We start from the raw sequence: 68,119 nt of genomic DNA on the forward strand, positions 1-68,119 counted from the left end.
TGAAGAGTTGTTCAAATCATATTTCGTCATTATGATGGCGTCACGACTAAGGCTTTCCTGGATGTAGCCTTTTTGTAACAAATCCAACTCTTTGGTTTCTTTCGAGATTGTATGTTTGACGAGGTATGATGGAACCTTGAATTAGATTGATTTGGCATTGTTTTCCTCTTTTTAGTGGTAATTCGTTAGGTAGATCACCTAACACTTCTCGAAAATCCTGTAAAAGAGATGAAAACACTAGGCAAATCCTTGTTAATGTTAGAAATCGAAACAATTGATTCCCTAAAGCGAACAAGGATGCAAGGTTGTTTTGTAAATAAGGTTCTCTCTCAATTCTTTGTGCTCACACATAGATTTTGAGTCACTCTTTTCTTCTCACATTTAGGTTCACTCACCACATGGGTCATTATTCTTTTGGCTTTTATAACTAGTGACCTCTTTTGCTTTTGCCTCTTTCTCAACTTTTTCTTTTTTGCTTTCCCTACCTCCTCACAAATTATCATTTGATCTTTAGGGACTGGAAGTGTGTCATTCTTTGCTGGTCGTTCTTTCTCCTTGTCAGTTTGTCATCTCTTGGCTTTTTTAGAGAAGCTGGAGTAGAAGATGGAAGATTGAAGGATTACCTTGGTAAGAGGATGAGTACCTAGGTAATGTTCACTGAATCTAGATCTCCTTTGGATTTGTGCTTCGATTGTCATTGCTTTCTTTAGTGCGTCTTCAAGGTTTTTGTACCCTTGTAGATCAAGAAGATCAATGATGTTTGAGTTTAAACCGACGATGAATCTTGACACGGTGACCTCTTCTTTTTCGGTTATGTTAGTCCTATTGAGTAAGGACTGCATCTCCTTGTAGTAATCTTCAACTGAACTTCTACCTTGTCGAAGTCGGTGTGTCGTTGTTTAACTTCTCGTGTATAATGTGTCGGTAGGAATCGGTTCCTCATGGTTTTGTTTGAGGTCGGTCCAAGAAGTGATTGTTGGAATTTGGAAGTTCTGGATCTTTTCCTTGTTTGCATCCACCAAGTTCGAGCATATCCTTCAAATTGTATGGTGATCAGGTGAACTTGTTTAGCTTGGGGGCAGTCATGGTATGCGAATATGAGATCAACTTTTCCTTCCCATTCGATGTACCTGTCTGGATCGTTGTCTCCTTGAAAGACGGGATCATGAACTTTGGTTTTGTAAAGAGTTTGGGTGCTTGGAAACGTGGTTGTTCTTTCTCGGGTACCAAAAGTTCAGCATTGTTGGTCTTGGATTATGGTTTGGTAGTTTCAGTTGTGGTTCGTGTCGTTCTCTCACGATTTCATCAAATCTTTCAACTTGAGTCGTGAGTCGGGCAAGTGTGGCTAAGATAGCCGTAAGTGTCTTGTTGTTAGTGTCGCCCATTATGAAATCATAACACTCAAAGAAAATTTTAAAGTAAAATAAAAATAAAATAATTCAACAAAGCAAGAAACCTCACAAGTCACTCCAAGAAAGTAACACAACGAGAGGCAAGTAAGCCGATCTTGTACTCTTTAAAACTCACTTTACCAAGTAGTCTTTCACAGTTCGTATTGGAGTTTGATTACTAGCAAAGGCGATAAGAAAAACCTAAAAGCTCTAAGAGGCCAAACAAAGGTTAGACTCCAAGCGAACGAGAATGCAAAGAAGGAAGAAGTATGCAAACTCTTTAGTCCTACTAACACAATGAAGATAATGTGTTAGATAATGTAAAAGAACAATAACAAGGAAAAACAAAAGAACTTAAAGCACTAAGAGTCAAAGAAAAAAAAGAACCAACCCAGAAACCTGGAAAACGCTGGATCAATTTGAGCAACGTTTTTGAGGGGGTTACCGGTGTCAAAAAATTCTGGAAAAATTCTTGAATGTCTTTTGATGCGTCAAGAAACCACCTGTAAAATTTCAGAACCAAATACCTTCAGTAGTATCCAGTAGACTCTGTTGAACGTTGAGTCCTCAAACAATCTGTTTTCTTGATCGCTTTGTTCGAAGGTGTTGTTGATCTCCAAAATTCTGATTTTTTGTTTGAATGATCTTAAATATATGAATTTTCAATCTGGAAATTTTCACCACGAAATTCCTCCTGTAAAATTTTCAAGAAATTCGACAAGATTCTAAACCGAATCTGCCGATGAAACTTGAATGATGTATTTGAAGGCTCCAATGAACTCCAATTGGGTGAAATTTGGACTGGGGTTTAATCTTAGAATGAATATGATATATGGATAAAATCAGCCCTAAATACCTTCGTTTTGCAATTTTTTTAAATTTTGGATTTTTTGGCTCTTTTTTTGTTTTTTTGCCTTTTTTTTTTGCCTTTTTTGTTTTTTTTTTGTTTTTTTTTGTTTTTTTTTTGAAAAAAAAATAGCAAACTAACAAGAAGGATTTAAATCTAAATTAAAATTAAATAAAAAGAACCTGAAACGCTGAATCTTTTGTGAACTAGCTCCGTTGGGGTACCTTGACGATTTTGTGTGCAAGAACAAGCAAGATTGCTTGTTTCTTTCCAAGAATCGGCCCAAATCTGATACCAATTGATAAGGAAGCGGTGGCGGATTGATGAACGTTGCTCTTATTGAAGAATCAAACCTAGAAAGCTCTAGACTCGATGAAGAACAAATGTGATGAATATGGGAAGGTGGCAGCAGTCGCTAGGATTGTTTAGGGTTTCTTTTATGTACTGGAATCGAGACAACACGATTAGAATAAAATAAACAAAAGATAAATAAATGAAAGATGAAATAAGATAATAAAGAAATCAAAAGATCTCTCTTATGAAGGTGAACGGTAAAGATGATTGATGGTGCGGATGGATTTGTGGAAAAATAGATGGATAAGTGTCCTATCGAGCCCTCCTAGTCGCAATGAAAAGGCAAACACGATAAATGGCTCTAACCAACCCTCCTAGTCGCGATGAAAAGGCAAATTGGAGTGTGAAGATTAATCTCCCTCACAAGAACTTGAAAGAACTCCAGGAGAAGAAGCTTCGAAGGCACAAGGCAATCAGCACTTGCAAAAACGAACTCTTGTTGTATTATTGATCAAAGAAATCTGCTTTACAAAGTTGAATGAAGCCTCCTTTATATAGGGGCTGAATTCTAAAGGTCCTAAATAACTAAAGAATAAAATATTAATAAACTAAACATGTTTTAACCCTAATTCCTAATAAAATAATAATAACTAAAAATATTGTTTTAACCCAACCTTAATTCCTAATAAAATAATAAATCTGATCCTAAAAGATAATTAATCATCCTATATTAAATTATATTACAAATAATCAATATAAATATTGAAAATTCGTAATATTTACAAAATAACGTATTAATCCCGTATAGGATTTCCTGCATGCACCATCTTCAGTAAAATGACCATATCTTGAGTTCCCGATATCGGATTGATGCGATTCAAGAACCGTTAGAAAGATAAGAGACAGACGGTTGTATCTCCAGAAGACATGCCAACCAAATAATATCAGGATCCCATTCAAAAAAGTCGTCTCAAGTGCGCTGCTGTTCTGATCTTCTTTTCCAAAGCTTGGACGAGTGGATCATTTGGAAGAGTTATTACTTCTTCCTTTGATGTGAACCTTGTGATGCATGTATCATTTTGTTAGAACATTTTGATTTGGATTTTTAAGATTTTCCTTCTTTGGTTCTTGTGTGATATTTGTGCCTAGTTTTTGTGTCAAGGGTTATAGAAAAATGTCCTAATTATAATTTAGTTTATGTTTACGATTGTAATTCTAAATATTTTTTATTTTTAATAAAATTAATGTCTTTCTATAATTAATATATATATATATATATATATATATATATATATATATATACTTGACAATCTTATATCCTAAATATGTTCTTTTAAATGTAAAAAGAAACAGTGGGTCATGGAAATAGGAAATCTCAAATGATCGGTTCTTTGCTAAGCTAGTCATTGGGTCTGTTACTTGGTTACATTCACGGGGAATAAACGGGTAATTACTTGGTTTTGACGTAAAATAAAAAAAATATTTATTTTCTCAAAAAAATAATTATTTTTAAAAAACCATTTTCCAAAAATTCGAAACAAACGAATGTATAAAATATATTTTATTTTACATTTATTCCATAGGAAAAAATGTTTAGTTTTATTAGGCTTATAAAACGGGGGAGCAAGTGACTCGTTATCCTCAACTAAGAATACACGAAACTTCTGAAAACAATGGCAACGCCAAGCCCAGATTCATCCTCGCACAGCAACCTTAGCTTTAGCCGTAACCAGTCCTCATCTTCTTTGGGTTCGACCAATCACAAACCCCACAAAGGAAACCATCCTGCTTGGGCACCCTTCGACCAACTTTTATCAGAGCATGGCCAAGTCGAAATCCAACACTTCAAGCTCTTGCATCGAATAGGCTGTGGCGGTATGGGAAATGTATATGTTTGTGAGATTAATAACACCGCCATCGAATCCAACCATCATCATCCCCACTGCCTTTATGCTATGAAAGTGGTCGATATGGACCAACTCAAAGCTAAAAAGAAGTTACATAGACACGAAATGGAGAGGAACATTCTGGGAATGCTCGATCATCCCTTCCTTCCGACACTATACGCTGAGTTCAATTTTTTCCAGTACTCCTGTCTGGTCATGGAGTACTGTCCTGGTGGCGACCTGCTCACTCTTATGCAACACCAACCTGATACCAGATTTCCTCTCCCATCTGCTAAGTAAGTCCAACACTCGAACTCCAACGATAAACTATTTGGTTCATGTAGTCGCATTTTTACGTTTCTTTAACGACATAGAATCACATTCACTGTTGTTGCAGATTCTATGCAGCTGAGGTGCTTGTAGCATTGGAATATCTTCACATGATGGGTGTAATTTATCGTGATTTGAAGCCTGAAAACGTGCTTGTTCAAGAAGATGGTCATATTATGCTCACGGACCTCGATCTCTCCCTTAAATGCGACGTTTCACCAAAACTTTTGAAATGCAATGCCAGTAGTATCGTGGACAAGTACTACTCTCATTTATCATTGCCTAACAAGAAAAACAAGATGAAACATTCTTCTTCCTCCTCTCCGAGTGCTAGTGCGATACTACTAGCGGATATTCAGAAACCGGAGGTCCAATTATGGGCGGAGCCGACCGATGCTCGATCGGGTTCGTTCGTGGGCACACGAGAATATCTAGCTCCGGAGGTGATAAGGGGATTAGGCCATGGGAATGGTGTAGATTGGTGGGCATTTGGGGTATTCTTGTACGAACTATTGTATGGTAAGACACCTTTTGAAGGTGAATGTGCGGCGACAACCATGACAAACATACTTGGGCAACCTGTAACTTTTCCCAGGATTTGTAGCGGTTATGAAATGGGGAAGGCACATGATTTGATAAGGAAGCTACTTGTGAAAGATCCAAACAAGAGAATGGGAAGTTTGTGGGGTGCTGTTGAAATCAAGAGGCATGGCTTTTTCAAAGGCCTGGATTGGGCTCTAATTAGATCACTTCAGCCTCCACAAATCAAACATCCAACTCAAAGTTGAGTTTAATTCCCAAAATCCGATCAGGCAGAGGCCAATTTACTTTTATTAAACCTATTTGTTGTGAACTAGTGGTGGGTTTTACCTATAGTGAAAGCTTAGAGATGTACTTGTGTATAAAACATACAAACTAATACTGCCTTTGTACGAAAATAAATTAGGCTTCAATTACTCGTTTCCTCAATGGGAGAAGGAAACTAGAAGCAACGAACAACACGACAAGATACTGGGAAAGGGAAGTTCATGTTATAATTTCCAAAGGAAACTTCCCCTTAATTACTTGAATACGACATAACTTATTATTATTTTTATCGATAATACACTTCTGTAATAATGAAGAAGAAGAAGGAGCCGTTTAAGTATACATGCAACATAGTTATTAAATTTTATATAAATATATGATATGCTTATTAAAATATGTTGTGTTTGTTATGCTGTTTACTACTTTCTTAGAGTAACGTATAATAATTGCACGAATCAAATAACTTTCGTAGTAAAAGAATTATTGTCATTCCTTGAAGATTCGATTTTGAGCACCATAGATGTCTAAGGTACAAGCATTCAATGTCCGGTCATGATTATCAAAGCGTTGGAAGTGAGAATCTAAATTAAGTGGGCTTGACATAAAGTTGGGTCTGACTTCTCTTCCATAAAACTTCAATAAATAGGCCGACAAGGTTTGATACATTCATTCATGATTCTAGATTCTACTTGACCCGTGCACACCATGAAAATGAGACCTCCCCTGCTCTTCTATTTTCACAAAGCACGGTATTTAAGAAACTATGAATTCGTTTATAACTTCACTTGAGGTATACTTAAAATGGATGTCCCTCTATAATAGCGGTCTGCTAATAGTAGTCTAATATCGACCCCTTCCCTTTTCCAGATGTGGCGTGCATCATCTTACTTAACAGGTCAACCATGTCGGCATCCAACTCCACTTTTAATTTCTCAACTGCTCAACAGATGAATTCAAAACCAATACTACATTTATATATAATTGTTTCGGAAAAGAAAAAAATATCGTAATGAATAGAGACGCGAACAGAAAGCAGAGCAAAATGAACAAAAAGGAGGGGGACTAATGATGAGGATGAAGTTGGGTGGTGCATGGGAACGAGATTCCCAAGGCCAATCCAATCATGCACCACTTCGCTTTACAGTTTGCTCCTTTACCCGTCTTCAATAGAATGACCTAAGCAGGCGCAGAAAAGAGAAAAAAAACAAAAACAAAAGGATGGTCAAAATGAAAGCCTCGAAGAACATCAATATCATCACCTTCCCACCTGTCTTTATTGAAACTCACCATTTCCTCTTCTCTCTCTTTTTCATTTGCCTTTCCTTTTCCAACTTCTCTCCTCTAAAAATATCAAAGTTATAATCAAAATATGTGCATGCATGAATTGTATTCCATCCACCTGCTTCTTTTTTCTAATATTTCCCACGTCTCATCAATCAAAATATAACCAAGCTTGAAAAACCTAATCACGTTATTTAAGCTTATACTTATCATGAACACATGCCATTCCAGCAAGCCTATAAAAATCATTTAAGGACTCCACTAAACCTTATAATTTTCCCTAAATTTCACTAAAAAATTAAATATAAAAACGTATATTTCATTAATGGAACAAAGCAATGATTGATACCTAAATCAATAAATGGAGCTTTAAGTACAAAAAAGGAGAATAATAAAATATAAATGTAAAGCAACAACAATTTTACTCATATTTTGCTGACTGTTGATTCTTCAAAGTATAATTGAAAGAGACATGACCTAAATAATTGAGATCTTTCATTGCCTACGTTCATTTTTCATAGTATTCCTTAAATGACAGGAAATGCTAGGTTCATTCTTCATAGCATTCCATTGAACAGAAGTTTTGAATTAGATGTGGTGTAGTTATAGGGTGACAGGATCTCCTGTTTGGTTTTTGGTGCATTGGGCTGCCCTACATGCCTCTCCCTCCCTCTACCCGAATCAACACCGTCACTATCCCGCTTGAGTTTGAGTGTTTTACTGTTTGTCACCAAAAGAAAGATTGTTTGAACTCATATCACCATTATAAAAATGTTTCCCCATTTCCGTATCACACACATTAAATTAAATCCTCGTTAGTTCTATCCACAAACGTAAGATGCAGATTCAAATCAATCCAAAGGTTTAAAGCAAGAAATATCATCATGATAACAAATAAACGTCATCTTAATTAGTCGTGTCGATGTTAAATCCAACCCTGAGAGGAAATATAAATGAAAATAACTGCCAAACGACCAAAAATACCAAAAGACTGAGAAAAACGTTCCACAAGGTAAGATGTGGATCACACACATTAAATAAAGCCTCGTTAGTTCTATCCACAAACGTAAGATGCGAATTCAAATCAATCCAAAGGTTTAAAGCAAGAAAGATCAACATGATAACAAATAAGCGTCATCTTAATTAGTCGTGTCAATATTAAATCCAACCCTGAGAGGAAATATAAATAAAAATAACTGCCAAACGACCAAAAACTACCAAAAGACAGAGAAAAACGTGTCACAAGGACAGAAAAAAAACGTGTCACAAAGATAGATATAAACATGTCACAAAGATAGAATTATTCTTATTAAAAAACTAAAAAAAAATACAATCGACGATCAACAATCAACATTAAAATCAATATATTTGCCGGCTAAATTAAATCAAAGAAAAAAATTGGTTTAATCTATAGAAAAGGACCCTAAAAAAAGAAGGCGAATTTATTGAAAATTTCAAAATTTTCCTTCCATTGGAATCATACCCAGAATTTTCCTTTATTCTTTCTTGCTTTATTAGATTTTTATATATTAATATAATTGTTAGTAGTATTTCATTTATAAAGGCTAAATGTGAAGAACACGAAAAAGTAGCATACACAGCTAGCCCTCCGTTTCTCCCCTTTTCAGTGCTCTAACCATTGTATATAAAGAGCCGTTGGTTGAGTCGTTTCTTCAAGTACTCATTCAAGCCCCATTCTCTTATTGAAGTGAGAGCTATTATATTTCCATTATTCTAATTAAGGTACAACTTCAAATCTCAATGTTCTGTTTTCGGACATTGTATTGGCCGCTGAGTTAAAATGCTTTTGTTTTGAATTATATTGTAAAGATGAGCAGGCCAGGAGATTGGAACTGCAGGTCATGACAGCACCTCAACTTCCAAAGGAGGGATTCGTGCCAACGCTGTGGGGAATTCCGTTCATCTGATCATTTCGGCGGTGGGAGGGGTGACTCCTCCTTTGGATTCACCACAGGCTCCGACGTCCGACCAGGTGACTGGTACTGCACTGCGGGGAACTGTGGAACCCACAACTTTGCTAGCCGTTCTAGCTGCTTCAAATGCGGTGCATTAAAGGACGACTCTGCCGGAGGCTTTGATTGCGACGTCCTGCGTTCTAGAGGAGTCGGTGGCGGTAATCGATCCGGGTGGAAATCCGGCGACTGGATATGTACCAGGTGAACATATTTGTATAATAAAGTGACATGTTGTGTAGATATGCGTGACTACGTGTGCACGTTAATGCCCAGCTTTTTCCACCCTCAGTTGTTTCCTTTACATACTATAGTTTCTTTTGAAAGCAGTTGAGTTGGGTATATATTTGAACTTGTGATTCAACCTTTTTTTGTACCAAAAATAACTTAGACACATAGATTTGGTGGATGAATGCAGGTCGGGATGCAATGAGCACAACTTTGCAAGCCGAATGGAATGTTTCCGATGCAGTGGCCCAAGAGGCTTCAGCAACAGAACTTCTTACTAAAAACATGCTATCAAGTTTTGGGTACATTTTCCTTTTAACCTTTGTTTTTCATGCAATTTGATTACAGAATCTCATTAATATATGTGGCTCTCGATTTGATTTTGTAGGTGTTGCAAACCAAGAGAGACTAAAATGATTACACACGTCTTTTTCATTAATTTTTAGGTGTTGCAAACCAAGAGAGACTAAAATGATTACAGAATCAAAACGACGTGATTTTGTAGGTGTTGCAAAATTAAATTGTTTTTATTGGACGTGATTTAAATGGTTTTTATTGGACGTGTGTAATCACTCAAGGAAGATTTAAAATTAAAATTCAAATGATTGCAGACCATGTTCATAGACAAATCTGTTAAGCATAACAAGCTTTATATATCAAAATTAGATTATTAGATCATCGTCTCAAACAATACATTTAGAAACAAAAGGTCAGTCATCCAATATTTATGATCAAACACATGTTCCTCATACACAGACTATTACATGGAAACAATTGCTCACAACCATATCAGCAAATTTAAGCAAACAACTCTGTGCTCACATTCAACTCCAAGTGAAAATATTGGCTGCTAATATGCATGAATGCCCAGATGTTAATGGTAACAGCAATGCTTCAAAGTGAAAAATCAATTGAAATTCACTTTTTACCATCATAAATTCACTTTTTACTATCGTAAATGAATTAACGATAAAGCATTAATAATAAGTAGAAAGAAAGGGACTTACATCAACATTAAAAACAACAATCTCTCCTGAACGAATAGGATCATTCATTACTCATGTGCAAGGACAAAATATCCCCCTGCCTATGATATAATCCTCACTAAGTAAGCAGCAGCTACACATATGGAATCCAAATGAAGACGACTGATCAAACATTCATTCCTACTGAGTGGGCTATAAAGAAAAATCTTATGGGCACAAATATGAGCGAGTATTTGATTGGATCACGTCCAATAAAAACAATTTAAATTAATCAAATCAATGTCATTCAAACTTTATTCAAAATATTATCAGGTCAAATTTTATAAAATTCAAGTTGAGTCAAGTCAATATATTTTAATTTCGATTCAAATTTTGTCAATGGATTAGACATACATAATTAAAACCATAATGGAGAAAGGCAACTCAAGAACAGTTCACGGACTGCAGCCTTGGTCCACAGCTTGGGCAACACCGCAATCCCACAGCAAATGTAACACAATGTCTGAAACATACCCACACACAGGACACCAGCTATCATCTGATAGATGAAGGCGGCACCACTCAGCCTCTCCTTTAACGCAAGCCAACAAAACTGGTGAACCCGTTGAGCAACTTCCAAATTATAGACCGAACTTGATTCTCTGTCTCCAATTTATCCCTCATCATGCCATTATAAGCACTTTTCGCATAAAACTTGACCACTTCCATGTCCCGAGGAGGGTCGGTTGCAGCTAACAGAAACTAAAGCCGAGGTATCCAAGCAAGCCACCTACTTTAGGTTGTTAACAATGACTAGTGAAAGAACTGTGTATACTAAAAAAAATGACTGTCCCTTGTTCCCATATATAATGGGGTAAGAGGGAGGTAAGATAGTAGGTTGTCCCCAACATCAGGTTGAGAGCAACTTCAGTAGAAGACCTCCGAATTATGAAATGCCCTCCGTGGGACTCGATCCCACGACCTTAAGGTTAAGAACCTTGTGCTCTACCAACTGAGCTGGATAGTCATCTCATGTGTATACCATACACATTAATTGGTCTAAACTGATAAATATATTTTGGGGATTAAAACGAAGAGATTCCCATTCAAATACGTGTCGATCCCTGCTTGAAATACTGCTTTCACCACATTAAATAAGGATTGGTCTACATCTCATTAACTCTGAAAAAAGTGTGCATGTCTAATCTTTCTACTTAACGGGATTCATATCGAACATGGCAAATGGTGACCTAACGACCGAGGATCTTACCTAGTGTAAAGCTGACTAAAGAAATTAATGGCCTCCTGTTTCAAGATACTATCATCAAACACCAATCCTCCGAATTACCTAGCGAACTAAGCTTGTTCTGCCTTCTACAAATCAGGGCCTTGTTATGAAAACATTGTGTTCCTATTGGTAATATATAATTTGACCATATAAAATTAACATTCAAGAGTTGTATTTGAGTTTTGAAATAACACCAAGATAGTTTTCTCCCTCGCCTAATAGTCTAATCCGACTCAATTGAAATCTAGAGGATTACTGGACACCTTAAACAAGAAAAACAATTGCATTGCTATTCTCAATGTTATCAGCAAATTTGTATTTAAAAGTATAAATTTACCCCCACAACAGGCTGTAAATACTGGAAGCAATGATTCATTCAATACGCAAAATGTCAACCGTGTCTGCATCTGTTGATGGCCCTTCATTCAACAACCACGTTAAACAAAAAATATTATTCCTCTAATCTCTGAATAAGTTTCAAAACATCAAAACAGTAGATTCCCAGACTGGTGTTCAAATCAGCAAGACCCCAACCCTTTTTCCTTAATTTCCTACATTGTTTACGCAGAAGCAGAAGCCCCCCTATTACAGAAATCAAAGCCGTACCAAATTCCACTGGGAACAACGACATTGTAATAGAATGAGGCAGCTTTGGTATAATAGCCATACACCGTCACACTCTCTGGCTTCCACCCATCATACCCACTCCTGTAGAGGTAAAGATAGCAAACCTGGTACGTGCAAGGACCCTTAATTTGAAATGTATCGGTCGAACACCTTTCAAATGTTCTTGATTGTGGATCATCTAGCCTTGGTGCATACACCTGTTCATTCCAACAACACTCGATTCAATTAAACCCCCATTTCCCAACTTCATGATTCCACTAAGAAAACATATGTAAATGGTTATACCTGATTTCCATAAGCATCGCCAAATGCGAGACTGATCTGATCTCGTGTATAGGTAGTTGAAGAACAGCTTGTCCTTATTGATACCGTGTAAGAGCAGCTCCTCTCATTCTATGAAAAATAACAGTCATTATATTTTAGAGGGTAAATAAAAACAACACATAAATACCGACACTATACATGGGAAGAATTCACCAACAGGAAATCTGTAACACAGAAGTTTGGCTTCCCAGCAAGATTTGCTTGAAACTATAACTAAAGAGATCTAATAATCAAAGCCATGGATGGATGGATGAATAATAATCAGTTGGAAGAAAGAAGCAGAAAGTAGAGATCAATGGAATCAGATTCATACCTGGGTTGCATTGACCTTGAAGGATTCGAGAGGCTGAGGCCGAGGCAATGGAAAGATGCGCTTAGCATCAGCTATGGTGAAGAAGATGAAAATCAAGGGGAGTAAACAGATCACACCTCTCATCATTTTCCTAGATACAATGAATTTTCTATGGAGGAGCGAAAATCTAATATTCTTATAGTACAAGGTCTGTGAGCTTTCGAACAACAAAAAGGGGGTAGTTAAGTCTTTTGGTTGAAAAAAAAATATCAGGGCATCGTGCTGTTTCTAAGCTTTTAATTGACTCTGACTCTGAACCAGTAATGTCTCTTTTTTTGCCCTCATGATCTTGGCAGTATCTGCGTGTTTATCGTCAATCGTTATTTCTCTACGTGTCGATAATACAAATATTTAGAATATGAAATATTAAAATTACCATATCTACTTAATAAAGTTCCATAAAAGAATACGCCAAATGTTCCCACCTCATTCATGTGCTCCAACTTTTTTAATTAATTAATGATATATGATTTATTGATCGACTAATTTAGATCGGATACTATAGAGGTAAAGACGATCCTCACAACCCAATTTGTTCCATTCATAAATGTAATGATTCGAATTATTGATCTTATTTAAGGGATCTAGTACCTCATCCTACTATACCAACCAATAGATTGTTGATTATTTTTTTAATCTGTTAAATTCATTTGCCTCATGTTTGTCTTTATGCTTGCAACGGAATCATTTAGTGTTCTTTTTATAAACATCTGCTTTTTGTCATACGAGATGTTTGAATGCACTGCAAAAAAGCTCACTAGTGAAGGAATTAATCTATTCAATCTGTGTCTTGTTTGCATCATAAACAGTTCCCCTCGTGTCCTTTAAGTCAGAGTTTGAGGGGTTGAGATCCTTGTAAATGGCTCATTCTTATATATCATCAGAAAGAGCCATAAAAATCACTGCTTGAGTTCAATTCCCTGAAACAGAGATAAACAAAATACACATCCCATCGTGGGTTTCAGATCATTGCTGCCTTTCCTTTATGTTCTTCAAATGTTATTTCTTGCACAGAGAAACAAGTCTTGAGTAATTGTTTCGAAAGAATTAAGGGCGTAATGGGTGTGATGGTATAATCTTCCTCTTTATCAATTCAAAACGCATTGATCTTATCCAGTAACGGGGTGAACCCCATGTCTTCTATCGGAACCATTTGAATAAGAACTAACGGGGGTTTATCAAATTTCACTTTTTTCATTAGTGCCTTGTGTTGGATATATGAACCGCAAAACTACACCGTTAGCACTGACTGGAAATATAAACAGTAATTAAAAAGAACAGATTCGTAAACTGTGTCGTGGTATAACCATTGCCTTAGAAACGAATTCGTCCCGATGTGTGTAATCGTTGTAGTAGGCGGATCGTCTGCCGAGATTAACATGGTCGCTCCGAATTCCGTACACCCGAAATCAGAGTGGACTGCCGGTGGTATTGCTCTTTTTATCGGAAAGCACAGAAAGAATAATTGCAAAAAACACTTTGAAAGTGAATTGTGAATGTTGAGAGTGAGTTGAGAAGCTGAATATAGCCCTCTATTTATAAACTAGAAATAGGGTTAAAATCGTCCATAAAATTTCAGGATTAAATCGTTTCTTTTGTAACAGATGAAACGTCTAGATGAACCTGATTCAAAAATAATCCAGGTTCATTGCATCATTGTTCAGCTGTTATAACTCCCGAAATTATATCATGTAACCCATGAAATTAAATCAAATAAGTCCTGATATTAACAACTTGTCTCCTCTGTACAAAGAGGGAAATCAATCCATATACATCTTAACGTATTACCACGACCACGACCACGAGTCGAGCCGAGCCGAGCCGAGCCGTGTCGTGCCGAAACGAGACGGACGGACGGCGGCGGCGGTACGCGAGAGTCCCCATTATTCTCTTTCACTCAACAAAGAAGTGAGAATTCCATACTATAAATACTCATTCCTAATAGTATTTTCAATACTATGTGGGATTGAGCATTACCAACACCTTGCAACACATAAACTTGCGTTGCCATTCGGCCAAGCTTTGGGCTACCTCTGCTCGATGTTTCTTCCCTTCTCTCCCTGCTGGCCTGCTCTGTCTCAAAAGTTGCAATGAAAATTATATATATGCATACAATGAAGATTATATACATGCATACAATGAAGATTGCAAGTTGGATTAAACGTGCAACATTACATGATGCTGTCCATTCCAAACATTCGGTAATACTGCAGAATATGAATATTCCACAATGCTTCTGCAAATGGTTTATGTCTAATTCTTGGTATTATTCACCTTGTCTGCATCACTTTTCCCTCCAATGTATCCCAGAGATCCTAGTTAGATTGCTAAATTTTTATTCTTTCCTAGTAAAATCATGCTAAAAGTTGGGGTCTTTATGGGTAAACATTTTAAAAAAATAGGCTAATAATCTTTTTAGTAAAATTTAAAATAGGATAATATATTAATAAAAACTAAGTACATCACATCACATCAATAACAAAAATAATAATCTTGAGATAAATTAAATCAAAATAAAAAATAGTAGCCGAATTTAATGCCCAACAAATTACGAAATTGAAGCAATATTAGCTTAACCACGCTCAAAATGGGTAAATTATTCTTAATTTTATAAATTTAAGATGAATATAAAAAATTATATGTTCAACGATTTTAAAAAATGTAACAATAAATATTCTTATAATATTCCTAACATATGTGATGTTTAAATTTGAGATTTCAAGACACAATAATAAATATTCCTATAAATTTAACTGTTTAAATTCAATCTCTACAAATAATATCATTCTATTTTATAACCATTTGATGAGTTTAAACTATCTTCTAAAATATAATAAAAATAAATAAAATTGTTTCAATGGGAGAAAGGAGGATTCACAAATGGGAGACACGCGTAATAGTGTCAAAGTCGTGTACAACAAGGTCCTCATTTCAATGATTAACTGGACACGTGGTGCTCAGCTTCAAGCCCAAATGGTGGTTGTTCCAATCTCCCGAGCCTCCATCTGCACCATATATGACGTTTTTCATATGATATTTTTATCCACAACTGATTTTTGGACAGAGAATGTCATTTATCGACAAATCAGATCTCTACAGTTTATGGTTTCTATGTGTCGGAAACATCTGTATGTCGTTTTTCCTATCAATTCCAAAATTTTGGGTAAGGTCTGCAAACGATATTCATGTAAGCCCAGGGGCAAAATGATTTACAGATGTTAAACCAATTGATCAATTAGGAGATTAATCTATGATGAATGATTAATATATCAAGAAGGGATAAATTAGGGGAAACAGACCAATCCCAAAGGTCCAACAGGCAGTATAATAGTAAAATGTTGCAAGAAAGATGGTCGTGAATCATATGTAGTTGGTAACAATAATGGGTAGTTGCTTGCTTTGCGCTATCATATTGTTCAACACCAAGATATATAAAGTAACACCAACCCAACTGACTAAGGGTACCAAACCTTCGATCCGTATGGTAGGTTTTTGTTTCTTTTTAACAAGAGAGTGGTAGGCATGGTTTTCAGAACCGGACCGGTTAATGAACCGGTCATGCTATCGGTTCACTGGTTCAACCGGTTGAATCGATCCGACCGGTCGGAAGAACCGGACGACGTCATAATTATTTAAAAAATTAAATAAAAATACCAAAATATTTAATAAAAAATAATTTTTTATATCACAAGTCATATTCAAAGCAAGTCATAACATATATAAGTTAAAAACCATAAAATCAAGTGAAACAAAATGATTCAAATTAACTACAACATAATATTTAAGGTAAAACATATTAAATAATAAATATAATTATATGACTATAATTAAAAAATAAATTTGGGGTTAAAAAAATCATAACAAAATGATATTGTTTGGTTTAATTTTTTTTTTAAACAATCAAACATGGCTAAGAAACATAGAAGAGCATCCCAAAAGTCTTAAGAGTAAAAATATGAGAACAAAACAATCTCACATTGCTAAGAAACATGGAAGCGCATCACAACTAACTTCTATAAATAATAGAGGTAATTTGACATTCAAAATCATAGAGCCTTTTGGTGAGCATTGAGTGAACTATTCTTTCACTTCAATCAAGCTCGAATTTTAGGCTTCAATCGAGCTTCTAATTTTTTTTAGTTCAAGCCTTTTTGAGTTCAAGTTTCAATATTATATTTCTAGTTTGAGTTAAACTTGATAATTTTTAGCTTGTGAGTTTGAGTTGAGTGGAGCTTAATTTTAAAGTTTTCAAGTTCGAGTCGAGCTCAGCAATACTCGAGTTCGACTTGGCTCGTTTAATAAACGACGTTGTTTGGTTTAATTTTTTTTTTTAAAAAAAAACAAAAATCTCGGTTTTTCCTGGTTTTTCCCGGTTTTTTCCGATTTTCAGCCGGTCTGGTTCGAACGGTTCAGCGGTTCTGGCCGGTTCACTAATAACGGTTCAACCGGTTTAAATTAAACCGAACTAAGAAACGTTTCCCGATTAAACCGATTGAACCGACCGATCCGATCTGATTTTCAAAACAGAAGTGGTAGGTGATTTGACTAAAAAGATTAAAATTATATTATAAAAGAAAATTCAACGAATTAATGATTTAAATTATATTAAAAGTGTGAAACTTTGTGGGTCTGTTCTAAAAGTCCATGAGCACTGTGTTGACCCAATGTCCTGCAAAATTTCCTCCCACCTTCCCTTTCCACATTGCCTTTTCCGTGTGGTGCACAGATTTTATAAAATGCCAAATCCCAGACCCAACTCCATTAAAAAGCTACGCAAAACCCAGAGAACTCCAAATTCTGACGCCTATTTATCTTGGCTTACTTTATTTTAAGATCCGAACCCCTGCAGCCTCCATTGCACTGTTGTGTATATATAAACCTCATTACCCCACCTTTCTGTTTAAAAAAAAGATCCTACACGTTTCTGGGGTGGATTCTTCCATGTCTTCAGGATTATGTTCGCAGGGTGGTTTGGTATTGGCAACTGCTATGGTTGTTTCCAGCGCCGTGATTTTCCTTGGGCTTTCAAGGAAAAAATGTTTGCCACCTCCTAAGCAATCTCTTCGTTCTTGCTTGTCTTCTTCAGGTATATTATCTGTATATCCTCATGGATTTTTTTCCTTAATTACTGAATTATGTTTTTTTATTAATTGTCGGTGGATATTATCAGAGGGGAAGAGAAGGGACAAAAGAAAGAAGAAAGTGCAGTTTGCCGAGAATGTAAAGGAAACGAATGGTAACGGAGAAAAGTACAGGAAAGAACAACGAAAGAAGTTTATTGCAGAAACAGATAGATTCTGCAGGAATGAAATGCCTCCTAATAGGATTGCTTTATACAATGGAATCCTCAGGGATCGTGTGCATAAAATGCAGAGTTCGTATTGATTCTTAATTTTTAGCTGCTTCTAAAATTCTTTTTTTCCTAAAAAAAAATTATATTTTTGTAGAATTTAAGTTGCCAAATTATTGGTTTTTAAAATTACACAATATCAAAAATTAATGGTTGCGGAATCATATACATAATTAAAGCAGGATAATAAAAAAAATGAAATTACACAATCGACAAAAGCAATAGCAAATTGGCATAGCAATACCGACTTGAATGTTTGATTGTTTCCATTTATTCCGACCCACAATATCGATTTCCCAGGATTTAGTTAGGAAAATTGTGGACCAAACAAAATCAAATGGACTGCGTTCCTTATCTAGCAGTCTATTGTTCACCGGTACCATAATTTTCATACTAGAAATAAGGGACATAGTACAGCCTTAGTGAGAACATTTATTAATGTTTAATTCAAATTGTAGGCGTGTAATCTCGATACATGTCGACCCCACCTTCACCTCTTTTATCAAACCAAACTCGACAGTGTTTCAAATCAGAAGGGAAAGCGCTTCCCCTACGATATTGAACAGAAATGTAAGGATGGCAACTCAACCCGAATTCAACGGGTTTTGATCCTATCGACTTAGATTTTTTTTAATAAAATTTAGGTTCGGGTCGGATCGGGTTTAAGGTGGAAAAAATTCGACCCGACCCGACTCAAATTATATATAATTATACCTTATATATTTAGGGATAATTACAATAATATCACTCTATATATAATTTTTTTCAATTAAGTCATTGTTTTTATTGAATAAAAATATATTTTTTTATTATTTCGTTTCGGGTCCGGTCAGGTCGAGTTTCTAAGTCATATATTCGGGTCGGGTCGGGTGAAACCTTAATTTTGTCGGGCCGGGTCAGGTCACAGGTGGAGGACCCTTTCTTCTCGGGTCGGGTCGGGTGGCCCAAAAACCCGACCCGACCCATTGACATCCCTAGCAGACATAGTGCAGCCTTGTACCAAAAACCCGACACGACCCATTGACATCCCTAAGAGACATAGTGCAGCCTTGTATTAGGCCCCTACGAGTCTTGAATAGGCCGGATGGAGACCCATTAACTATCACATATATTGATGCAGTCCATAAGCATAATTGAACCCAACTACGCCACTTGGCACCAAAGCCCATCTTTTGTAGGATTAAATCCAAGAAGGACCAATCGACCATATCATAAGTTTTTTTTTTGTGTGTCGAAATCCGCCTTGAACATGATTGCTTCAGATTTGCCTGCCCAACCACATCTTTAATGCAATTCGCCAATCTTCTAGATAAGATGCATGTTTTAATTATTTATCTTCACATTTATTAAATAATTTTAATGATAAAAATAATATTATTTTTAACAAAATCTAAATTCAAATAGTTGTATATGTATAGTATATGTCGTCAATGAACTAAAAAATATTTTAAATAAATATTATTAAAAAATTATGTTTATCTTGTTATCTAGGACTTAATAATATTACTTTAGAATAACTTTGATTAGGTCTCACTCACCATTAAATTTTAAAAATTAATTGAACTAAAAGTGCATTTATAATTAATGTTAAATAGGTAATTTTAAAATAAATATATTTTAAAATTAATCACTATATCTTTTAAAAGTAAAATTAAAGGAAGCAAATCTAGATTTATCCATTTAATAAATGTATATTTTTTAATAGCTCAATGTTTTAATACCTCATAAATTCAATTTAACCGCTGTTCAATAACTCAATGTTTTAATATCTTAATATAACATGAATATTATTAATTTAATAAATGTATATTTTTTTAAAAAGATTTATCCATTTAATAAATTATATGATTTTTTTACATAATTAATAAAAAATAAATAATGTGCTTATGAAGGAATTTTGTAGCTTTATAAATTGGCTAAATCCACGAGATAATGTGTTGGAATTATTTATTTCACGAGATAATGCTATCTCCATATTATTTACTGAGATAGGATGAAATCCACAGTACAACCGTAGGTCGCCATGCCGTCCTCGCGAGCTGTTGAAGGTCGCCATGCAATCCAACCAAGCAAGGTCGCCATATAACACATTATTAACTCAGCAATTAATTGTTGGAACATATTATCTCGTGAATTTATTTTTCCCACAACATTATCTCGTCAGTTTAGCCTTTATTATTCATTTAATTTTTATTTTTAAATATTAAGAGTATATTATAATTTTCTAATATTATTTTTAGAGTTAAAAGATATATCATGTTAATATTAAATATTTTCTAAAAATTATAAAATGCCAAAAAAAAACACGTTATCTTTTGTATAGTTAATTTAAATAGTCAATTATTTTTTAAAAGAATTAAGTATGATTTTATATATTTAACTATAAACTTTCCTCTTTCACATGACCTTAGTATTATTGATTCCAAAAGATATGTTTTTTTTATTTAATTGTGATTTTTATTATTTATTATTATTATTATTAACATGTTACTCGATGAGGTTAAGGACCAAAACATAATAAGTGAATAAAATTTAATAAATTAATAATATAAGAATTGACATATATTTTTAAAAAATTAATTATGATAAACGATTAAAACTGAAATAAAAATACCCAAACAAAATAAAAGCGGAGTTTGTACTTTATTGGCTTGTCGTCATGAAGGAGTAGAGATTAGAAAGAACTCGAGATCGATTAAGTTAAAGTTTTATAAATACTTGATTTAAGCTCGAGCTCAACTCGAGTTATTAACAAACCAAAATTAGTTACTTGATAGTCGTCTCGAAAAGCTTGTGAGCAATTCGAAAATATAATAAATTAAGATATTGTATTCTTAAAAATAAACTATTAATAATATTAACATTTATGAATTGATATTAAAAAAATAATATAAGATTTTTATACATTTAAAGTTCAGATTCGATTTCGAGTTTAAACTTTAATCGAGTTAAATTTAAGAATTTTTTTATTTCATTTTTTTTTCAAATCTTTTACAAACTTTAATTTATATTTTTGAGTTCGAATTTAGCTTAAAAAATTTAGTTAAACTTCATTTTTAAGTTTAGTAACTCGAACTCAACAGTAGTTGAGCGCAAGTCAACTCATTTACAGCACTAAATTTAATTATGAGTTTGATGCTAGATAAGTAAAGAAAAATGGTATAAGGGAATAGTTCAACCTCAAGGAAGCTTAAACTAAACTTTTTGGTCTATGTAATATCCATTGTTTTGAAAATCGGATCGGATCGGTCAATTCAACCGGTTTAACCAGGAATCGTTGTATAGTCTGGTTCAATTTAGACTCGTTGAAACATTACTAGTGAATCGGCCGGAACCGCTGAACCGTTCAAACCGAACCAGTTGAAAACCAGAAAAAACTGGGAAAAACTAGAAAAAACCGTCAATTTTGTTTTTTTTAAAAAAAATTAAACCAAACGACGTCGTTTGTTAAACGAGCCAAGTCGAACTCGAGTATTGCTTAGCTCGACTCTAACTTGAAAAATTTAAAAGTAAGCTCAACTCGACTCAAACTCACGAGCTAAAAATTATCAAGTTCAACTCGAACTCAAAATATAATATTGAAACTTGAACTCGAAAAGGCTTGAACTCAAAAAAAATTTAAAAGCTCGACTGAAGTCTAAAATTCGAGCTTGATTGAAGTGAAAGAATAGTTCACTCAATGCTCACCAAAAAGCTCCATGATTTTGAATGTCAAATTACCTCTATTATTATGTTTCTTAGGCATGTGAGATTGTTTTTAAAAAAAAATTAAACCGAACAATATCATTTGTTATGCTTTTTTTAAACCAAATTTATTTTTTAATTATAGTTATATAATTATATTTATTATTTAATATATTTTACCTTAAATATTATGATTTAGTTAATTTGAATCATTTTGTTTCACTTGATTTTATGATTTTTAACTTATATATGATATGACTTGTTTTGAATATGAATTGTGATATAAAAAATTATTTTTTATTAAATATTTTTGATATTTTTATTTAATTTTTTAAATAATTATGACGTCGTCTGGTTCTTCTGACCGATCAAACCGATTCAACTAGTTAAACTAATAAATCAATAACATAATCGATTCGCTAACGGACGCGATTATGAAAACCATGGTAGTATCTGCGTTTTCATCACTTCTTTTTCTTTTTTAAGAGTACTTTTCTTCCTTCAATTTGCCCAAATACTGGGAAAAAGGATTGAGAAAAAGAAGAGGAGGAAATTAAGATAATAAAAGAGAAAAATAAGATTCAACAGAGGCACAGTCAGTGAAGGGCTACTTTTTAAGCAGCTTGAGACACCGAATAGAACAAAGAAACCAATTTGACACTATTTTACAGGTAAATTTGTTTTCTCTTCAACAAAAAAAAAATCAAATATATACTTTTTTTTGGGTGCTATGTCATTGGGTTTTGTTCCATTTCTATAAATTCGATTACCTTTTATTTCCTCAAGGTTTGATCTTTCATTCAGGAATCGGATTCCCATTGAGCTGCAGATCTGTTTTAGCTTCTGGGAGTTCTGGTTTTGTATATATGGGGTATGTTTTCTGGGTTTCTCCCCTGTTATGATTTTGTTGTTTTTTGTAGCTTTTTATTCAATTATTTTGGTTGGATATGTTTGTAAATTGGAATCCTCTTCCACTGGCTTGATGTAGGCTATGAGTGGAGAAAACTTTCATTTTTTTTTCAGTTGCCTAGAAATTTGTATGTGTTTTGTGTTTGCAATTCACTTGTAAACATTTTGGTGTAAAGTACTGAATCCCATTCCATGTGGGTATCAGTTTCATCCAGACCTGTTTTTCACCTTACGGAATTGCATGCTCATTTGGTTCTTTAATTACGATTCTGCTGGATTTACTGTTGATCATATATTTTTTTCTATAGCCATGTCTTTGCGGAACATTTTGGTTTTGTTTGAAACTAAAAGTAAAAGTTCATGTATTTTTTGATGGATTTAAGTTATTCACTTTCCAAATAATCACAATAAGAAGTTACTAGTTGAGGAATATTGGATGTAGTCATTAAGTTTATGCGCTTCTTATCAGCATTGGTAAATTGCAAAAATTTCTAATGTTGTGCAGTTTTCTATTGTAGCAGACAACTTTTTTTTAAAGTTAACATGAATGATTTTTCACTGAGATTGATAAGACATGGTATCATAAGGACTTCATGATTGCCTACCACGGTTTCAGTTTCTAATGTGTTAAAAGTGTCGAAGGTGAACCCATTGTTGTGGAGTGTTTATCTTGGCAACCTAGCTGAAATGCTGGGTTGAGTTTAATCTGTTGAGTTTTCAGATAAGCTTCGCTTCGAATAGTGTGCTGATATCACAAAGAGATGTATTGCATGCTATTTATTATAGTTGACCTACCTATAATGCGATCCCTTGAATTTATGTTAAATATTATTTGATATCTTATAGATGAGCTCACTAGCAGTGTTTTAGGCTCAGCTTTAGAGTTTCGGGTGGCTGGTACTAATCATTTATACCACTGTTTGTGATTTGCAACAGAGCAGTGGTTGTCTAGGATGCTGTAAGAGGCCAATTTTCAATCCCTTGGCGAATGAGTCATCAAAAGGATTAAAATCTCAAGGACAGACAGTGACTAAACCCAGTATATCGGAAGGTTTCTGGACCACTAGCACTTGTGATATGGATAACAGTGCCGTGCAGTCACAGGGAAGCATCTCCTCAATCAGTGCAAACACCCGGATGCTTGATTCAAATGGTGGTGCTGCAAGTTCTAATGGCCCATCTGAATTTGTAAATCATGGCAAGTTATCAGTTCTTAAGTTACCTTGGTTGGTGTTGGACTAATATATCTGGATAATTCTGTTTATACCACTTTTGGAACTAAAGCAAGATAAGGCTGTGTTTTCACCATCTTACTACTGCTCTTGGTTGTAGGCCTTCTTCTCTGGAATCAGACTAGACAGCACTGGGTAGGAAACACGAAGTCTGAAAATCAGCCTCAACAGGTTCGAGAGCCAAAACTAAAGTGAGTTCTTATCACAATAACATATACTTGGCCTTTTTTATTATTCCATGTTTTTAAGATCTTTTAGTACCATTCTTCCTATGAACTCTCATCCACTTGCCAAATTGTCTGTGCCAAGATTTTTGTATTTGCAGTCAAGAAAATAACAAAAATAACATGAACTATTTTTTTTTTGTTATGCCTATTGTTTACATGTAGGAGGCAGCTAAGTCTATTTTTGTTTGGAATTACTAGATATGAATCAATTTCCACATTCCCAAGTTTAAGTGGTGTCCTTGGTCTTTCTCCCTACCCTCTGAAATTAGCTTTCTGCATTAGGTCACATCTTTATTCTCCATGTATGTTGATATTTATTTTCGCATTATTCATTTCCGTAGCTCATAAGATTGAAAATTAAAAAGAACAAAAACGATGTTTGTATGTGCACCAACACAAGTGACACCTGCAATAAGCCGCGTCCTTTCTTGATGTTTTAAGACTCTGTGTTAAGCATCCTGATTTTAGCAGATTCTAGGTGCTTGCCGTCCCTGAATCATGTATGAACTTCCTTTATCTTGTCAGCACTCATTCATGGTTAAACATTTCTGGCTTTGCAGTTGGAATGCGACTTATGAAAGTTTACTTGGAAGCACGAAGCCATTCCCTCAGCCTCTTCCTCTTTCCGTAAGTCCCAGCTCCAGCAAGCTGAGCTCATAGAATCATAAATCGCTTGCTTAACTGATTTGAAATCTGACAGGAAATGATAGATTTTCTTGTGGACGCCTGGGAGCAGGAAGGGTTGTATGATTGAACAACAGTATAACTGGCTTTTGGAAGATGGTTACATATTAATATCCTTCTTGTAACATTTTAATATGTCCGATAGGGAAAACGCATTAAGCCCCATTTGTATGTCAACTGTACCAATTTCAGGGTCTTTCTTGCCTGCGGTTCCCTGTTTTCTGTTTTTTCCGCCAACGCAATGGACCTTGCTGTATTGAATTGGAACTAATCCAAAAAAAGTTGTAATACATATTTCAGGCACATGGTCGAGTTTTTGAAACAATCTTATTAAGATGACAGTTACATATTTCGAATATGAACTATGAAATGTATACGAATGACATTAAAAAATATAGAAGAGGTTGTAAAGATAATCGAACTTTTGTCCAATTTATCACTTTTTCTAGAATGAGAAAATACACATAGCAACTGATCCATTCCCCTCTGGAACACTCCACAAGGGTGACAGTTTACAATGTTTGAGAAGGTCCAGGAATAATCCTCTCAATGTGTTGATGAGATTGTACCTTATTCTACCACATCCTAAAAGCCTAGAACCTGGCAGATTACTCCTCCAACGTCTAATCCTCCATACATCAACACCCAACACCTCTATAAGATTGCCTTTCCTCCCTCACCAACAACATAAGGGTGTTTTTACCCAAAAATCATCCTAACAATGAAATATTACCTATTAGACACATTTTTCTTCAAGTATTACCGATCTAGGATCCTTTCTGATAAAACGTAGATAATGAAGCGCGCCTTCGTGGAGTTCTATCCGAGCTTGGGCCGCGTTGGAAGGCGCTGATCAGGAAACTCGCCTTCGCGGAGTTCCATCCGAGCTAGCAAAAGGTGCAGATCATGACTCTCGCCTTTCATTAAAATCCAACCGTCTGCCATAAATACCACCCAACCGTCCCTCCCCCTCCCCATATCCCTATAAACACCCCCATCTCTTTCAACACTCACACCACAAATGAAAATATTATATTTCTTCATTCCATTTATCCTTCTATCAAGTTTTAATAAGGTATAATTATCATTTTTAGAAATTAATTTTTTATTATATTATAATCACTTAATAGTTTATTATTTTATTATATTTTATTGTACTAACTTTTTTATTATTTTTTACAGTTATAAAATAGCAAGTGGGTTGTTGCGTTTATTTGAGAATCATATGTCGAGTCATTTTGTCGATACGATAATAATTTAAATTCTATTATTTTATTTATTATAAATGTTTTATTTAGTTATTTATTTAATATTAGTTTATATTTTAATTTGTATATTATTTATTTAATTATATGAATGACCGTATATTAGATCCATTTATTCCTAACATATTAAGTTAGAGATATCGAGTCGTGTCTGACTGTATTTAGTCACGGCTGGATTCGGTGACATAGCGAAATATAAAGGGCATTATAACATTGAACTCAACCTTATTTCTGCACTAATTGAGAGAAGGAGACCAGAGACATACACATTCCATCTTCAATGTGGGGAGTGCACTATTATGCTAGAGGATGTTTCCATATATTTGGGGCTTCCGGTAGAAGGAGATGTTATTTCTGTTGTGGCGGATGGTGATTGACATTCCTTGTGCCAGGAGTATCTTAGAGGTATCTCGCCTAATTTCAACAGTGGTCGAATATAGTTATCACGATTGGCTACCAATTTTTGACAGTTGAGAGAAAAATATTCCGAGGAACATGCTAAAATATTTGTCTGGGCTTGCATATTACAACTCATATCTTGATGCCCGATAAATCTCGCAACCAAGTTCATTGTATGTGGTTGAGTCACCTCACAGATTTTTTAGTTGTCAGCTCATTCAGTTGGGGCTCTATGATTTTGACATCTCTATATAGAGAAATGTGTCGGACAACTGATTATCGAAAAAATGCTATTGACGGATGTCTCATTCTTTTGCAATCCTGAGCATGGTATCGCATGTCATTTTTATGTCCGGTGGTGAAAAACTCGTTAGTCTTTCTGTTATTGACTTATTGTTGAGGTAATTTCAATACCGAGTTTATATATAAATTTTTTTAAGTATATAATGAATTTTTTTTACACTGAATAGGTGGTCATGTATAAGGAAAAATCATCGTGATATACTATACGAATTGGAAGAAATTCGGCTACTCATTAATGAAGAGGCTGTTATAGAAGTATGTATTTAAATTTTAATATTTACCTTTAATTATCGTTATATAATTAGAATATTATTTTGATAATAATTATATATATTTGTTTTATTTTCAATGAACTCCTTATTGTACTAAAGAAATGAGGAATTGCATCCTACCTCACTTGATGTCCCATTAGATGTATAGATGGTAGCGGTCCTTCTGATATGTTATGTTATTGTCGAGTGGCATCATACTGATCACGTGTCCAGCCAATTTAGTTTCATACAATCTATTCCTGAAGCACCTAAGAATATCATCAATATGCATAACATCCTTAGACGGGGTAAAAAAGACGTCAACTAGCTGATGAAGCACATCGAGTAGGTAAAGATCTAGGAGGATTGACGTGGAAGCATTCCCCTTACGGAGTCGATTTATGTTGATCATTATTCGGTTGCGGATGACTATTATCAATAGTTCAACACGAACGAGAATTCGTTCCTACTTTCCGAGGAAACACAAGGCGATAGCATTCATCGGGGTCGAGAAAAGCGTTTACCGTCACAACATCATCGTCTCCCGACTAGTGGACGAAGAGCAGGCGCTTTCGGCTCATCCTTAGCTGTAGCACCGAGTCATTGTCTACATTAGTTTATATTCCGCAGTCGTTTCAGATGCCACTACAACCATTTCAGATGGTACCGCAACCGTTTTTTATGCCACCACAACCATTTCAAATGCCACCACCGCAGGGTTTTATGACACCTTCTGACGGATGTACTCCCATGCTTATAGATCCAGCGTGGTCTTCATATGTTGCTTATTTGGTGGGTGATGCTTCACCAGAGACACATACACCTTTGGCTCAATTTTTCGCATTCATTGATGTCGATGTTTTCGCAGTTTTCATAGTTTTCTATGATTGGTGAGATGGTTAGTCTTACACCTTCAGAGTCCTTATTTTATGGAGGTTTTACATCATCATTCGTCTCTCATCAACAAAATATAGTTGCTACTACTAATGCTGTTGTTGTTGACGATGATGAAGAGAGTGAGGGGGAAAAGTAACTTATACGAAAAAATCCTCGTCGAAATAGACAGTCACCGCTCTGTGGAACACATTTAAGACGCAAACATCGATAGACATTTTTTATTTATTTTGTTTCTTAATATTTTTATTTAATTATGAACTTTTTATTTATTTTGTTTTTAATGTTTTTATTTAATTATGGACTTTTTATTTATTTTGTTTCTTAATGTTTTTATTATTTAATTGTTTGAATTATAACGTTTGTATTTAATGTTTCTATTTAATTATTTTTTATTGTTTTCATTATTTAGTTTGTAATGTTTTTATTTAATTTTCACTTGAGTATTACATCACTTGAGTATCACATTAATTAAAAGTAAACGAAAATGAAATAACACAAACTGAGGTTTCATATACATCGTCACAACATCAACGGTTACGTGGTGATAAAAGAGATGTATATTTTTTCCTATTGTGCCCTAGGTTTCTACAATGCCTACATATTTTGTTTTCTTAGGACGTCTTTCGAATATCTATATCACAATGAATTCGAGTGGATTATGGATGACCTGCCTCCCTTAATAAGGATGGATCTGGTACAATCGGAAGCCAATTTTGAACCTCATTTGGATAGGAAGCGATGTTGCCATACGAATTGTTCGTGGAACCACCTCGGTGGAGATCGTAACAAGTTGTTGATGAATGTCTCCCCATTGAACTTGATGGAATGATATCAGGATGTAGATTCCCCATTAACGAGTTAAGATCATTACACATTACTTGAGTTGGGTTGTCAACTTGATCAGCTTCTTGAGCCAGCCCATAGTGAGAGCATAATGACATACCACAAACTACAGATACTTCAACAAATGTGGCATACATTTGTGTTTCAGCATCTGAATTTTGATTATGAGCATCAACCATCATAACAATATTGTCATCGTTAGAGAGTTCGGACGCTGTATAAGTTAATGAAAATAGTGCAATTGGAAATATGCACTGAAGTGATGACAGTCTTCTAGTACTTCCAACATGAACTTTTCTTGAAATTTTAGTGATCAGCTCCTCAAGAGTGATGTTTCTCTTAAAGCATATTCTGACATAATAATTTGATGCGAAGACAACAATTGTTAAATCTTCCCAAATTTCTTCACTATAGTAAACAATAGCTGAAATAAACTTCATTTTGAGATTTTGAGAGTTTGAAAAATTGAGAGTCCTATATCTGCAAAAACAATAGCTGAAATATACTTAATTAAATAAATAGTATACGAATTAAAATATAAACTAATGATACAAAATAAAAAAACACAATAATTTAAATAACATGATTTAATATTGTTACTGTATCAATAAAATGTCTCGAGATATGATCATGCAATCCATTTTACAACCGCAAAAAATAATATAAAATAATTAGTACAATAAAATTTGGTCAAATAATTAAATATAAAATAAATATAATATAATAAACAATAATTTTACTTTCTAAAAATTATAATAAAATCTACTTAGCTTGATATAATGAATTGATAGAAGGAATAATGTGAAAGTAATTTGGTGTGGTTTGATGTTTGCATTCGGGGGTATTCATAGGGGAGGGGGATGGGTGAATAGCCGAGATTTAAGACTCGAGTAATAATAGAGTACACAATAATTCAAGGTGAATAATGGTAGGCTCGTCTCATGATACGCTCCTTCATGTACGTGTCAAATTTCCTCGCAAAGGCACGCTTCATGATTCGCGCCTTCTAACTTGTCGCCAATTCAAACAGAACCCTGTGAAGACACACCTCATGATCCGCATTTTTCACCATGGCGCCAGTTCGGACAGAACCCTACGAAGGTGTGCTTTATGATTCGTGCTTTGTCGGAAATGATGTTAGATTGGTAATATTTGAAGAAAGGTTACAAACAAAAGTGTCATCGCTGTAGAACTTTCAAACAGTGGACACACACATGCCATTTTTGTCTGCAATCAACAATGGCAGTGGCTCGTTTGGATTTGAGAAATTTGCAACAAAGGGTGTCATCTTCTTCATCTCTTTTGGGTCATAGTCTTGGAGAGAGGAGCGTTGGTGGGGTGCAAAGGCAAAGGTGGAATGATGAGACGTTGAAGAGGTTTATGGAAACGGCTACCGATAAGGAATCTGTTGACAACAAAAAAACAAGTATCTGTTTCAGATGGTGAAAAGAAATCAGGCTTTTCCCCAAGGAGGAGAAACAGGAGAAGCCTTTGGAATTGGAGGAACAGACAAAATGACTATGCTCCTACCCTTCCTGGTATGGTATCTCTCAGGATTTGAATTCCCTGTTTTTGTTGTTTAGTTTTCTTATCTTGTTCCTTTTATAAATTCTTAAGAATCTGCTCACCTTTTTTTCGTTGTTAGAAATCTTACCGTCAGACCTTGGAAATGTATTGTTCCAAGCAACTGAGAATATAAACAGGTTATTCGACAGCCCGGACCTGACACCATCACGTTGATGACTCGAGTGAAGGAGCAAGATGACTGCTACAACCTGCTTTACGACATGCCGGGGTTAACCAAAGAGAATGTTAAGATCACCATTGGTGATTGGGTTCTAAACACAAAAGGGGAACACAAGGAAGAAGAAGATGGAGGTCCTGACGATGACTCCTGGTTTGCCAGGATCTATGGATACTATAACACAAGCCTTGTGTTGCCTGATGATGCCAAAGTTGATGATATTAAGACTGAAGGATGGTGTTGCTTTCCATAATCGTCCCCAAAACTGAACAATCCAAGACAGATGTGAAGCAAGTTCCCATCAATTGATAGCTTCATCTACCAACTTCATCAGTACCTTCCTTTAAGAGTGTCCTTTGTCATGCTGGGTGTTTATGTATGAAATAGAAAAATAAAAAGTTTGAACATGTCTGTTGCTAATAAAAAATTAACTTGTATTTTGTCGGATTATATGTAAATATATCTAATAAAATGGTATCAAAGTGCAATTATCTAATTCCCTCCAAACCCAGTAAACATGGGCATTCCAAAGAATAATAATGAGGCCCAAAGAACAAATTGTGCCATGCAGTTCGAGCCCATCAGTATATATAATGGTATTTCCCACATTTCTGTGATCCGGTGGAATAGAAATCGGTGGGAGAGAAATGGTAATGGCCACCGCTTTATCAGTTTCGTCTCCTTGGCGCCACCACCATTGTTTCACTTTTTCCAGTTTCGAAAGGTTCAATTCTGATTCACTTCAATTTTTGTGCTTTCCCCCGAAGTTTCATCCCCATCGTCCCTCTCTCCCTATCCGCCTTTGTTCCGATTCCAATACGCGCTCGCCACGGTGTCAATCGGCTGGCCCCGGACCACCTTCACCACCCGACTCCAACACTCCTAGTCCCCCAGGTTTCCACTATCTCTTCTTCTGCTTATATCTGGTAACTGTAATTATTGGCGTGGACTCGTATTAATTTGTCTTCTTATGAATAATTCTGCAAATTTTAGGCTGTAGACCTCTCCCCTACTTAAACAATTCGTCCACTACGGGAATATGATATTTTTTAAGCGCTTAAATATATAGAATCTTAGAAAAATTAAACATACATTTAACCAACATATATACCCATATTCTTTGGTGATGTCTGTTTTTCTAACAAGAGGGGGCCAACGCCTCGGGGAAATTGGTGTAGGAAATTTTGCGAGTGTTGGGTTAGCCAGGTTTCATGTGTTTTGACCTGGTTTTAGTTAATCAGTTTTTGCTTTTTGTTTTTCTGAGTGGTTTTAAAATTGCAAATATATCATTGTAAATTCAAGCTTAGAACAAAGCAATTGAAAGTTTGTATAGGAAAAACTTTGGCAAAGTTACTCGTTTAAAAAAAAAAATCCTGGATAAAGAAGAGAGATTTAGTTTATCAAAAACATTTCAAGTTCCTGGGAAGTGTAGTAGTGTTGTGAAACAAATTAATCCTAATGGTTGAAAAATTAAGCGTTTGTTCTTAGTTTTGGACATCATCCATAAAAGCAGAGAGAAACAGCAACTTGTTGCAATGATAAAATGCAAAAGAAGTGTATTAAAAGAATCCGTTTTTTTTAGTTTCTTGGATTTGGGTCTTCTTTGTTACTTATTTGATGTTGTTTAGAAATAAAACAGCAGCAATCAAAGTGAATACGGCTGATAAACGAGTTTGAAAGAAGTTGGAATTCTAGAAAACATCGGGGTTAATAGAGAGCCTCTGCTTTCATTGTTAATTCAAATAAAATAATGGGACTAATAATAACAAAATTATTTGATATACAGCTGTGTAAACTTTAATTTATATAAGTCTGTTTATTTTAAGATTTGGAGTTTAGTATTTAATATTAAAATAGAAGGCTTTATTGCAAATGAAGTTTTATTTGTGGCCTTAGATTTAAATCCTAAAGATAACTAATAACCTTAGTTGTCCATCGTATTATCTGATACTTGATAAATAAAACTGAAATAATGAAATAGTATAAAAAAATCAAAGCTCCAATGCTGTTATTACATTTTACATTGCTTTGAAGGTGGCCTGTTCATTATGGTGTCCTATGATCTTTTTTCATGGAACAGGGTTTGTGGGAAAGTTATTTGTATTTCAAGATCAAGTGTGGATTTTCTTTGCTGTCCTTTTCTGGATGTCTCTGTTCTTCTGGTCCCCTGCATCGGATGGGGGGAATTCTAGTAGACCCGACAAAGGGTCTCGATTTATAAGATAACCTAGTAAGATTTTGATACATACATACATACGTACATACATATATAAATTAGAAATACATGAAGAAAATTCAAATATGGATAATGGACATGCAATTGTTTTCGTGCATGTTCAATTGGTTTAGTTTTGTTGAGGAAACATTTTCGTGTAACATCTTTAGTGAATCAATCCCAACCTTCTAAGGAGATGATAAAGTTGAGATGTCAAGCGGTGGAATTTAATGTAGCTGAGAAGAGGGTAAATATAGCTGGCTTCTGTTTGCATGGGTTCATTGTTATCGTAGACAAGCACAGTTTCTTAACTTTTGTATGTAGAAAAAGTTCTCTCATCGTATTGTGTTACTTTTCATTCTCTCTTTGTGCATAAACATTGTAATACACTGCCCTCTTTCAGATGGCATTAATGTGATATTCTAGTATTCAGATGCTGCTGCTATTTAATGATTTTATAACATGTTGAAACCAACAGGAGAATGAAAGTTGAAAGTGGATATCACTAATATCTAATGATACAAGTCCCATTGCTTGTCTATTTACATTTAAAAAGTTATAAATAATTTACAGCGTTGGGTGGTATACTTGGTTTTAGCGGGTGAGTCTTTTAGCGGGATTTTTTTGCCTACACAAGGATTTGAAACTTCGCTTAAGTAATATTAAATTGCTTACCACTTGAAATAACTACATTAATTAATTGGAGTCTAATTTAAGATTAAGGAACAATAAAAGAATGAATGTAACCAAAGATATAAAAATATATTTAATACTTCACTTATTTTTATATTTTTTATTTTGTCAATTATTTTTGGGTAAAGTACACAAATAGTGTCCCGGCTATATGATATTGTTTTATTGAATTCCTTGATTGTTAAAAGTTATAAAATGATCCTTTGATTATAAAGAATTATTTTGTTGAGTCATTCGATTATTTAAAAGTTATAAATTGATCACTTAATTGTTCTTTATGTTCCAAATTTAACCTTTTCTGTTAAAAATTTAATGAACATATGAGATGGGTGTTAACATACTGATTGAGATATGATAGTCGTTTAAGATTATGAGATCGGATTTTATCATATCTCAATCGACAAGTTAAAGTCCAATTTAGATTGTTATTAATTTTTTAACAGAAAAGGACTAGTTTGAAACATAATGAATAGTTAGATGGTTATTTTATAATTTTTAATAGTTATTGAACTTAACAAAATAATATCTTATAATCAAGGATCATTTGTGTATTTTACCTTTTTTTGTAAAATCACATTGAATATCAAATGTTTTTATTTTGATAATATTTATTAAATTTTCATTAATATTTATTAAAATAAATAAGATATGAAAAAAATATAATACTTTATGTTTTTAATACTTAAGTAGATCGCAAATAAGTAATGTTTGTCGTTTTCTAAAAGGATTTCGCTGTTTATTATTATTTAAATCACACTTACTCACTACTCAGTGGGGAGTTGCTTTCTCAACAGTTATACCCTGAAACAAGTATCAGTGCTACCGAAATATTCTATAAAAACATCTGCGCAAAATCTCCACTTTGTTACTTTCAGCAGGATCTCTTGTGGATTTTGTGATTCAAAAGAGGAAAAAACGTTGCTGACACGAAGCTCATCATGGTTACCTTTCTCGAAATACTGTTCATCACTAGACCCAGATTTTTCGATTCTCCGCTCAACCAGATCAGTCTCCTTTAACACCCCATCACCTTCCATTGATGACCATATACATAAAAAAACTCAATATCCCAAAACCAAGAAAAAAGGAGGGCAAACCCCTGATACCAACACCTCACTCTATCCGGCTTGACGACCAAACAGTGCACGAAAGCGATGATCAAGAAGAAGATTCCGAACCCATGTCTTGTTCCATCCAAAGACTCTCTTCAAGTTCTGGGTTAGGTGAAGAGCAGTGGATGATGTTGAAGGTAGAGAAGATGGTAATGTGATGGATGGTGGACAAGGAAATGATGGTGGTAAAATCTGCAGCGGTGGAGATGGCGGCTCATGGTTTTTTGAGAGCGATAATCATGGGAGTGATACTGATAGCACCCATGTTTACTACCAGAAAATGATTGAAGCAAATCCTGGCAATCCGCTTCTGCTCGGCAATTACGGCAAGTTTTTGAAAGAGGTAAGGGTAAACAACTTCATCCTCTGAATTTACATCTTTGTTTCATTACATTGATTTATGTATTTGTCTGCTTTTAAAGCAGATTAAAGGGGATTTTGCCAAAGCTGAGAACTGCGGGAGAGCAATTTTAGCGAATCCAAATGATGCAAGTATTTTGTCTCTCTATGCCCATCTAATTTAGGAAGACCAAAAGGATGCTCATAGAGCAGAAAGTTACATTGATCAAGCTGTTAAGACTTCCCCTGATGACTGGTAAAATACACGAAGCGCCCATTCATCAAAAACTTCATTTCGTACGCTATGATATGTTGTTTGCATCTAAGTAAGCGTTTAACGTCTGTATTCTCCAATAATTTTCTTGTAGTAGTTTGAAAGCTCTTGATGGATTGAATTGAATCACTTCAACTGTACTTCCATTGTTGTAACTCAATGTTGACCTTGAAATTGTATCTGCAGTTTTGTCCTGGCGTCATACGCAAAATTTCTGTGGGTTGTCGAAGAAAAGAAGACGAAGAAGAAGAGGAGCAAGAAACTAGGCATATCCATATGCATTCTCCAGGTTTCAACCTTCAGCCACCTCAGCGCCCTTCCATAACTACTGCTTCATAACTTATATGTATCAATGTACATACAAATGCTTTGACATAGTAGGCACTGTGAGTGTTAGATACAGATATGTCACACGTCTTCGTATCCATACATCAGACATCGACATTTAGAGATAACTAGTAGATGGCAATATCTTATATGTGGGATGTCGAAGAAGAAGAAGAAGAAGAGGAGGAGGAGGAGGAGGAGCAGGAAACTCAGCATATCCATATGCATTCTCCAGGTTTCAACCTTCAGCCACCTCAGCGCCCTTCCATAACCGCTGCTTCATAACTTATATGTATCAATGTACATACAAATGCTTTGACATAGTAGGCACTGTGAGTGTTAGATACAGATATGTCGACATGTCTTTGTATCCATACATCAGACATCGACATACAAATCCTTGGTCCTGTATTCAACGTGTTATATAATGTCGGGGCCATGTACAACACTTTGGTTTTGGCAGAGGAGGTATGTGTCTTTGGATTCAAACAGTTCTTTGTATAGTCTGTTGTGATGCTTGTACTCATCTAAATTTTGGACCCATTTTATCTTGTTAGCCATTTCGCGCTATTTTTGTAGTGTTGTACAATATGGGTTTTTTAAGCTAACAAGATTGATTCCATGTATTGATCATCATGTCTCCTCACGGTCACCATTGCCGTGGGAACTTGGTTTTTTCAGCTAGCACGTTTGGTTTTAAATAAGAAAGTTCTCTTAACTTGGGGCAATTTTTTTTATTACAAGATAAGAGGATTGTTTGTGATCAAACTTAAATTTTAATGTTGATTAAGATTATAGTGATTTTTTATTAATAAATTTAAATTGATTAACAATTTATATATTCGATATGAACATATTATTCATTCCATGCAATAAACGACATGACATCATGTACATTAAACATGAGACGCGAGTAAAAGAAAGAATATGGGGCAGAGGATTTCTTCTCGCATCTTACACTTTATGTGTCACCCATAGACTAATTTTCTATATACACACATACATATATAGATATATTGCAATAGCAAAATATGCTATATAATATTGTCATAAATGAATATATATATATATATATATTACCTCGTTGACTAAATTTAGCCTAAGGTATGAAGTGATCACGGAAATCAGTGGTAGTAAAATGTCTAAATTTAAAATTTTAACTTTAAATCTAAAAAATGATTTGGTTCAAACTTTAAATAATTTGAACTTGACAAAACTCAAACTTAAAGGTTTGAACTTGAACATTTTAAGATGGAAAAAAATTCAAACTTAAAAAATTTGAATATGAGACCAGTGGAAAAACTTGGTGATAGATTTTAAGGGGACAACTTAAAATATTAAAAAATTAAGAGGTTTAAATTAGAATTTTTTAATTTTTTTGAAGAAATTAGTTTACACATTTTCAAGAAATTAGGATCTAACTAAAATTTTTAAAACTCTGAGAGTTTTAATGAGAATTTCTAAAAATTATAAGAGGTAATTAAGAAGATTCAAAAATAATTTATAGGATTAAGTTAAAAGTTTCATTATTTTGAATGTCTTATGAAAGTTTCAAACACCGTTAGGGACTTAATAAGAATTGTAAAAATAATTGGGGTTCTAATAAAAGTTATAATTTTGAGAGTCTTAATGAGAATTTTCAAAACTTTTAAAGTGTATATTTCAAAATATTAAAAAAAAAACTAAGAGAATGTTTTAAAAATAAGGGGCTGGAACATAATTTCAAAAATAATAAAAGCAACCCATGATTACTAAAAAACTTTTGCAACAAACCCGACTCTGCTGGGGATCGAACCCAGAATCTCTGGTTTCGTAGACCAGCGCCTTATCCATTGGGCCACAGAGTCATTTCGTTGAAAAGAATTTACAAATTATATATTTATGACAAACAAATATTGAATGGCCATTCTGGACGGTGTCCCAAAAAGCTTTGAAAGCTCTTTACAATTTACATTACATAATAATCAATAACAAAATTTATGTTTATTTATAATTTATTTCTTAATTTAAAAGCTCTTCTAAATATGAGATGCTGTTTATTTTTAAGGATTAGTCGGCTGTTAAATATTTTAAGAATTTATTTATTAATCGCATTATATCATTTGGTTGAATAGTGGTGAAATAATAAAAGAAAATATATCCTGAAGTAAGAACTCATGAAGAGTATATATATATATATATATCGAATAGTCAACTATTATAAGTATAGTATTCGGTGAGAATCTCTTTTAATTATTAATAACGTATATATACATGAATAAGACTACCTTTAATCATCGAAATTATTTTATCAGTTCCAATGAAGAATATAATTAACTACTACTAAAGAATCGGAATATAAGATAATATATCTTAAAACGGTGCATTCTCTCTCCCTCATTAGGGAATATGATTAAATTACAATAAATATATAAAATAAAATTTATAATATTATTTTAATATAAATTTTAGTATTTTAGTTAAATTATTTTATAAATAAAATATGTGATATGATATATCGATATAAGATATAATTTAACTCTAATTAACATCAGATTTTAAATATAATTTCAAATAATTTCTTTCTTTTTTATAAGAGAAGTACAAGAATACTATAAATATAATTTTAGATAGTGATTAATTCAATTTCATAATGTCACATCACCACCCACTTAATACCGGCACAAAAAGGATCAACTTGTTTAACAGAATATAAGTTCAGGGCCAACATGGGATAAAAAAGTTCAAGGGCCATTACGAGAAGAAATTAAAGTTTAGGGGTCAAACATAGAATTAATCCATTTGTTAAATATTTATTACCTATTATTTTTTAAATTTAAAAATATAGCTTCAAGAGATACTCGTGGCAGTCTAAAATTCGACTTTCCTTTGGACATTTATTACCTTTCATTGCTAAAAAATAATTTTCCTTTTTCAAACAAAAGCCAAACTATAGAAAAAAAAGGACACGAACCGAGAAAAAATGCCAAGTGGCAAATTTTCATTGGTTTGTATTTCAAATCAACATTAAACGGGCCGTAGGCCCGTAACGTTATAGCTTCGTAGTTTGATCTGAAAAATAAGAAAAATATGTAAAAATACACTAGAGACTCCTATACTTCAAACAAAAATTAATGTGTCGTCGTATTATTTTTTTTCCAATGTAATCCTCTAACTCGAAAAATAAAACTAATATGGTCATTTGACTAATGTTTTCCTTCGTTGACTATTATGGTATTGACGTGGCAGCTTACAATGCTTATATTATTAAAAAAATTAAATATACATATAAAAAATGCTAAAATTATTATATATTTTTTAAAAATAATATATATAATAAGTTATAAAATAATTCTTATAAATTATTAAAAATTAAAATAATAGTTTAAAAATATATATATTATACATAACATATACATATAACATATATGCATATTAGCAACACTTATACAAAGTGTTCTTATTAGATTAATCAAGAATTACAAAATTTAAATTAGTCGATACCTATAATTTTTGGATTAGTCGAAACTTATTTTATTTTCTAATTATTTTTTCCGTAAGTCTCGTTTAATATAAAAGATAATTATATAATAAGTTTTGACATAAAATATAATTAGAAAACATAATAAATTTTTACTAATCTAAAATTTATAAGTCTCGACTAATTTAAATTTTGTAAGTCTCGATTAATCTAATAAGAATATTTTATATAAGTATTGATGATATGTCTATATATTGCATGTATATATTAGGTATAATATATCTTTTTAAAATTATTTTTTAATTTTTTTAGTAATTTATAAGTTATCATTTTATAACTTATGATATATATTTAAACGAATCTTAATTTTCATAACAGTTTTAGTATTTTAATATGAATATTTAAATTTTTAATAATTTAATTTTAATTTTAGTATTTTTTATATTTAATTTTTGTATATTTGAATAATTTTATATTTAAAATTTAAAATAATGTTTATGTTTTAAAAAATTTAAAAAAAGTCTTAAACTTCTAAAAAAATCAATATGAGCTGAACAAAATTAAAAAAAAACTAATTTAGTCTATGTATAACATCATTCGTCATGTTATCAATTAATATGAACTATCAGCATCGTAGATTATCACTTCTTGCTATCAATTTATTTTTTGAGTTGAAATATCATATTAAAAAAATAAATAATATAATAAATTCATTATTATTTTTAAATATAGGACATGTGATGCATTTTTTAAAATAAAAATACCATAATCTCGAGCTCTCATCGGTTTTGATGACTCCATTCTTACCACACAAAACGCATAAATATGAGAGAGAGAGAGAGAGAGAGAGAGAGAGGGACATTCAAAGAATAGAAAAAGTAAACATTTATTTAAGGGGGAGAGAGAGAGAGGTTGTTGACTTTTGAAGAAAATGGAGAGTAAGGAGGAAGTTATTTCTGTTGAGCTTCCAGCACCTGCTTCTTGGAAGAAGATGGTACTTGTTTTCTTCGAAACTTAAAATTTTAATTAAATTGGTTTTTATTTATGTTTTTGCTTGCTTTTTTTTTCCTGGATTTTGTTTCTTCCTTCAGTATCTCAAATCCTTTTTGTTTTAGGAAATTTGGGGAATTTACTGATTATTTTGTTTTTTTATAGGTATTTTACTCTACTTATGTTTGTTTATGGTGAGAATTTATAACACTAGGGCTAGTTTTGAAGGGTTGACATTCTGCTGGTGATACTAGATGAATTTAGGGTTTCTGCTGTTCTTGGAGGTTTCAATCTCTTCAACCATAGCTAGGTTAATTAAAGTTGCAAATTTATAATAAATGACAATATCCCGATTAGAAGTTCATACTTGCTCATATCAGTCACCGGACCGGTTAGCATTAACTTCTGCTGGCCGGGAGGAGAAACTGTTTTTCTTGGAGTGTTGCATATGCAAAATGTTTTTCATATGTAATTCTAGAGAGTATATCCATACATGCATTTAATTGTATGTTTTGTGTTTGTTGCAATTGGAGTTTGGATGTTACTCATTACTCAAACAAGTAGAGAAATAAAGGAAGAGAACTGAGACCTTGCTCACTGCTGCATCTGCTGATGAATCTAGGTTTGTAGCTAATAAGATTCACAATTCTCTGTCACCATGTCGTATTTTGTTCAGTATTTTATTGCTGCGAATTGGAAGAACTTCATTGAACTTTTTCTATAATGTGCTCTGTTAGTTGATTAGGCAAAAAACCGATACTTTAAATGTTTTATTAGGATGTTTTCTTCCTTTGCAAGCCGGATTGTGCATAATGGAGGCAATAATGTCTTACTGGGATGTTCTGAGAATTCTAGGAAAGAAAGCAGCATTTCTGAAACAACACAGATGCTTATTATCTTATTCGATTTGCTGGCTGTTATGCTTCTTGTGTAACATGCCTTTTTTTTGTGTTGAATTTTCAGTTTTTCCCCAAGAAAGTTGGTTCACCAAGGAAGACCGAGATCATGTTCGTTGCACCAACTGGGGAGGAGATTAGTAACAGGAAACAGTTGGAGAAGTATCTAAAATCACACCCTGGGAATCCTCCATTATCAGAGTTTGATTGGGGTACTGGTGAGACCCCCAGAAGATCATCAAGGATCAGTGAAAAGGCCAAGGCTACTCCAACACCAGAGAAGGAACCCCCAAAGAAGCGTGGCCGGAAATCATCGATTGCGAAGAAGGAACACGAGGAAACAGAGGCCGTTCCTGAGAAACCTGAGGGTGAGAAAGAAAGTGAAAAGGAAGATGAACATATTGTTGAGAAGGAAACCGTGGAAAGTGAAAAAGGAAAAGGTACTTCCACTGAACAGCAGGTTGACAATGGAGGTAAAACAGAAGCGACTGACCAGACTGGTCACACTGATGTCAAGATGTATGAAGCTGAGCAAGAAGTTGATACAGATGTTAAAATACCGGAAACCGCAGAGGATGACAAAAGAGAAGAGGCTGCTGGTGCCGAAGAAGCCCCAACTCCAATAGAAGTTCAAGAGAAATCTGCTGAAGCTAGTTGCAATGATGGAACTCAAACTGAAAAAGAAAAGGGGGAAGCCCCTATTGAGGAAGTACCACAGAATCAGGCAGAGAAAGAGAATGGATCATGCATGAAGCAGTCAGAAAAGCCAGCACCTGTGACATTGGAAGCTAATGGAGAAATCCCTGTAACTGAGGGAGAGCCCAAGGAGAAGCAAGTTGCAGAGGAGTTGCTGCAAGTGTAATGTAGAGGTAGAGGAGAAAGGCGAAGCAGTAGTTGCCGAGGTTACTGAAAATGGTATCGTCAAACCAAGTGGCCAAACTGATGTTCAACAACCTCGCTAAATGTACCCATCTAGTATCCTACCTAGCCTGTTTGTACTGTACTTTTTATCTGTTTACCTGTGTAACATAGGTGAATCCGTGGACGAATGTAACATTATTTCTGTTGGTACTAGATCTGATTGCTGTAAGAAGTAGTTTTCGAACTTCGCAGCATTTGTTTATCTAAAGCTTAGATTGTAGGCATCTGCAACTCTTAACTTTTGTTTAGTCGCTCAAGTTTCAAATTGGACATAATATGGTATGTGACATGGATATTGTTGTTTAGGCAATAAGCCGGTGTTGGATATGACTTTGCGGGAATCATTTCATCATTCACGGCCCTATTGGAACTCTACCAAATTAACTTCTCGCTTGATATTCCTTCACACCTACGGAATTAAGCATTAGAATCAGTATATCCTTGAATACATTTTAGTGTCATTGAATTGTAGGAGATAGAACCCATCAAGTGGTGAAATGTTGATTTTCCTAGAGGTCTTGGATTCGAATAATGACGTTTGTAAGATATATGCGCATTGTCAATAGGTTAAGAAAATTATGAACAGATACTATATTATTATCATTCTAGACTAAAAAAAATGGTACGTGTGGGATCTATTCCTAAAATTCAAAGGAGCATTAAACACGTTCAATCAATGAGCAAGAGCTTTGTCAAAAGAGGCCAATGTGTACGCTGGAGCCAACAACGTTCCTTACCATTTATGAGGAAGATCTGATTTCGTCTGTAATTACCAAGTCCCGACTTTAGGGAAAATAAGAGATTCATATGACCCAATAAAGCTTCAAGCACACGGAATCCTCCGAGTTCATTTGAAAAGAAAAAAGAAGAGTTTTATTACCATTTTTCTTAAAGGAAAAAACAACTAGATTATGTATAGAAAGAATATATTATAAATATTGAGTTTCAATTTTTTTTAAAATTTCATTACACTAATAAAATAATTTTATTTTTTTAAATAAAATTCAAGTATTACTGACTTGGAGTCCAATAATCCAAATTAGAGGGAAATACACAGACACTAAAATTTTATTTTCATATTGAAGTCTTGCAATATTTTCTTTGCATAGTTTCTCCACCCCCTCGTTGAAAAATTCCGGATTTAATTGGAATAAAGAAAAGGCATAAGCCATCAAGTCATGTCCAAATAAATGAGAATTTTTTAATTAAACAACTTTTAATAGACAAATAATTATCACATTAAAATAACTGAAAATTAACCTATTTAATTATTATCAAGTCTAAGTGTGACAATAAAATATTATTTTAATTTAATTAACATTAAATTTAAGATTTGATCTTGAATAATTTCTATCGTCTCCTCTAAAAAAACACATTTATATATAAAAAATGATAAATTAGATGCTCGAAATATCAGAAGAATCTAATGTCAAGCTTTTTTGAATAACAGGCAAGTTTTAGGATTTGGTGTCCAATAATAAATATGGACAGGCTAATGTTAAGTTGAAATTATATACTTTGGGATTAGCAGGGACCCCTCAGACATGTACTAAACAGACCGGTGTTTATGCTTTTTGTCAGCGTTTGCCCGCCACCACGCGTTTCTTTCTTCTTTGTGGACTTGGTATCTACGTTAACTGCTTATATCTGTATATATATAGGCTTTAAAATGTTTAATATTTCTCATCACCACATTTACTGCTATATATATAGTTAAATTGAACAGTACGTTGATAGAGATTTAATGGCGAGGTTCATCATGTGCATGCTTTTCTCCGTAATCATCATTGCGGTGGTCTTTGTGCATTTCACGACGGCGCAAACGGTGCATGTTGTGGGGGATGACATGGGATGGACCATCCCTCCCAACGGTGCCACTGCTTATAGCAATTGGGCGGCTAATAAGAGGTTTTTAGTTGGAGATATCTTGGGTAATCAACAAAGCTCTCGTCTTATTATTTTTTCTTTCTTTTTTAAGTAATTTTTACAAAAGAATAAAATGAATTGAACTCGTCATTTCTCTCGTTTTACTTCTCTAGTGTTCAACTTCACAACGAATGAGCATGATGTGCTACGAGTCCCCAGGGCATCCTTCGACCAGTGCAGCGATTACAACCCTATTGGAAACATGCTCACGAATGGTCCGACCAACGTAACCCTCAACTCCACCGGCGAACAATATTACATTTGCACACTTGGGCGGCACTGTGAAGTCGGTCAAAGATTAGCCATTACCGTTTTGGCCGATTCTGGCTCTCCTCTGCCAGCACCTTCACCTACTACCCCAACAACACCTTCTCCTACTTCAGGCACTCCCGCCGATTGCGCACCTACTCCGACATCTGGTCCAACAGCTGGCTTCACGCCCCCAACATCGGTACCTGGTTCCAACGGTTCATCTTCATCTGGTGTTGTTCTTGTCAATTTGTTGGTGTCCATGTTGGTCATTGTCATGGGGTTAATTTTGTAATCTGCCGAGGAAGACTATGCTTTTCTTCTTATAGTTTGCAGTTGATAATTAATTATTGTTCCTTCCCTTCCCTGCACGATATGGTTTTATTTTGTTTTTTCCTATTGAGATGTCATTGAATAAAGCTGTATTTGAAAATTTTGTACCTTTTTTCTTTTAAAGGACAGTGGATGCATTGCCTTGTTATGAGCACATGGGGAATAAAATGTTTGTTGTAAAAGATTGAACATATTTATACCTTTTCCATGAGGAGAGATCTACGTACTTCCTCCTTTTCAACATACCCTTTATTTGATGCAGGGGCTGAAACACTTTTGACTGCAACATTTAGTTAACATATTAATTTACGAAGCTTAAAATAGTGGCTTAATGCAAAAGTAAGTGCCTAAACTATTCTCTGTGAATGGATTCAATGTTACATGTGAAGACGTGGGTATTACAGATACAGTCCCGCTAGCGAAAGAGAGGACGGAGGAGGAGGAAAGAAAATAGAGAAATGAGATATTTGAGGTTCCCTTTATCCATTGATTTATTCACAATCAAGACAGATAATAACCAAACCTTCAAAATCTGTGAAGTATTTGCATGTATTAAACATCAATGTGTGCAATTTATACATGCACCTGAGCAACTCTGCAGGTAGATAGATACCCCAAGCCCTTCAATTATTCAAAAGAAACAAGTTTATAACTGTAAACTGGTGAATGGGCACAATTCTGTATTTCAATTCAATGTAAAGTTACAGTTTTTACCGCACCAATCCATGTTTTACCAATTCTTCCAATCCCCTCTTCAGCCTGTCTGCAGCTGCTCGACAGTCATTTTCCATCAGCCCACCAAAGGAAACCCTCAAATGCCCTGGGGATCCACATGCACTCCCTGGGATCACAACCACCCCATGCCTGTGAGCAAGCCAGTGAACAACCTTGAAATCATCGGCGTATTTCTTCGGCAGAGTCGCCCACAAGTAGATTGCACCTTCTCCACCCTGTACGGCACCTTCACCCAATGGTGAGAGTGCTTCTACAACTATTTCTCGATTCTTCACAAGATCTTTGACTCGTTCCCGAACCCATTCAGGTCCCACCTCTAACGAGTGAAGGGCTAGTCGCTGTGAAATTAATGAAGCACAGATCGGTATGTTGTCTTGGACCTTGAGGAGTTGCGTCGCAAGGCCCTTCACTTCTGTAGGGTATGCAATCTGCATGCATTCAGACAGGATCATATTAAGTGCGGAAAACAAGATTAGATAGACAAATATTTCATGGTAAATTACGAAGAACATATTGGATACAAGACAAACCATTTTGGCAAATATAGTCTACGAATCAGATTACGTGTTTGTTACTTACATATCCAACTCGCCATCCCATCATCCCATAGGCTTTTGAGAAAGAAAAGATGTTGACTATGTGATCTCCTTCCAGGCAGGAGTGTTTCAGACCATCATACATAAAATACCTGCGCATATGGGTTGTCATAGAAAATATAGAATCACTAGTTTCCACACAAAACACTCATTTAAATAATATAAAGCCTTGCTTATCAAAATGCAAAGAAAAAAAAAAGAATCCTTAAACCGCAACTCTATCCTGCATCCATGGAAAACCACCAACACTACCAAAAGAAATCGGTTATCAATTTCTAATCCTCTCGATGTCGATTCATCCCACTCCATCATACATTTACCTTAACAAATTAAAGTTCAAATCATAACCCAGGACAAAGGAATGGAAAAAGTATGGAATGCCCCCAAGATAAGACTGCAAGCATATTTTCATTCAAAGCTGTTTAAAGAGAATTCTTTCTGTAGAAAACAGAGTTTTATTTAAAGTAGGTTGGCTTAGCCTAGACTGCATGTGAACAATTCCTTACCCTTACCATGAAAAAAATTAAATCCTTAGAGCCTCAAAGCCTCCTTCAGTTCAATTATTGGAATTCAACGACTACATCAGGGTGCATGGCATTCATGAAATATACCAAAAATCTATCACATGGAATGCATTTATAACAGAAACAAAAGAGACTTACTCGTATGTATTATCTACAACGAGCCAGCAACCAGCATTTTTGCATATGTCTGAGATCCTCTATTAAGAGAAAAAGAATAGGGGAAAAAAGAAAATAGTAAGAATTTTAAAATAAAAAAAGAAACTGAGCCAGTTATTCCAGAAAGCAATGCAAACAGGAGGAAACCGACACTGGCAAATCCATACAAAGACACAAACACAGGAGAGAGAAAGAGACCTTAAGTAGCGGCTCGGGAATGTAGGTACCAGATGGGTTGCCAGGATTAACAACAGTAACAAGCTTTGGAACAGGCTTAGTTTCCAGCAATGTCTTCTCTAACCAGTCTGCAAATCAAGACAACACTGTTAAATCAATTAGAACCACACACATGATTTTCCCAGTCCAAATTATAATACATTATGTGCTTTGCTATGAATGTGAATTTTTGCCCTTATTACATAATTGTAGTGGCCACAGAAGCTCTTCAAGTGAAATCAACCAATTTTGTAACTACAAATTTATACGACAGACAGAACAGGAACAACACCGAGTCCATGAAAATAGGCTCTGATTTGTGTCCTCGTTTCTCAAACACATAAAACCAGAAAAAAAAAGTAAGTTCTGCGCTGCAAGTGAACAGACCAATGTCTTTTTTCACCAATAATCTTGGTGAACATCATAGAGAACTTACTATACCCCTAAAAGCAATGCAGCAGCTTCAACAAAGGATTAAAGTGCTATTTAATGATTAGCTTATCATGACCCGCACCTGCATCTGGATAAAGGGTCTTTGGATTACCAGGACCCACTAATATCTTAGTGACGCCTGTCATCTGGAAGGACATATAGGCATTGAAATAGTATGGAGCAAACATGACCACTGAATCCCCCGCATCGCACAATGTAAGAACCAGATTCACAAATGCCTGCCAAACACAAACAAAAGGTAGTTTTAAGGAGTCCCAATAGATGATTCTACATTCGACCAACAAAAGGAAGCACAGGTTTAGTGTTTAAACCAACAGTAGAACGAAATTATTATCCATTGCACTGAACAAAAGAAGCACCTATTTTGCAAAAGATTGAGCACAGAAAGCTAGAAAACCAAGAAATTAGTGGGAAGGGGTATATATGCAGAATTAAGCATCTAGCCTCTTCTACAAGTAATTGCAAATATCACCTACTTAGTTGCAAATTGTCTATCTATATCTTCAACACAACACAGAACAAACAACAAAAAATCTAGAAGGTACTACAGGTTACCTGATTTGCTCCTGCCGTGACCATCACTGAAGACTTGTGCAAATTATTCTCTTGACGCAACTGCATGAAAATAAAGGGAATCATTTTCCAGCATAGTTTTACTGCTTTCTGGTTAAAATGAACATGGGATGTAGAATATAAATTTCAAAATCGCCTCAATAACATTGTTATTAACAATATGAAATTGGTGTATGAGATGGCAATGACTGCATCAACATTTCTATGCACCTAGACTAATATTTCAATGCAATGTGAGGGCAGTAAAAAGAGGAACCGTATGCAAAACAGAGCCATTGATGAAAGTAACAACTAACAAGGACAATTTTAGCCAACTAAAACAATTGGACCAATGCTTGATAGTCTCGATAGGAATAACCGGTCAAGAAAATGAACAGCGACTTGGGCCAGTCAATCAAGACTCAACACCTATCGAACAAGACAATGCCAATAGGAAGCTTGGTTCAGCTGCCAATCAAACCCAGACAAACAAAATTATGGCCCTATAATCTTTTCCAAATTCCAGAAAGAGGCCCAAGTATCAACCTAGTGCGCAACTGCACATGACAACACATTGCCATGAATATATATTGGTATGGTAAATATAATAGTGGAAACCGCATTCTACAGTGTCTTCAAGTTCTACACACTATTAGATAACAACGAAGAGAACCACAATTTTATGAGAAACTCTTTAGAAACTATACCTTTCTTGTCAATGCTTCTCTAAGTTCAGGAAGACCTTCATCAGCACCATAACAACTAACCGAAGGATCCTCCACAAGTTCTTTGACCTTATCCAATGCCTGTTTGGGTGGTTTCCAGTAGACTACTCCCTAAAATTATTTCAACGAGAAAGTTAGAATTAGAAAATTAGCACAATTAGCAGAACAGACTTTCCAGAAACAAATCAAACTCGGGCAAATGCAACCATGGACAAGCCAATATAATAAAAAATGCAAATCTAATCAAAGCTATGACAAAATTTTCTGAATGAATAAATCCACATGTGAATCTAAAACGATATACTGGTTTTAAAATGCAACTACCTTCTACGTTAACCCAGACTCAAGTGAGTGTTGGATGTAGGTATGTGTCCAATACAGGTATGCTCAATTTTTTGTGAGATTTTTCATATATTTGGAAGACTGTAACCATATACCACGTCCGAATATATGTCAGACACAGATGATTGACCAGGTTACTTTAAGTGAAACGAAGAATCTATATATAACATCCACTGCTTCACGTCCTTACAGGAAAACCCAAAGTGAAAAGCAAGAACTTTGGTCTTGGGTGGTCGGGAAACAAGATTTTGTATTATGACAGAAAAATACATATTTTCCAGACATGTAAAGTCTTCACGTACCAAAATTTTAAAAGGCTAAAATTATTAACAACACGGAGGAGATAAAGAAAGAACAAAGGAACCATTTTACTAAAACTTGGCAGCCAAACAAATCAACCCCAAGGATAATCAAACTGTTCTCATTTTCCAATGTCTTGTCCATTATTTTTTAACCACCCCTACCAGGGACCAATCTATTAGGGCTAGCCACTCCCAAAATTTTCAGTATAATGTCATTTTAAGCCTTTTTTAGTTTAAATATTAGTCAAAAAAGACCTTTGTCCATCCCAATTTTTAAATTTAAATACTCAGTAGAACTTTGTTCTTTTGATATAAAACAATTTAGCCCCTCAATGTTTGATCCTATTTCCACCTTTTTTTTCCCAAAAAAGAAGCAAACTCATTTTCGTTTCTCAATACCACTTCCATCCTCAAAACCAAGACAACAGAACATGTTAGATGCACTAACATTGATAGCAAGAGGATTTATCAGTGAAACGCAAAATACATTGGTAAAAGGGAAAAAAGGTAAACCTGAGCAAGTGACACAGCATTTTTAGCTCCTCGAATTAATTGCTGTATCTGCAACAAAACCAACGACCCTCAAAATCATCAAAAATACCATCAAAAACTCTTCCAAAACATTTCACGCAACACACGACGAGTATCCCATTAAAAGTAGACGGATTAACGCAGTTTCAGATTTATTGGGGGAAAGGGGAAAACCCCAGATTTGAGAATTGAATGAATACCTGAACCATAACTGGCATGTCAGTCTCCACAACCCTCCTGGCAAGCATTCCATAAGAACCCATCTTCTCAAAGCTCTTCTTTCCTCCCACTAAACAATCAAAACCCACAAAAATTGAAGACTTCAAATCTGGGAACAAAAAAAAAAAAACTAAAATTTGATTCTTTCTAAGATATTAGCAAAAGAAAAGGAGTTTTCAAAGAGGTTAGGCACAGGCTCAACAACCCCAGGGCAAGCAATTATCTAAGAAATCATTATATATTAATTGAGAGTGAAAGGAAGCCCCAACCAAGTCGCTTGTGTGTGAATCACTCTCGAGGAGGAGAAAGAAACAAAAAGCCAAAAAGGAGTAACGCTTTTCTCTCTTTTGTTTAGTTACTTCATCTTTTCTACTACTAATACAACTTTTGTACGGTTATCGACTTCCGCCTTTTGTCTCTTTCATTGTTTTTACAGTTTCCAATGTTAACCAAACAGAATAAAATCATTCTACTTCCCAGTTAAAAGAATAATGATCCTGTTAGTCAAAATCAATCTGGATTGATGAAGATAAAATCTTAAAATTACAAAAAAAAAAAAAAATTAAAAAGATGCCAACGCACACCCGACTTTCTTTGAAGCTTCCTCAAACACAAATCACTTCAATTTTTATATTTCCCAACTTCGTATTTTAATGACGTGAAACTGAATCACGGGTTTTTCCCTTGACCTGAATCAATTCCCATGTTCGTCTACATTTTATATTTCTTTCCAGAGTTTTATAGTTGGAATCTCCGAGATGTATGTCTAATTATTTATTATGATCTTTCTGCCAATTTGTTTAATCAATAGGATGAAATAGAATGCCACAGTGTAACAAATAATAAAAAATCTGTGATATAACGATTAGAAAATTTGGCATGGTGGAACTTGAACATATTTATCTACACTCGGAGTGATACATCTTTATAGTTTTGAAAGGTTTATTTACAAAATAATTATATTTGAAGAGTTTAATTTTCGGGTAAAGTATACTAATGGCCCTCTGACTAGATGGTACTTGTAAACACCCGTTTTTGTCCGGGTTTTTTTTTTCCGTTATTATTATTATTATTATTATTATTATCGTTATCTTATTATTTTATTATTATTTATTATTATTACAATTTTTGCAGGCCTAATCCCTAAGCCCAATTCAGATTACAAAAGGCCCAATCCCGGAGCCCAACAACCCGAAGCCCAACTCAGAATTGGCCCAATCCCGGAGCCCAGCAACCCGTTAGATTAGGGTTTCAAACCCTAAATCAGATTAGGGTTTTAAACCCTAAATCTGATTAGGGTTTCAAACCCTAAAACAATTTAGGGTTTCAAACCCTAAAACAGATTAGGGTTTCAAACCCTAATCCCCTACTCAGCCGCCACTTCTGTTTGGAGTTCCAGCCGCCGTGTGACTCCTCAGCTTCCCGGACGCCGCCACCATCACTGTTCCGGCCTGACCCCAACTGTTCCACTATTGTCATCTACAGCAAAGCCAATCAAGAAAATGCATCATATACAGTTCAAATCTCACAAAATCTAATTTCCAAATTTAAATACCAATAAATCCCTAAATATTCGGGATTTCTATCCTACCAAATCAGAAAAAAGCCAGGCTCTACCTAGATATCATCATCATCTCACCAGAAATCCGGGGAAGCAAAGATAAAAGAACAAAAAAAGAGAAGAAAAGATACGGAGAGAAAAATCGAAACAGAAAAAAAAGAGAGAAAAAAAGAAAAGTTTTACCTTCTCTAACCACCACCGTGAATCTCGCTGTGACCTTCCCCGATCCCAGCTAGCCCCATATCTGAAGGTAAAGCCTTTGTTTTTCTGGTTTTGGGGGGGTTGGTTTCGGTTGATATAAGTTGTGGGTTTGGGTTCTAGAGGTCGGGTTTCAAAGGAGAGGTCGTTCGTGGGGGGATGGTTGATCGGTTTGGTGGCCACTGATTAGCGGTGGCAGGAGGCTTGGTCGCCTCCCATGGCGGTGAGCCGAGGGAGAGTTCTCTCCCACGGGTTGGGTCTGCGGCTGAGGGGATGAGAGGGGAGAGGAAATGATTTTTAGGGTTTCATAATAACCCTTAAAGGGTATATCTCAGACGTCAAACGACGTCGTTCTGAGACAGGGGAGGGTCGGACGCTGGGTTAAAAGGGGATAATGACAGTATGGGTCCTCATAACTTCTTCCGTGTTTTGTTATTTTCTTAGGATAACTACATTTTAAATCCCTTTAGCTTTGTAATGGTTGTAATATGATCCTTAATGAAATTTCATCTTTTCTATTTTGAGCTCTTTATTTATTTCTTGTTCCGTTTTAATCCTATATGATTAGTATTATACTTTCTAAGTGTTTAGATTTTGGTTGCTCGTTTCATATAATATTCGTTTTAGTCCTTATTTGCATGTGTTGTGTGATTTTAGCTGATGTTCGAATTTAGCCCTCAGATTTATGCATCTTCTGTTTTAGTCACTGTTTTGGTATTTGGTTTAAATATTTTGTTGATCCCTCATGTTTTTGTGTAATTTCAGTTTAGTTCTTTAACTTATGTTCCTTCGATTTTAACTCTTTAAATTTCTGTATTTGTATTTTGGTCCTTAAATTTCATTTGACATTATTCTAGCCCTTCAAGCTTGGTTAAACGTCATTTTGGTCCTTGAAATTATCATATGTGCTTATTTGGTTTGTATTTTGGTTTGTAATGTTAACTTAGTTTTATTTTAGTTATTTATGTATGAATGTATTTTACATATTTTTTGGTTATTTGTATTATGTAAATAATGTTGTTTGTTTCATTTAATATAAACATTCTATGTCGCATATATTATTTATATTTATTCCCATTATATTTCTCTATTGTATATTATTCGAATAATTTCAAGAACACATATTTATAGAACGGGCGTGGAAAGTATCACTTGATCGAAGTGGTACAATCCGATACGACGTTCAAGCAGAAAAAAAAATGCAAATTCTTCCCTTTTACAGCTTATAGAAATTATTTTATTGTTATTTTTTTTTTGTTATTTTTTGATTAATTATTTGATGTTCATATTGTTTAATATTTAAATTTTAATCTTTATTATTATTTCTTCATTGAATCTTAATATGAGTGATGTATGCTTTGGAAAAGTATAGTATGATGCATTATGTCAATTTTCGTCATTTTTAATTTAAAGAGAAAATATTCTTTACAAGTAAGAAATAGACGAGGTAGCTTTCCCTGCGGAGGATTGCAAATCTCGGGATTTCTTATCGAGAAAAGGATTTTTTTTTATTTATTTTAACTAATATTCAATAAATAGATCATAATTTATTTATTATTCTATTTTTCATAATTTTTATTGTATTAATGGTTGTTATGTTAATATTAACGATACATAAATTAAGCATATTTTATTTTCTACTCATGACAATATTATTTAGTGGTAATTCAAAGATAGGATATACTTTATAGATAAGAAATAGATGAGATAGCTTTCCCGTTGGAGGATTGCAAATCTTGAGATTCTTACCAAGTGAAGTATTTCTATTATTTTAACAAATATTCAATAAATAGATCATATTTTAACTTTATATTCGATTTGTAATTTCCACCATTTTACGACAACATGTAAGCGACACAGTACCAGTTTTTGGGCGTTGTGGGGTGCTAATCCTTCCCCACGCGTAACCGACTCCCGAACCCATCAAATCGAACATTTGGTAAACGCAGACCATTTTTGTCTAAAAAATGATTTTTTCTTAAAATTGTTTTAAAAGATGTTTTTAGGTATTCGACCTACCTAACCCAAAGGTCGATGGCGACTCCATTTTTAATTTAATTCAAATCAATTCAAAATCACTCATTTTTTTCAATTTAAAGTCATAATTGTTTTTAAAAATAATATTTAATTGTTTTACAAAAAAAATGGTTATGACAGCTTGGCGACTCCGCTGGGGACTGACACGAGAGTCAGGCTGTCGGTTGCTTATATATGGTCGTTATGGTGGAAATTATAAGTTCGAATCTTTAGTAAAACTATGATCTATTTATTGAATTTTTATGTATTATTTTATCTCTTTATTTTTATATACTAACATTTTAATTGTTTTCATTTTTTTCAGATATTTCTTAGATCTCGTTGGGTGTTATTTTTTATTTTTTATTTTATTTTCCCTGTTTTTTGAGTCAAAGGTTTGTTTGTTTCTCCTCACACACATCGTTTTCATTAGCATAACATGAGCTCTAGACATGAGTTTCGATCCAAATTAGTTAGGGTGATTGCTTTACTCTCGTAAGAATTTATTCTTCGTATGAGTTTTAGCAAATAACCCATGGGATACATACCTTATACCTTCGTAGGAATTTATTCCTCGTATGGGTATAAGGCAGTGAATCCCCTCGAATTGAACTCGGTCCGTTTGAAACCTGTAATGGGTGAGGATTGAGGGTTTGGTAGCCCAAGGGGGCACTGACATCAAGGACGATTCGAGTACCTTTTTTTCCTGTTAGAGCTGAAACCATGCATATAGTGAACCATAGAATGGTCACACTAGGTAGAGTCATACTGAACCTCTGTCCGTCAATAGGTACCCAAAATAGGCGTACACAATGGAGAAACCCTCTAACCTTTTTATTTTATTTTATTTATTTATCTTTGAGTGTGTAGAATAGATTTATTCTTTTAAAGCATGTGAAATAGAATTTAGGTGCAGTTAGAATTTAATTTAGGAGGGTAGAGAGCATGTTTGGGTAGGACCCTTTTTGAGGAATATTATTCAGGTAGATAATGCATAAATAGAATAGATTTATTTCCTGTTTTACTTATATTTTTATGTTAAATTTATGCAATTGTTTTGACTAACTGTTTTGTTTGTTTTGTTTATTTTTTTCATACTGCATAGACATATCATTAGAAAAGGCGATTGATCTGTGAGTAGCGATAAAGTGGAAAGACTTTCACGATGGAAAGGAGTTTCCTAAACAGAGAAGTGAATCCAGCAGATGTAAGGAACTGGTCCGAGGCCAAGCAGAAAGAGCAGGGAGATAGTCTATCAGGGAACTACGTGTCGGATCTGTCTGATTATACACCAGCTTCTTTAAAACAGAATGAGCTTCAGGGATTGAAAACCATTTGGGAAAGTTGGAATCTTATTGAGAGGCAAGCTTTTCAGCAGACTTATGGGGATATATTTCATCTGATATACGTGAAGGTAGACCCGGTTCTCATACGAAGCATAATACAGTTTTGGAATCCGGCCTATAGTTGTTTCACATTTAACCGAGAGGACATGACTCCAACCCTCGAGGAATACCAATTTCTGTTGAATTTGACAACCGTTAAAGTGGACAAAGTTTACTCCCGGTCGATAAAAGGGCCTTCCTTTAAGTCAAAGCTTGCAAAGATCTCGGGCACAAGCGACAAATGGGTGAATGATCGTTTGCAACGCAAGGGAGAAAGTGAGGGAGTGCCATGGTCTCACTTACAAAAGATAGCTGAAGCACATGTAGATGAAAACGTGCGTAGAGATGTATTTGCTTTGGGTATATATGGTTTGGTAATCTTTCCAAAATGTTTGGGATTGATCGAGCTAGCAGTAGTCGATTTGGTTGAGAAGTTAGGAAGAGAGGTGAATCCAGTCCATGCAATTCTTGCTGAAACTTTTCGATCTCTGAATATAGAAGGTTGGGGGGAGGTCGTTTTATGGGCTGTGCTCAATTGCTTACTGTGTGGATCAGAAGCCATTTCTGGAAGGAAGAAAAAGTCAACTATAACCGTTTTTTGAAAGATTATTCTCCTATTGCTGAGTACCTTACGAAGGAGTGGCCTGAAGTATCTCAGAAAGATCAATGGATTGATTTCTTCCGGAATCTACAAAGTCAAACATAGCATGGCGAACACCGTGGCTGATGCATACACAAATCTTGTTCAAGTGCGGAGATTTGGACTGGATCATATTACTGGGATTGTGGGGAGGAGTGGGATACGCTCCTTTGTTGATATTGAGACAGTACGGTGCCCGACAGTTTGTTCCCGTGACTCATGGGTTGACTGGTGCTGAATTTGATTTTAAAGAAGGCAATTATAGAAAGAAAATCAAAGATGTGGCTGATTCTTGGAGGATGACTTTTAGGACTAAAGTGGTTGGAGCGGATGTTATCTTGACGCCTGATTATGAAGCCTGGAGAATCAGGAGGGTAAATGATAAGATACCTTTAACATCTGGAGAGGGATCAAGGTCGATAGAAGAACAAATCAGAAATATCCCTTCGAATTTGGAAATCCAAAGAATTGAGTTTGAAATGGAAAAGGCTAAAGATTCCAAGAAAATAGAAGAGATGGAGAGAGAAAACTTCATGTTGACTATCGAGGCTGAATTTCATGCCAGACAGTTTATAATGATGAGAGAACGGAAAGAGGAGGTGGAAGCCGATTTAGAAGACTTAAAAAAAGATTATCAAAGGTGCAGCAAGTGAGAAAGAAACTTGGATCCAGAGAATTAGCGGCTGCAAGACGGCGAATCAAAAGTCTGGAAATTGAGAACAAGTGTCAGATCAAGAAGATAGAAGCTGGAAAAGCAAAAGTATGCGAGCTAGAGGCCGATAAAAAGTAATTGATCAAGCAGTATAAAGCTGAGGCTCGTAGAGCTCAAAAACTCCAAGAAGAAAAAGAAGTCAGCTTGAAAGAATTAGAAGAAGAAAAGAATCAAGTCCAAGGGTTAAAAACTGAGATGAACAGTATAATTGAGGACTTTGAGGACAAAGATCGAAGAATTTAGAGCTCGAAGAAGAAAGAAAGCAAAAGAAAGAAGAGATGTGGTCTGAGAGACAGGGATGGAATCGATTCCTCGATAGAAAGCAGGCAGAGATTGGATCGTGGATGCAGAGATTCTCGACAAAAAGTCAGCAAGTAGATGAGCTCACAGGAGAAATGGGAGAATTACAGATGAGATTCGAACATGAGATGAACCAATCTCGAGCTATGAATGATGAGCTCAAAAGTCATGTATCGAGCCTCGAGCAATCCCTTCTGCAAGTGCAAGTTCCTCCCGCTTCAGTGGACCTAAGAGTTGCTCTCGAAGAAAACAAATCCTTCCAGAAGGAAATCAGGGAATTGAAAGGTGAACTCCAGAAATGCCGAATTCATATTACCAGTCTAGAAAAAGAAATCAAACGCATCAATAAGGGATGGGAAAATACATACGAGCATTATCGATCCTTAGTAGAAGAGCGCGAGCGCATGATGGGGGAAGCTATTGCTCAAATGGGTGAAGTGGCTCGGTACATGAACGAATTAGCCAATAGAGCGGAGATCATCCAACTGCGCACAAATCCGGTTTCTGAATATACAAGGGAGATCATCGCCATTATGAACGAAATTGTAGAGCTGAGTCTGAGGGCTAGGCCTTATATGTAATAGAACTCCTTTGTAATGAGTGAAACTTTTTATCCAATGAAAGTATTTCCGAATGGTTACTGCTTGGGTCAACGCCTTTTATTTGCATTTCATACTTGCATCATTCATTATGCATAAGAATGTTCATCATTTATAATGCATCACCAATAAAATGTATCATTTATAGCACATTACCAATAATTCGATGCATTTTTAAAAGAACAATAAAATTAATTTCCGAAGGGTTATGTGACAGACGATTCTGGCAAGTAAGAACTCCAATCCTTATCACACGCGAAGTAGAGCCATGGAGGCCAAGCTTGATCAGTTAAAGAAAGAAATGCAAGAAGATTTACTAAGAATACAACAAGAATGGCAGGCAAAGATGGATCAGTCACAAAAGTCAATTATAGATCAAATACTGCAAAGCCAGGCTAATATGATGAATGAGATGATGACCAAGATGTCTGGGTTACGTACTGAAACAGTTAAAGAACCAAGCGCTGCCCCTGTTGAAGTTTCTAGGCAGGAGTCTACCCCGAGACTAGTTATCTCACCTGAAAAGTTAGGGGAACATCCTGCAGGGTCTTCAGCTGTAAAGGTTCAAATGGCCACGACTAACCCTCAAAACAGTCCTTATGAGTATATTGATGTAGATCCTGAGGAAATGGAGAAACCTAAAACGGAAGTACCGGAGCATTTAAAGGACTGGTGCAAAGGGTTTTTTAAAGAAATGGGAAAGCAGGGTTCTCAAGACGGAATGAATGCAGAGGAATTGAGTCTTGTGCCAGACCTAGTATTACCACCAAAGTTCAAAATACCGGAATTTGAAAAGTATGATGGAAAAACTTGTCCTGTTGCTCACTTGACCATGTTTTGTCGAAGAATGACAGGATTCGTGAAGGATGATGGGCTATTAATTCACTGTTTCCAGGCCAGCTTGACGGGGTCAGCTGTCAGATGGTATAACAAATTAACCCGAGCTAAAATAGGGTCTTGGAAGGATTTGGCCAATGCGTTTAAAGAACAGTATCAACATGTTACCGATATGATGCCTGATCGTGTTACTCTCCAAAATATGGAGATGAAGCATAATGAGACCTTCCGACAATACGCTCAGCGCTGGAGGGATATTGCTGCTCAAGTGCACCCACCACTTATTGAGAGGGAGTTTATAACCATGTTTATAGATACGTTAAAATCTCCTTATATTGATCATATGTTAGGAGTGGCAACTAAGAGCTTCTCTGATATCGTGATGTGTGGAGAGATGATTGAGAGAGCATTAAAGAAGGGGCAGATTGTCGGTAGCCAAACTCCTGCAAAGAAACCCTATGTGAAAAGGAAAGAAGGAGATGTGAATAATGTAAATTTCTCTGTGAGTAAACCGAAGATGGGAAATTCTTCTTCATCCCAAGGAGAGACTAAGCGCGAGCATAACAATGAAAGGATGACGTTCACTCCCATACCAATGACTTACAGTGAACTCTTCCATGGATTAGTCCAAGCTCACGTAGTGTCACCAAAATTCATTGATCCAATTAAACCACCTTATCCAAAATGGTTCAACGAAAATGAGACATGCGAATATCATGCAAATCTCAGAGGACATAATATTGAAAAGTGTCTCGCTTTTAAAGGAGTGGTTGAAGATCTGATTAAGAGAAAAGTGGTGTCCTTTAATGATTCTGAAGCACCATGTGTTGCTGCAAACCCACTTCCAAATCATCAGAATCAGGGAGTAAACGCTATTGAGAAAAATCAGAGAGTTAAAAGAAATTGAAGAAATAAGAACACCACTGAAGTGGGTATATGCTCAAATAAAGGAGAGAGGGTTGTTGAGCCCTAGAAATGAATGCTCAATGAAAAAAATAGAGAACTTTTGTGAATACCATGGTGAAAATGGTCATCAGATTCAGGACTGTCAGAATTCAGGCATGGTCCAAGAATTAATGAACAAGCAGGAGTTGCAGTTCTATGAAGAAAGAATGAGTGAGAATGAAAGATATATCTGCGCTTCTGAAGAAAATTCAAGGGAAGCTGAAAAGAATTTAAAAAAGCCTGTCCTGGTCATATCGAAGCCAAATTACGAGGCCAGCAGTGGAAGTATAACATCTAGGGTGGTGATCAAAACCCCTACGTCTTTTGCCTACAAGAGTAACAAGAGTGTTCCCTGGGACTATACATGCCAAATTAATACTCCTGAGAGTAAGGAGGAAGAGGTTGCTGAAGTTGGATTTTTCACCAGGAGTGGAAGATGCTATGCTCCTGGAAAGGCTGATAAGCAGAGATGTGGTTATTAAAGATCCTGAGGATAAATTGAATGAGCCTGTTAGGATTGAGGAGGCTCAGGAATTTTTAAAGTTTCTGAAACACAGCGAGTATAACATTGTGGAACAACTTCATAAGACCCCAGCACGGATTTCAATGTTATCTCTACTGTTGCATTCGGAAGTACATCGAAATACTCTGATCAAAGTGCTGAATGAAACTTTTGTAGGGAAGGATATACCAGTGGAACGTGTGGATAGGATGGTAAACCATATTAATGCAGATAATTTCATTTATTTTTATGATGATGAAATACCAGAAGAAGGAAAAGGCAGGGGCAAGGCTTTACACATTACGGCTCATTGCAAAGGAGTTATCGTCTCTGGGGTGTTAATTGACAACGGATCGGCCTTGAATGTCATGCCATTCGACACTCTAAATAGACTTCCTGTGGATGTATCACAAATGAGGGTTTGTAGCAATGCTGTAAGGGCATTTGATGGGACAGAACGCAAGATAATGGGGAAGATGATTATCCCTCTCAGAATTGGCCCTACAACATTTGAAGTAGATTTTGTTGTCATGGATATCCATCCGAGTTATAGTTGCTTGCTGGGGAGACCCTGGATTCACATGGCTGGGGCAGTTCCTTCCTCCCTTCACCAAAAGCTCCGATTCATTGTTGATGGGACTCTGGTGACCATCAAGGCGGAAGAAGACATCATTGCCTCTATCACTACAGATGCACCATATGTAGGGGTAGATGAAAATGCACTAGAGTCCTCTTTCCAGTCCTTGGAATTTGTTAATGCTACTTTTATCTCTGAAGGCAAAAGAATTCCCAGTCCTCATCTTTCAAAAATACAAAGATGCAATTAAAGGAGACATTAGCTAGAGGAGCAAAGGTAGGGAAAGGCTTGGGAAAGAAACTGCAAGGCATCACTGAAGGGCCGGCTCCAGTTCCTAAAAGAAATTATTTTGGTCTCGGATACAACCAACGTACCATGATAAAGTCAAAGATGCACAAAAGCTTAAAGAAAGGAGGAAGGCAAGAGTAAAGAGAGAAGACCTTGTTTGGGGACCCATGGTCATTCCGCCTCTCTCCAAATCTTTTGTGTCTGGAGGATTTGTGATTGACACGCTGAAACAGTCATGGGATAGTGAAGATATAAAATTTGTTGAAGATTTATTGGGAAGCCTGAGCATCAACGTTATCACAGATGATTCTACTGGAGATGCTCATTGGCATCAATCCGTCCGTGTCCTCCTGGCTATGTTTTGAACAATTACACTGTTGAAGAACTCCCTGTGTTCTATAAGCACTTTTCAAAGTAATGCATAATAACAAATCTGTCTCCTTTTGACCCAAATATAATAGGGCTTTTGTAAAAGGACAAATTGTTATTTGTCATTGCTTTAATGAAACAGTGTTTTTCTTTCATTCTAATCTTAGCAAGTATTTTATTCATCTCTTGAGTATTCTTTATTCTTTATTATTCTCTTAATAAATATTAGGTAAAATTTTTGTCCACAGCCAAATATACTCCTTTTGATTCGCAGGTCTTCAGATATCAACTGTTCGAGTAATGATACTTTTGAACCACAAATTGATTTTGAAAATGACATGTGTCTCGAAGAATCTGAGGGTTATAAAGATGAAGAGGAATGTGAGCTAACTCTGAGCTTGTTAGAATGATGGAGCAAGAAGATAGACAAATATTGCCCCACAAAGAGACAACTGAAACAATAAATTTGGGAACAGAAGGGATATAAAGGAGGTTAAAATTGGCACTTCACTCTCACCAAAAATAAGAGATGGTCTTATAAGCCTTCTTCGGGAATATAGGGATGTGTTTGCTTGGTCTTATCAAGATATGCCGGGGTTGGAAACTGACATTGTGATGCACAAGCTACCAATAAAACCGGAATGCAAGCCTGTTCAGCAAAAACTTCGAAGAATGAGACCAGATATGCTATTAAAAATCAAGGAAGAAGTGAAGAAACAATTCGATGCTGGATTTTACAAGTGGCCAAGTACCCTGAATGGGTAGCAAACATAGTGCCAGTTCCAAAGAAAGATGGCAAAGTTCGGATGTGTGTTGACTACCGAGATCTCAATCGAGCGAGCCCCAAAGATAATTTTCCACTCCCACATATCGATACTTTGGTTGACAATACGGCTGGTCATGCTCTTTTCTTTCATGGATGGTTTCTCAGGTTTACAATCAAATTAAGATGGACCCAGAAGACATGGAAAAGACAACTTTTGTGACAATGTGGGGTACGTTTTGCTACAAGGTGATGCCCTTTGGACTTAAGAACGCCGGGGCAACATATCAAAGAGCCATGGTTACGTTGTTCCACGATATGATGCACAGGGATATAGAAGTGTACGTGGATGATATGATTGCCAAATCACAAACTGGAGAAGAACATGTAAAGTCTTAAGGAAACTATTTTTAAGATTAAGAAAATACCAGCTCAAGCTTAACCCAACCAAGTGCACATTTGGAGCTACTTCAGGGAAGTTATTGGGATTTGTAGTCAGTGAGAATGGGATAGAAATAGATCCTGATAAAGTCAAAGCAATTCTGGAATTACCTCCCCCTAGAACGCAAAAGGAAGTACGAGGTTTTCTGGGAAGGTTAAATTATATTGCCAGATTCATCTCTCAGTTGACCGAGAAATGTGATCCAATATTCCGATTACTGAGAAAGCAAAACCCAGGAGAATGGGATGATAGTTGCCAAGAATGCTTCGATAGAATTAAGAGTTACTTAATTACTGCTCCTGTCTTGATGCCACCAATCCCAAACAAACCTTTGATTTTATATTTGACTGTCTTTGAGAAGTCAATGGGATGTGTGTTGGCCCAACATGACGAAACTGGAAGAAGAGAGCGAGCTATTTACTATCTCAGTAAGAAATTACTGACTGTGAGACTCGATATTCCTCTATCGAAAAGCTATGTTGTGCTTTAGTATGGACTACTAAGAGGCTGAGACAATATTTGTTGTATCATACTACCTGGTTGATATCAAGACTGGATCCGTTAAAGTACCTGATGGAATCAACGGCTCTAACTGGAAGGATGCGAGATGGCAAATGTTGTTGTCCGAATTTGATATAGTCTACATGAACCAGAAATCAGTTAAAGGAAGTGCTATTGCAGATTTCCTGGCAAGCAGAGCATTAGAAGACTATGAGCCAGTAAAATTTGATTTTCCGAACGAGGACTTGATGAGTATATTTGTTACTGAAGAGGATACTCCGAAAAATGAACATGGAAAATGAACTTCGATGGCGCTTCTAATGCTGTGGGACATGGAATTGGGGCAATACTAGTTTCACCTGAGGGAGATCATTATCCTTGTACTAGTAGGCTCGCCTTTGAATGCACTAACAATATGGCAGAGTATGAAGCATGTATCTTGGGTATTCAAGCTGCAATTGAGCGCAAAGTTAAAAGCCTAGAAGTATTCGACGATTCTGCTCTGGTTATTTATCAGCTTCGCGGGAATGGATGACTCGAGACTCCAAGTTGATAGAATACAAGAACTTAGTGATGGAGTTGATCAAAGAGTTTGAAGAATTTCTTTTGCATATCTTCCTCGTGAAGAAAATCAAATGGCAGATGCCTTGGCTACGTTGGCAGCTATGTTTAAGGCCGATGATCAATCTCGAATGATGCCTATTCGGATGAGTATAAGAGAAATGCCAGCTCATTGTTGCAACATAGAGGAAGAAGAGGATGATAATCTCCATGGTATTATGATATTCTCCAGTATGTGAAGTATCGGGCATACCCGCGGAGGCAACTGAGAATGATAAACGGACCTTAAGAAGATTAGCAATGTGGTATGTCCTTGATGGAGATATATTGTATAAAAAGGGCAAGGATCAGGTGCTTTTGAGATGTGTGGATAGAATCGAGGCCAAGAAAATACTTGAGGAAGTCCATGAAGGAGTTTGTGGAACACATGCTAATGGATTCACAATGGTTAGAAAAATCATGAGGTTTGGGTATTATTGGTCCACTATGGAAGGAGATTGTATCAGATTTGCTCGAAGATGTCATAAATGCCAGATTCATGATAACCAAATACATGTTCCTCCTTCACCACTCCATGTATGAACGCACCTTGGCCGTTTTCAATGTGGGGCATCGATGTCATTGGGGCAATTTCACCGAAGGCCTCAAATGGACATCGTTTTATCTTAGTGGCTATAGACTACTTCACCAAATGGGTTGAAGCTGCCTCTTATGCTAATGTCACAAAAGGAGCAGTGTGCAGATTTCTAAAAAGAGAAATCATTTGTAGATATGGAACACCTGAAGGATCATCACAGATAATGCATTGAATTTGAACAATGATTTAATGAAGGAAGTTTGCACAAAGTTAAAGATCAAACATCACAATTCGGCTCCTTATCGCCCAAAATGAATGGGGCAGTAGAGGCAGCGAATAAAAACATCAAGAAGATCATCACAAAAGCAACTGAAACATATAGAGACTGGCATGAGAAATTACCTTTTGCATTGCTTGCTTATCGCACGTCCGTTCGTACATCTACTGGGGCAACACCATTCTCTTTGGTATATGGGATGAAGCAGTTTTACCTATTGAGGTGGAATACCTTCTTTGAGAGTATTGATGGAGTTGAAACTAGACGAGGCTGATTGGGTACAAGTAGGTTTGATCAATTAAATTTGATTGAGGAGAAAGGCTGAGAGCTATCTGCCATGGCCAAATGTACCAGAGAAGGATGATACGAGCATATGACAAGAAAGTCAGACCTCGAGAATTTCGTGAAGGCGATTTGGTACTAAAAAAGATCTTACCTATGCAAAAAGACTTTCGAGGGAAGTGGATGCCGAACTGGGAAGGTCCCTATGTTGTAAAAAAGGCATTCTCAGGAGGAGCTTTGGTGTTAACAGAAATGGATGGAGAAGATTTGCCTAATCCGTGAATTCAGATTCGGTCAAGCGATATTACACTTAAAAAAAAAAAAAAAAAAAAAAAGAGAAGGAAATGAAAAATGAAAAAGAAGAAAAAAAAGGAGGTTCAAGATGAAAACCCAAAATGGGCATCTTGAAACCAAAGGAGGATTCGAGTTGAAAATCCGTAATGGACGGCTCGAATATCAGAATTTGAAATGGTGGATTCCCTCGAAGCCTAACAGTTTAGGAAAGACTCTCATACTCACACATCTTTTGTACGATCTGAATCTTCGAAACACATGTCAACTTTCAAGAAAGATTTGAGTGAAGAAGTAAAAGGATTCAGCATTTGATATTCACTATATTTGTCCATTATTTTTTCCTTTGTATATACTTGTTTTCTTGTCCCAAAAGATTGTACTTTCTCATTACCTATCTTCAGTGAAATTTTTGAATTTGATTCAATATCCTCGCATATATTCACCAAATTACTAATCAATAACATCGGTTATTATGCCTTACTCGGAAAAGTGTCAGAGTATGGGGATTTTGAAACAGGTGTTCGCCAGAGAACACATACAAAGGCACGCTCCCATCAATCATTAAACAAATCATTGAGAAAAAAAGAGGGTTTAAATTAAAGAAATCAGTTTCAACATAATCATACTTTTCCCAAGCAAAGAAGTCCCAATTTAAAGGCATGCAACAAGGAAAGGCCATTCTGAATGAATTTTCTCTGAAAAATCAATCAATGACCAAAGAATCAAAGAGGTAAGATAAACTCTCTCGGGGTAGATCAGAAGGACCAAGTCAAAGAATATTTAATGAAGGTCAAGGAAGTAACCAGGCATGGACAAACGCATAAATATCGCATATTCGGTCAAGGATATGAGAGATTCCCAATGCCAGGATCGAACTGAGCATAACTCTTTAAACATGCATTTAGATCATCCTTAGGCATATGGCTAACATGAAATCATGGCATATGACCATTTTTACAGGATCTTCAAGACTTATTGAAGCAATGAATCATTCAACATCAACTGACCAGACTTCCTCATCACGTAGGAGTCGTGTCAACATTAGGATAACCAGCCGTCCTTATCACGTAGGAACCGAGTTATCACCCTTCCTTTAGATGGCCAGATCTCTTCATCACGTAAGAGCCGTCAACCTGATAACCAGCCGTCCTCATCACGTAGGAACCGAGTTATCACCCTTCCTTTAGATGGCCAGATCTCTCATCACGTAAGCCGTGTCAACCTATAACCAGTCGTCCTCATTACGTAGGAACCGAGTTATCATCCCTAAAGATGACCAGATCTCCTCATCACGTAGGAGCCATGTCACCCTTAGACGACCAGACCTCTTCATTGCGTATGAGCAGTGTCGTCCCCATCAACAAACTATCCATTTTTTTAAAACCAAAAAGAGGAGAACCAGACAAAAAACGTGTTTTCTTGTCGTCTTTGCCCTATTCTTGTTAACACAAGAATGTGCAAAGAGGGCAGCTGTAAACACCCGTTTTTGTCCGGGTTTTTTTTTTTTCCGTTATTATTATTATTATTATCGTTATCTTATTATTTTATTATATTTATTACAATTTTTGCAGGCCTAATCCCTAAGCCCATTCAGATTACAAAAGGCCCATCCCGGAGCCCAACAACCCGAAGCCCACTCAGAATTGGCCCAATCCCGGAGCCCAGCAACCCGTTAGATTAGGGTTTCAAAACCCTAAATCAGATTAGGGTTTTAACCCTAAATCTGATTAGGGTTTCAAACCCTAAAACATTTAGGGTTTCAAACCCTAAAACAGATTAGGGTTTCAAACCCTAATCCCTACTCAGCCGCCACTTCTGTTTGGAGTTCCAGCCGCCGTGTGACTCCTCAGCTTCCCGGACGCCGCCACCATCACTGTTCCGGCCTGACCCCAACTGTTCCACTATTGTCATCTACAGCAAAGCCAATCAAGAAATGCATCATATACAGTTCAAATCTCACAAAATCTAATTTCCAAATTTAAATACCAATAAATCCCTAAATATTCGGGATTTCTATCCTACCAAATCAGAAAAAAGCCAGGCTCTACCTAGATATCATCATCATCTCACCAGAAATCCGGGGAAGCAAAGATAAAAGAACAAAAAAGAGAAGAAAAGATACGGAAGAAAAATCGCAAAAAAAAAAAAGAGAGAAAAAAAAAAAGTTTTACCTTCTCTAACCACCACCGTGAATCTCGCTGTGACCTTCCCCATCCCAGCTAGCCCCATATCTGAAGGTAAAGCCTTTGTTTTTCTGGTTTTGGGGGGTTGGTTTCGGTTGATATAAGTTGTGGGTTTGGGTTCTAGAGGTCGGTTTCAAAGGAGAGTCGTTCGTGGGGGGATGGTTTGATCGGTTTGGTGGCCACTGATTAGCGGTGGCAGGAGGCTTGGTCGCCTCCCATGGCGGTGAGCCGAGGGAGAGTTCTCTCCCACGGGTTGGGTCTGCGGCTGAGGGGATGAGAGGGAGAGGAAATGATTTTTAGGGTTTCATAATAACCCTTAAAGGGTATATCTCAGACGTCAAACGACGTCGTTCTGAGACAGGGGAGGGTCGGACGCTGGGTTAAAGGGGATAATGACAGTATGGGTCCTCATAACTTCTTCCGTGTTTTGTTATTTTCTTAGGATAACTACATTTTAAATCCCTTTAGCTTTGTATGGTTGTAATATGATCCTTAATGAAATTTCATCTTTTCTATTTTGAGCTCTTTATTTATTTCTTGTTCCGTTTTAATCCTATATGATTAGTATTATACTTTCTAAGTGTTTAGATTTTTGGTTGCTCGTTTCATATAATATTCGTTTTAGTCCTTATTTGCATGTGTGTGTGATTTTAGCTGATGTTCGAATTGGCCCTCAGATTTATGCATCTTCTGTTTTAGTCACTGTTTTGGTATTTGGTTTAAATATTTTGTTGATCCCTCATGTTTTTGTGTAATTTCAGTTTAGTTCTTTAACTTATGTTCCTTCGATTTTAACTCTTTAAATTTCTGTATTTGTATTTTGGTCCTTAAATTTCATTTTGACATTATTCTAGCCCTTCAAGCTTGGTTAAACGTCATTTTGGTCTTGAAATTATCATGTGCTTATTTGGTTTGTATTTTGGTTTGTAATGTTAACTTAGTTTTATTTTAGTTATTTATGTATGAATGTATTTTACATATTTTTTGGTTATTTGTATTATGTAAATAATGTTGTTTGTTTCATTTAATAAATTCTATGTCGCATATATTATTTATCTTTATTCCCATTATATTTCTCTATTGTATATTATTCGAATAATTTCAGAACACATATTTATAGAACGGGCGTGGAAAGTATCACTTGATCGAAGTGTACAATCCGATACGACGTTCAAGCAGAATAAAAAATGCAAATTCTTCCCTTTTACAAGCTTATAGAAATTATTTTATTGTTTTTTTTTTTTTTGTTATTTTTTGATTAATTTATTTGATGTTCATATTGTTTAATATTTAAATTTTAATCTTTATTATTATTCTTCATTGAATCTTAATATGAGTGATGTGCTTTGGAAAAGTATAGTATGATGCATTATGTCAATTTTCGTCATTTTTTAATTTAAAGAGAAAATATTCTTTACAAGTAAGAATAGACGAGGTAGCTTTCCCTGCGGAGGATTGCAAATCTCGGATTCTTATCGAGAAAAGGATTTTTTTTATTTATTTTAACTAATATTCAATAAATAGATCATAATTTATTATTCTATTTTTCATAATTTTTATTGGATTAATGGGTATGTTAATATTAACGATACATAAATTAAGCATTTTATTTTCTACTCATGACAATATTATTTAGTGGTAATTCAAAGATAGGATATACTTTATAGATAAGAAATAGATGAGATAGCTTTCCCGTTGGAGGATTGCAAATCTTGAGATTTCTTACCAAGTGAAGTAGTTCTATTATTTTAACAAATATTCAATAATAGATCATTTTAACTTTATATTCGATTTGTAATTTCCACCATTTACGACACATGTAAGCGACACAGTACCAGTTTTT

The 68,119-nt window shown here is 35.3% G+C and overlaps 7 protein-coding genes, 1 non-coding gene and 3 pseudogenes across 9 annotated transcripts; 8 read left to right on the forward strand and 3 right to left on the reverse strand.

Moving 5' to 3' along the window:
• The first annotated feature begins 4,171 nt into the window (after nt 1-4,171).
• LOC120208597 (protein kinase PINOID 2-like) lies at nt 4,172-5,536 on the forward strand. Its single transcript, XM_039207827.1, has 2 exons — nt 4,172-4,714; nt 4,816-5,536. Exons 1-2 carry the CDS (start codon nt 4,206-4,208, stop codon nt 5,534-5,536), a joined length of 1,230 nt encoding a protein of 409 aa, XP_039063758.1. The 5' UTR covers nt 4,172-4,205.
• Nucleotides 5,537-8,666: 3,130 nt separating this feature from the next.
• LOC120208598 lies at nt 8,667-9,349 on the forward strand (annotated as a pseudogene).
• A 2,378-nt stretch (nt 9,350-11,727) lies between these two features.
• LOC120208600 (embryo-specific protein ATS3B-like) lies at nt 11,728-12,703 on the reverse strand. Its single transcript, XM_039207829.1, has 3 exons — nt 12,555-12,703; nt 12,203-12,310; nt 11,728-12,114 (listed from the first exon to the last, which is right to left on the reverse strand). The coding sequence occupies exons 1-3, from the start codon at nt 12,678-12,680 to the stop codon at nt 11,851-11,853; spliced, it is 498 nt and encodes a 165-aa protein (XP_039063760.1). The 5' UTR covers nt 12,681-12,703; the 3' UTR covers nt 11,728-11,850.
• A 4,585-nt stretch (nt 12,704-17,288) lies between these two features.
• LOC120208602 lies at nt 17,289-17,985 on the forward strand. The gene is made up of 2 exons (XM_039207831.1): nt 17,289-17,679; nt 17,764-17,985. The coding sequence occupies exons 1-2, from the start codon at nt 17,535-17,537 to the stop codon at nt 17,976-17,978; spliced, it is 360 nt and encodes a 119-aa protein (XP_039063762.1). The 5' UTR covers nt 17,289-17,534; the 3' UTR covers nt 17,979-17,985.
• Nucleotides 17,986-19,966: 1,981 nt separating this feature from the next.
• On the forward strand, nt 19,967-24,891 carry LOC120208607. Its single transcript, XM_039207835.1, has 7 exons — nt 19,967-20,017; nt 22,267-22,298; nt 22,414-22,498; nt 23,473-23,734; nt 23,869-23,959; nt 24,556-24,622; nt 24,696-24,891. The coding sequence occupies exons 1-7, from the start codon at nt 19,967-19,969 to the stop codon at nt 24,747-24,749; spliced, it is 642 nt and encodes a 213-aa protein (XP_039063766.1). The 3' UTR covers nt 24,750-24,891.
• A 4,917-nt stretch (nt 24,892-29,808) lies between these two features.
• On the forward strand, nt 29,809-30,727 carry LOC120208599 (annotated as a pseudogene).
• Nucleotides 30,728-31,012: 285 nt separating this feature from the next.
• On the forward strand, nt 31,013-32,747 carry LOC120208601. Its single transcript, XM_039207830.1, has 2 exons — nt 31,013-31,275; nt 32,462-32,747. The coding sequence occupies exons 1-2, from the start codon at nt 31,029-31,031 to the stop codon at nt 32,605-32,607; spliced, it is 393 nt and encodes a 130-aa protein (XP_039063761.1). The 5' UTR covers nt 31,013-31,028; the 3' UTR covers nt 32,608-32,747.
• Nucleotides 32,748-37,115: 4,368 nt separating this feature from the next.
• TRNAR-ACG lies at nt 37,116-37,188 on the reverse strand. Its single transcript has one exon. It is a non-coding gene; the product is annotated as a tRNA-Arg (tRNA).
• A 2,469-nt stretch (nt 37,189-39,657) lies between these two features.
• On the forward strand, nt 39,658-41,897 carry LOC120208604 (annotated as a pseudogene).
• Nucleotides 41,898-43,316: 1,419 nt separating this feature from the next.
• Nucleotides 43,317-44,093, forward strand: LOC120208606 (umecyanin-like). The gene is made up of 2 exons (XM_039207834.1): nt 43,317-43,539; nt 43,648-44,093. Exons 1-2 carry the CDS (start codon nt 43,353-43,355, stop codon nt 44,076-44,078), a joined length of 618 nt encoding a protein of 205 aa, XP_039063765.1. The 5' UTR covers nt 43,317-43,352; the 3' UTR covers nt 44,079-44,093.
• Nucleotides 44,094-44,743: 650 nt separating this feature from the next.
• LOC120208603 (aromatic aminotransferase ISS1-like) lies at nt 44,744-49,852 on the reverse strand. 2 transcript variants are annotated; one of them, XM_039207833.1, is made up of 10 exons: nt 49,737-49,852; nt 49,449-49,537; nt 49,231-49,278; nt 48,056-48,184; nt 47,352-47,411; nt 46,858-47,014; nt 46,326-46,432; nt 46,110-46,168; nt 45,431-45,539; nt 44,744-45,279 (listed from the first exon to the last, which is right to left on the reverse strand). In XM_039207833.1, exons 2-10 carry the CDS (start codon nt 49,509-49,511, stop codon nt 44,827-44,829), a joined length of 1,185 nt encoding a protein of 394 aa, XP_039063764.1. In that variant the 5' UTR covers nt 49,512-49,537; nt 49,737-49,852; the 3' UTR covers nt 44,744-44,826. The 2 variants fall into 2 exon arrangements, with proteins under 2 accessions (XP_039063764.1, XP_039063763.1); XM_039207832.1 differs by lacking the exon at nt 49,737-49,852 and having other exon boundaries at nt 49,449-49,670.
• Between the last annotated feature and the right edge of the window lie 18,267 nt (nt 49,853-68,119).

Source organism: Hibiscus syriacus, unplaced genomic scaffold, assembly GCF_006381635.1.
Source record: "Hibiscus syriacus cultivar Baekdansim isolate YM2019G1 unplaced genomic scaffold, ASM638163v2 tig00016683_pilon, whole genome shotgun sequence".
Lineage (NCBI taxonomy): Eukaryota > Viridiplantae > Streptophyta > Magnoliopsida > Malvales > Malvaceae > Hibiscus > Hibiscus syriacus.

What these genes read in the sequence shown, in the direction of transcription:
- LOC120208597 (XM_039207827.1), top strand. Translation starts at nt 4,206, where the DNA reads ATGGCAACGCCAAGCCCAGATTCATCCTCGCACAGCAACCTTAGCTTT. An exon ending in TTTCCTCTCCCATCTGCTAA is followed by an intron (nt 4,715 to 4,815) that starts GTAAGTCCAACA and finishes CTGTTGTTGCAG; the next exon opens with ATTCTATGCAGCTGAGGTGC.
- LOC120208606 (XM_039207834.1), top strand. Translation starts at nt 43,353, where the DNA reads ATGGCGAGGTTCATCATGTGCATGCTTTTCTCCGTAATCATCATTGCG. An exon ending in TTTAGTTGGAGATATCTTGG is followed by an intron (nt 43,540 to 43,647) that starts GTAATCAACAAA and finishes TTACTTCTCTAG; the next exon opens with TGTTCAACTTCACAACGAAT.
- LOC120208602 (XM_039207831.1), top strand. Translation starts at nt 17,535, where the DNA reads ATGTCTTCAGGATTATGTTCGCAGGGTGGTTTGGTATTGGCAACTGCT. An exon ending in TTCTTGCTTGTCTTCTTCAG is followed by an intron (nt 17,680 to 17,763) that starts GTATATTATCTG and finishes GGATATTATCAG; the next exon opens with AGGGGAAGAGAAGGGACAAA.
- LOC120208603 (XM_039207833.1), bottom strand. Translation starts at nt 49,511, where the DNA reads ATGGGTTCTTATGGAATGCTTGCCAGGAGGGTTGTGGAGACTGACATG. An exon ending in ATGCTGTGTCACTTGCTCAG is followed by an intron (nt 48,185 to 49,230) that starts GTTTACCTTTTT and finishes AAATAATTTTAG; the next exon opens with GGAGTAGTCTACTGGAAACC. An exon ending in TCACGGCAGGAGCAAATCAG is followed by an intron (nt 47,015 to 47,351) that starts GTAACCTGTAGT and finishes TGTGTTTGGCAG; the next exon opens with GCATTTGTGAATCTGGTTCT.
- LOC120208607 (XM_039207835.1), top strand. Translation starts at nt 19,967, where the DNA reads ATGCCGTCCTCGCGAGCTGTTGAAGGTCGCCATGCAATCCAACCAAGC. An exon ending in TCTGGTTTTGTATATATGGG is followed by an intron (nt 22,499 to 23,472) that starts GTATGTTTTCTG and finishes GATTTGCAACAG; the next exon opens with AGCAGTGGTTGTCTAGGATG. An exon ending in GTTCGAGAGCCAAAACTAAA is followed by an intron (nt 23,960 to 24,555) that starts GTGAGTTCTTAT and finishes CTGGCTTTGCAG; the next exon opens with TTGGAATGCGACTTATGAAA.
- LOC120208601 (XM_039207830.1), top strand. Translation starts at nt 31,029, where the DNA reads ATGGTAATGGCCACCGCTTTATCAGTTTCGTCTCCTTGGCGCCACCAC. An exon ending in CAACACTCCTAGTCCCCCAG is followed by an intron (nt 31,276 to 32,461) that starts GTTTCCACTATC and finishes TTCATGGAACAG; the next exon opens with GGTTTGTGGGAAAGTTATTT.
- LOC120208600 (XM_039207829.1), bottom strand. Translation starts at nt 12,680, where the DNA reads ATGATGAGAGGTGTGATCTGTTTACTCCCCTTGATTTTCATCTTCTTC. An exon ending in TCAAGGTCAATGCAACCCAG is followed by an intron (nt 12,311 to 12,554) that starts GTATGAATCTGA and finishes TATTTTTCATAG; the next exon opens with AATGAGAGGAGCTGCTCTTA. An exon ending in GCGATGCTTATGGAAATCAG is followed by an intron (nt 12,115 to 12,202) that starts GTATAACCATTT and finishes TGGAATGAACAG; the next exon opens with GTGTATGCACCAAGGCTAGA.